Consider the following 72089-nt stretch of genomic DNA (forward strand, 5'->3'; position numbering starts at 1 on the left):
CGACGTCATTGGTACTGCTATCGGTACTCGAGAAATTATGGAGGTTTTTTTTGAGGAATTTAAACGTCGCAAACCTTGTTGGCCGTTGTCTATATCTCTCCTGCCTGGGTGTCTCTGCCTGCGCGGGGAGCGGGCTGTGCTGTGCTCTCTCCTCTCTTCCCCTCCCACACACACACACTCACTCACACACACGGGTGGTGCGCTGCCGAGTACAGACAGCTCTGCTCTCATAATGGCGGACAGAACGAAACATTCAAAAGTATGGGTCCATTTTACTAAAGTCGATGCTGACAGCGCTCGTTGCCACAAGTGCAACAAGACATTTGCCAGTAATGTATAAGCGCTGGTACTTGTCAATGTGGCTGGCGGGGAGATAACGTTAGCTCCGAGTAGAGTAATGGCTGACAATCCGGAGGTAAATAAACGAACGAGAGCTTCTGATTGGTGGTAAGAAGAAGAGGTGGGTGCAAGCGGTGGGACGTAATTGGCAGATCGACTGTCTGCCTCCGAATGTAACGTGACTACGTCACAGCCAAGAAAGGGAGCGCTGGATTTGTGAAAAACTCCCTGTTCCTAAACACGCTATCAGTTTTACCACAGTACTGGCAAAACGGGAGGCTATAATAAAAACAAGCGCCCTTCATCCAAATCCACCCACACCGGATTTCTTTTAACCAAAAAATGTATTATAAATTATCGGAGCTATCAATAACGTTATCGGGTTTATCGGGATGACGTCATAATTGCTGATATCGGCCCGATAATTATCGTGCATCCCTAGATATAACCTCTACATTCTTTAGAGGGGAAAACAGAATCCACCATTAAGTACGCGCTAGTGAGTAGATAATTCCACCACGAAAAAGGATTAATATGATTCTATAATATGATGATTTGCTTCCATGTTACGGACACACTTTGGACCGAAGATGCTCTTCGGTACAATCCCACTTCTGACACCATTTTGCTCCACATGGAAACCTCATCCTTCTGTATCAATCATCCCTTCTTTCTGCCCCAACACTACCGTCTTCCAGTTCAGGAATAATGATGCCAATTGAAATGGGTCCCTGGTTTCATTTTATGAAAACAAATTCATATAGAAAGCTCAGAATCACCACATTCAACCCACACATATTCTGTGTTCCCATTTGTAAAGTACAACCGCGTTGTCATGTTTTATATAATGACAGACATTGGTAATTGCTACTTATTACCAATCATCTATACATATTCTGTATACAAGCTAGTACTGTACAATTTCTTTTCTCCAAAGCAACCAAACCCCAATTCAAGTCTCTCTCCCCCCACAGTCTCAATCTCAATCTCAAACACACACACACAAGCACACAAGCACACTGTTGATGGAGGGGTCGATTAAACTTAGGTGAGGGTACTTAACCTTTCAGCATCCCAAAACCCCCCAACATGTCCTTAATTCTGTGACATAAGACTATGCATCTCTCAGTCCTCCTATGATTTTCTCTTGCAGTCTTTCCAAAAAAGTGTCCAGATCTGGCACAACTTAAGGAGGGTCTTGTAGTTCAATAATATATATTCATAATATCTCTCTAGACGAGGGTTCAAAATTAACTGGGGCTTCGGGCAAAAAGGCCCTCGAAAATACACCATACACCCTTGAAAAAAAATCAGTTAGTGGGGGGGGGGGGGGGGGGGGGGCATTAACATAAAATGATCAAACATAGTTTGATCAAATAAAAATGTAATACTATACAATTAATTTAAGTGATAAGTGAAAGATGTGGTTTATTGACACCGTATGACGCGTGCCTCCCACCATCTGAGCATTAGCTACATCTGCTGCGAGCGACACGGAGGAAGACCAATAAGCAGACGTGCAGGAAGGAGCGGTTTCTTATTATAATGGAGAAAATAGAGCAGACGATTCCCCCCAAAAAATGTAATTAAAAGGTTGTCCAACCAAACAAAAAAAAGTGTGTTGGGGTTGGGGTGGAGGATGTTATATTGTCAAAATAAAAGACCCCCCCACCAACAAACACGGCCGGTGTGAGAGGAGCCGTCACTGTGGATGTTATTCGTCGGTGGAACGAAGACTTGTTAAAAAAAAAAGTCTTACTCCATAAAGTCGTAGCCACAAACTGGCATGTGGTTACCGGTCGACAATGTTTCATAACATTTTTCACCGTGCCACAGAGGAAGAAAAAAAAAATAAAAAATTAAATTAAAAGCCCAGTGGAAAAAAAATGTTAATTTGGAACCCTGTTCTGTACACATATATATATATATATCTATATATAGATCTGTGTTTGTTAGTTCATGCTCTGCTCTCTCATCGCCCGTCGTCATGGGTACAGTAGTTCATTGTTCCATCGTTCTTTCTCGGGGGCTATTTTGGCAACCTGGGGGGAATGTTCTGTTCCTTCCCACTGCGTCTGGATCCCGCTCCCTGTGGGGAGAACCGTCGGCCTGTCGGGCCCCCGGCCCCTGCCCTCGGATGCTCCCTGATCTTCATCCCGACACCTCCCGCTCTGGCCGGGCCGTTGCCCCCGCGGTAGGAGCCCAGGGGGTCACGAGGGGGGCGGCCGTCTCCGGGCTTCTCCGCTCGGTCGGCCTTGTGGCCGGACGCAGACGCAGGCTCCTCCACCTTGTTGACCCTCAGCTCCCTCAGGGGTTGGCTGGAGGAGGCCGACGGGGTTGGGGAGGGCGTTGGTGCTGCCGGTGGATCCTTGGCTGGACGCTGGCACACCTCTGCATAGCTCAGCTTCCTTGGCTCCTGTTGAGAAATTGGAATAAAGTGAGGTTTAAGTATTTTTTTTATTTAATTGATCTTTATTTAAACCCGGGTAAATCACATTGAGATTTACATCTCTTTTTCAAGTGGGCCCTGGTCAAGAAGGCAGCATACAGATCAAGGTAGTACGAGCACACAAATACTATAAAAGTAGACATTTTCTTTTCAATGAAAAAGACTAATTCAAAATATAAGCCCTCCATAGCAAGCAGGTGTCCAATAGTCCAAGGAATCTAGCCTCAAAGTATCGAGCGGAACAATTCAATCAGACAATGATTTGATTAAAGTACAATTATTTTAGGCAATGATTCAATGAATCATAAAATCTAAACTTTTGACCAGTTCGTTTTGATCATCATCATCATGGGTTCTGGCTAATTGACCCATCTCAGACCGCCCTCTTGTCTTGATCCTCCAATCACAACTGTTGCTTCCCTCGGACAAACAAGATTGTCGGAGGGAAGCAACGGATGTGATTGGAGGATCAAGAGAAGAGGGCGGGGTCTGAGATAGATCAATTAACCAGAACCCCAAAAGTTGGTATCATCAAATTGTTTTCAGCCTGAATTCAACAGACGTGAGGATTCTTGCTCTTGAACTGTCCCTGGATCAGTTTCATTGGGGTGGTGCATCTAGTCACCCCTTCATCCAACAACCGTGATTGGTTGCCTGACAGAAAACAACATTGACGTGAAGTGTTTCACAATGTTTTCCACCTGAAGCGCGGGGAGCGGCCACATAAAAAAAGTTGGCAGCTGTCTGGAAAAATAAGATGCCAGGTGCAGCACTTTTTCTATAACTGGCCACTAGGGGTGGGGGAAAAATCAATACATCGCAATATTTTACGTGCCGGTATATTTTGATTGACAATCCCCATTTTACTGCAATACAAATTACTGTGATGAGGTGAACAGACTGAAAACTTGATCTTGTTAGGTAAAATAGATGTATATATTTCTTATTGCAGGTGTTAAACGTTTTCCATTGGGGGCGGCTACGTGGCGTAGTGGGCAAGGCGCTCGCCACGAATGCGGAGACGCTGGGCTCGACTGTTCGAGCCCAGCGCTCCACATTGCTTTCAGTTTAGCTGGTCGTTCATACTAATACACATTGGCCGTATTAGGGGGTGGGAAACTGATGGGTGGGGATCGGGCGTTGTGGACAGCGACTCCTACAGGTCGGTTGGTGCGCCTGCGCAGTAGAATCAGGAAGTGTCGGGGGCAGCATGAGCCTCCCACGCGTTACTCCTCGCCACTGAGAGATCGAGCTGCGCAGGTGAAAAGATGCGACTGCTGTTACCTCAAGTACCGGAGGGGACTTGTGCTATGTATGACTTAGTCCACATTGCAGCCGGCTTGTGGGAGGCAAGAAACAGCGTTCGTGACAGGGGAGGGTTGAATTGGATGATACGAAAATTGGGATGGGAGAAAAATATAGAAAATGGGAGAAAAAGTGGAAAAAAAAAAAAGAAAAAAAAAATCCATTGGGGACATCATTTGCAGTTGAAAAAAATGCAATAAATCCCAATATGGTGATATTACAATACCGTGACTCAAGAATGGTGATATGGGGCCTCTGGTGACTCACACGCCTACTATATGTTCACTTCCCTCTTTTAGAACTTGAGAAAAAAAGAAAAAAGCACCTAGCAGACACAAGACAATTGCCTTTTCAAGATCATTCTAGAAAACAACCCCATCCAGGTATTGTATGTTTAGCTGTCAAAGCAAAAAAATATAATTACTCAAATGTTCGTGAGCTTTCAGTGTTCCAACGTATATTTCCAGACATGTGGGAAGCATATAGGAGTGATGACTCAACATTAAGATCCATGGGAATCTATCTACACACAGTATAGGCAAACACAACTGGTGTATACTGGGGACAGAAGGTCTTACCGGTGCGGACGAGGTTGATGGGGCGGGTGATGGGGCGGGTGTTGGTGCGGGTGTTGCCGTGGAAACAGGCTGGCTACGTGTGGTTTTGGTGGTGGTGGCGGTAGTGGTAGGCTCCAATGCCAGCAGACACACAGGATGGTCGGGGGAGGGGGAGGACACGGTCTCCTTTGGAACACAAGACTCTGGCTTATCCACTTTCTTTACCTGGTGAGGAACACTGAATCCAAGAACACAACATTATTATTATTTATTGTCAGAATGTTACCTTTCAAAAATAGACCAGACTCATGCATGTGCTATAAGTATAAAGTTAAGCTTTGCAAAAAAGGTATGCAGTCGTCAAAAACAAAAACTGCCCCGTTTTTTGCCCTAATGTTTAAGAGGTTATTTCTGGACCCGGCAGTACCTGCCCATGGTTAAAGAGGGTAGAGGTTAGAAGCAGCTGGTACCTTGGGACAGGAGGCACCACTATGAGTGGCGTCACGGGAGAGGGTTTGGGCATTGTCATGACAACAGGACTGGGCGTGCTCGAGGTGTTCTCCGGGACAGCAGCGGCAGGAGGGGCTTCGTGGTTCACCTCCTTGTTCTCCACCTTGTTCTCCGACTGAGAAGTATTTTGGAAGTATTTTGTTGTCATCAGCTAGAAAGCGAATGTTATGCTAGCAGGCATTATGGTCGCTAGCGTTGCATAAGGTTTGCAAACAGTGAATATGATCTAACAATATCTTTAACACAAAGCTTACGTAGCTATCTAGCCGTCTAATCCCAGAATCGAGTATTCACCTAAAGTCAAGGTCACCTTTATTTATATAGCACATTTAAAATTAACCAAAGCTGCACCAAAAGTGCTTTACAGTACAAAATAAAACGCACATGTCAATGCAATACAATAAATACATCAAATAGTCACAACAGGACCAGGGATGTATGGCTCAACAAGGCTCAACAAGCCTCAAAAAGCCAATGAAAAGAAGTGAGTTTTCAGCCGCGACTTAAAAACCACTAGGGTCTGGGCAGACCCATGGTATTAGCACATTTAACAGAGGCAGGTGTCAAGATGTAACTATATGAACTGTTGCTGACAGCCGCTTTCCAATAAGAGAGAGCAACAAACGACCAAGCATCATTTACCTTGTCCGTCAACTTGAGGCCACGCACCACGTCGGACATGCGTGTTTCCAGGATGGGCTCTCCCGGCACGCTGACCACACAGCCGGGCAGCGGGGGGAAGTTGGAGGACGCCAGGTCAAACTTCGGAGGAGACACCTTGACCTCAGTCAGCAGGATGGGCCTCTGAAAATTAACATTTGTATTATTAAAGTGTAACCAAGTGGACCATAGGATCCACAGGCGGGCCGCACTAACCAGCTGAGCTAAAAACCGACTTGTTAGTAGTTTACACAAGAAAAGACAGTGTGAAGTAATGCTGACCGTTATCCGCTCGTCCTCTCGCCTCCTCCTCATGCCTCTGTAGCTTCCTCTCCTGCAAGACAAAATATGTGCAACTATTCATTATTTTGAAATAAAGTATTATATTGAATGTTATGATAATTTATTATAAGAGTTCAGTTTAACTAAGCGACAAGTACATGTTTCCTTCTTGTTATACAGTGTGGTACAGTTAAAACAAATAATAATAATAATAATAATAATAATAATAATAATAATAATCACACACTTTGCCACTAAATAATCTCCCTTGCATATACTACTAGTACCTACTATGCTAATGTCTATACTACTACTATGCACTCAAAACTGCAGCACCCAAGTTTCAACACTGTTTGACGAACATCGTTACTCAGCTGAAAGAGTTGTACCCTTCCTTCTGACCAAAACGCTTTGGATAAGAGTCAGCTAAATGACTAAATGTAAATGTGTCCATTGGCGAACATTACAATGGGGCCCATTCATGAAAGGAGTTTTTTTGTTTAGCTCTCAATTTAGTCAAGATTTTATGAATGAGGCTCAATGAATCTGACAAGGAGCGTACTATATATAGATGGTTTCAACTTGGCACCATAAACATTCAAGTTTATTTCCTATAGAGGTGTTTTCTAATAGCAATTAGGAAATAAACTTGGCTCTAAGATGTTTCTGAGCAAGGCAATTTCACTGAATTTGTCTATACAAAACAAGCTAAAAGTGTGCCACCTCAAATTGAACCACTGCTGAGAATATAAGAATCCAAATTAGATTTACAACTTTCATTTTGGAAATGTTTTAGTTTAGCGGCTTTTGAAGCTTCGGCATTTACTGTACAAATTCACAAGAGATGGAACGCATTTAAACATTACATCACGCGACGGAGTGCGTTATAGAAATTATACAATGGTGTGCACATTTCTCGATTCTGATTGGCTGAAACAGTCAAGTTAGACGTGGTTATTTCTCATAACCCACGCTCGTGATCCCAGAACACGCCCACAACTGAATTACAATCACTCCGCCAGTTCGACTTTTTCATAGGAAAAGCCAAGATGGCGGACAATAATCTTTACGAATGGATGTGTTGAAAGCTTCATAACGACTAATTCAAAAACGATTTCTGTCACGGCGAATGCGTGGTGGGTCATCATGAGTAATTGTGGAACAAAATATAAATCGCGGGAAGTCTGTTGTTAGATGCCATTCGTCAAAAGGACATGCATTTCACTGTTAATAACATTTTCAAGCAATCAATCAAACCAATAACACACGCTCACGCGGAGGTGCGCTGTTGTAAGTGAGCGTGTCTTATTGAATTGATTGAAAATTGTATTAATGTCCGCCTTGTTTCGAACTGGTTAAGACAGGCGAAATTATAGCCATGTTCTCGCAGGCTCATCTGCGCAAAAGCGCATCGCAGAAGGTGCAGAAGGTTCTGAGAATTCTGTTCCAGCTAAGAGGCAAAATAACGACCCGGATACTCTTTTCACAAACTGCACTATAACCGGGAATGTTACCATCAATGTAAATAAACCATAATCACCCTACAAAAACAGTACTGTATTTGTAAATCTGGTATGTCATAAATGTCTAGATGTAGCAGTACTGTCTATCTGTATGTCATGTATGTCATGAAAATGGGGGACCCTGATGTAAACAAGACAAACTTCTTTCTCAGGTCTGCATCCCCTTAACAATTGTGTGTATTGAGCTGTACTGTATTGTACCCATTCTGCAATCTGGTAATAACATTTTCAATCAATCATTCCAATAACAACGGCTAACTTCATAAATCATCTGTATCACAACCGAATCACGGATTTCATCGAGGCAGGTGGCATTATGTCGGGAAAAATTAAATGAAATAAACAAATGTGAATTAAAGAAGTTAAAATGAAGTTTAGCCTATTAAATTGTTTAAAAAGCCTATAGCCAATGACGTATTTTAAACGCGACTGGCGAGGACTGCGAGGAGGGGGAATTGAATTGCAACCGTATACAAGCAAAACTTTGACTGTAAACGGCATCTAACCTGACTGCATAAACGCAACGTCCATTATGCTTCAATTAATGTGTGTTTATTGTATAGCAATAAGGTTGGATGAATTCGGCAATTGTATAAAGATGTAAGCACTGTCTATCTGTAATAACATTTTCAATCAATAAATCCCATAACACACGCTCACTTTAGATGGAATGCCTTGAAACAGCGATGCTCACGGAGCTACGTCTTTTTTTTAACTACTTTTTCTGCGGATGGTTGTCAATAAATCTTCAATTAATGTGTGTTTATTGTATAGCAATAAGGTTGGATGAATGCGCCAGTTGTAGAAAAGCCATTACACCACGCGCAGTCGTGGGTTATGAGAATTAGACCATGCCTAGGGGTGGTCGATGTAATGCTTAACCTGTTCCACCCCACAGGGACGGTACCGACCCCTTTTGACATTATTATCATATATTAATATTTTTATGAGTGATGCAATAAATTAGCGTTTTTAAAATCAAACGTTTTCAAGTATTATTATCACTACTATGTCACAAATACATGTAGAATGTAAAACGTTAGGTTGGCAATAGTTTAGCAATAGGTTAAAAGTGTACTTATATCGTTTTTTGACCCGGAAACGGAAATGGAAATGTTGAACCATGGGAATTGGAATCTTTTTGCGGCCATCTTGAAGAGGACATCGCTAGCTATCGTTCAGTGTTGGAATTTCTCCGTTCTACACTTCCTGTGGTCCACTATGGTGGTTCAAAGTTCAGCGTTCTGAATGAATCATATCAATAATTGTTATGATTCGCGATAATAAGCTACAAAAGGTAACGTTTTTGACAAATATTGAAACGCAGTCAGTTTCTCCACACTATTGTTATCATGTAGGAAGAATTAAGATCTGAAATTAGTTACAAAATGGTTATACTGTGGGGGAAATAAAATAGTACAGTCGTTTACAGTAAATATCAGTATCCGTTATTATGCAAGCCTGGTGATACTATATCCAAATTGAACTCGGCCATTTGAAAGATACTATATGTATATTATATATATAAATGTGCGAATTGGCTATAATAAGGTAATGTATAAGCATATATTCTATATTCTATAATAATATTTCAAATTGCATTGGTCCGGATGGGAGAATTCAGTACTGTATATACAAAACCTTCAGTTTGATCATCTTCCCTGTATTAATTTCCTTAGATCTTTTGTACACATGATCTCAAGAGGGTACTGAATGAGCTCAGTGGCAGTTTTTTAAGTTTGGTCATTATTATCATGGTTTTATTCACTGTCAAAGATGAAAAGAAAAATCATAATTCATACCGTATTTTCCTTTGTTTCATCACAATTTAAGCAAGCCTAGTAATAGACACAATATTTCTGACACTGAGAATACATTCATTGAGGTCCATAGATGTTTGCTAGATACCAAGAATATGCAAATAGCCCTTGTAGAAGTGGAGCAATATTCCATTTACCTAGGTATACATTTTATGCAGATTTTCACCTGAGGTGGAACAGGTTAATTAGATCACGCCTATGGGTGGTTGTTAGGCCCGAGGCGCAGCCAAGGGTCGTTAGACCCCCATAGGCGTGATCTAATTTCTATAACACACGACTTCAAGTGGTGTAATACTTTTATACAATGGCCGAATTCATCCAACCTTATTGCTATACAATAAAAACACAGTAATTGAAGCATAATGGGGATTTATTCACAAAACCATCTGCAGAAAAAGTAGGTCAAAAAAATTAAATAAAAGAAGTTGCCTCCGTGTCTAGAAGCAGCTGGGAGGTGCGGTGCTTCAAAGCATGCCATCTAACAAAACCAATTACATAATCCAACATTGTGTAAACAACTAACATATTCCAGTTAACGGTATCTTTTTTAAATGATTCATTACGAATATATCCATACTTCCATTGTGTCCGGGACATCCAGTGAAATCGCTTCGTGCGACAGACTGTGTCCTTTTGCAGAGGCAGGTTGCTACAAAGCATGCCATCTAACAGTGAAGTTAGCGGTTGTTATTTGATTGATTGAACATTTTATTAACAGGAGAGGGAGGTTCTACAACGAATGCCATCTAACACACTTCCCGCGGTTTATATTTTGTTTCACAATGAGTCATGACCAACCAATTACATAATCCAACATTGTGTAAGCAACTAACACATTCCACGTGACTTTATCGTTTTTGAATGAGTTGTTATGATGATATCAATACATCCATTCATAAAGATTATTGTCCGCCATCTTGGTTTCATTCATAAAAACACGAACGGCGGAGTGATTCGGAAAAAAAGTTATTTGGTTGTTGGCGGGTTCTGGGATCACGTGGAGTGTGTTATGAGAAATAACGTCTGAAAGAAGTGTTTCATCCAATCAGAATCAAGAAATTTGCATGCCATTGTATAAAAGAGTTTACAATGTCGCTGTTGACAATGTAGCCATGGCAACGTTGTCAACAAGGTAGGCGTCAACTCGACTGCCGCCAGACTGATTTATACTCGCAGAGACAAGTCTGCGGTTGTTCTTGTGCGGTATGCAGCTGCCAACGTGACGTGATGGTGAGTACAATGTTTTGACAACCATTCATTGGATACACCTCCTCAAAACACTTCAATAATTTCCAAAGCCAGTCTCAAAGTAAATCAATTTTTGTTAAACATGAAACAAACATGTGAATGTGATGCTTTTGAGGCACCAAAAAACGTGTTCCATTGGCAAAGCATGTGTGGACAAGGCCTTAGGACTTTCTATGGATTCCTTTATATTTCAAAAAATCATACCTGTTCACAATTCTAGGTCAGTTTTGATTATGTGCACAGACTAGTACATTCCTTCAATTCCAGCTTCAAATGCTCTCAAGGCTTTGTCATGTTGGAGCGTCTTGGTCACGTAAAGATTCTTATAATCCACTAGGAGGATTCATCATTACGCGATCATGAAAACAAGATAATTGAGATACAATTATTATTTACTAGGTTGCAGGTGAGTATAGAGCGCAAGTGGTGCTAATTATTTTTTATTTATTATTATATTTCTTGTTTTTCATTTCAATTATGCTTAAAGTTCAAAGTCGTCGTGTTAAAAAGAAACACCAGTGTTAAAGTTCAATAAACACACATGGTGTTCTCAAATCAATTAATAAGTGTTTAATAATCGATTAATTTCAATATCAATCAAATTAACCGTGATTATGACTTTTGCCATAATCAAGCTGCCCTATAATCCACTAGTTGGAGTTTTAGTTCATAGTTTATTTATAGCTTATCTAGTTTATAGTTATAGTTAGTATAGATAGAATATACATTGTGTACTATGTTTACAAATCTACTACGGTTGAGGAGCTGGGGAAAAACAAGCATCTCACGTTTTGCATGTACATGTGAACATTTCTTTTTTTTTAAACTATGACAATAAAATAATCTGAATCTGAGTATGTATGTATGTATGTATGTATGTATGTATGTATGTATGTATGTATGTATGTATGTATGTATGCATGCGTGTGTGTGTGTGTGTGTGTGTGTGTCCGTCCGTCCTTAGGATGCAGAGAAAAGAGACGACCCACCTGGCACGACCGGCTGAATCCCGATCCCCGTTGGGTACGGTAGCCATGGGGAGGGTGTCCTTGAGGGTGAGGGAAGAGGGGACGAGGGGCTCTGGAGTGGTGCCCTGCACGGTGCCTGCTGCATGGGGAGGCTGAGGACTGGAGGGACTAGACACGCTGGGCTCCATCAAGGGCCCAGGGACCACAGAGGGGGACGGGGCCACATCACCAGGCCTAGGGTGGCTCTTCACGTGGTTCCTGGACACGACAAAAACAGTCACAGATGCCAAGCATGAGGACACATTCGGAACACAAGTCAAAGTGCTATGCCTGTGAGCCCCCACTAGGGGAGGGGGGAAGAGAGAGATTCCCGATGAGGTGCTTTGCATTTAAAAATCTGTAACAATAACACTAATAACACCATGAATATACATAGATATTTTACCATGATTATTACTGAAAACTATGATAAAATAAGAACATTTAGATGATGGTTGTAGAAGTTCCAACTATGCTGAAGAAGGAATTTTAATAGTTTGGACAGTTTTTTAAACAGCAAAGCACATCTCAGATTCTCAGCCTCACCAGTATGTTGTGACTTGACTGGTCAGAGTACACAAGGTCCTAATTAACTATATCACTTTCCATTTGTGACATTTGCCAATGCATGCTCATTCTCAAAGAATGGGCAGAAGCAGGGGAGGAAATTAGGCGATTTTACTCACCAAATGAGTATTCTTTACAGGGTTTCCCATTAATTACCTAGACTGTGGCGGCCCGCCACAGTTGTATAATGAACCAAAAAAAAGTTAACTTTTTTTTTAACTATTTTTTTATATAAAGTTTGCCAATAGGGATGTATCAGTAGTATTGGCAGTGGTAGTAGTCGTAATAGTAATCCACTATATTTTTTTATTTTCTAAAAAAAGAAACCAGTTCAACACAGGTAACCACTTTTGCTTACGGTAATTTCTTTGATGGCTCAAATGTATGCTCTAGTCCAGTGGTTCCCAAACATCTCCTCGAGGCACCCCAGCCGTTCCATGTATTTGTTAAATTCCACCACCAGCACACCTGATTCAACTAATAAAGGGCTAGTTAAGTTGAATCAGGTGTGCTGGTGGTGGAATTTAACAAATACATTGAACGGCTGGGGTGCTTCGAGGAGAGGATTGGGAAGCACTAGTCTAGTCGATTTTGTGTTTTGAGCACAAAGTTCATCATAGATCTAGCCTCTTATTTTGCTCTCAAAGTGCACCAGATTGATGCATTTAACTTTAAAATGTACCAAAAAAAAGGTTTACCCCCCATAGTCTCTGAAAATCCTGTGGGAAACACTTTATGCTTGGCGAGTGATTCATGAAGAGCACTCGCCACACTGGCGAGTAGTAAACTAAACAAAAAAAATCATTCTGCAATCTGCTGATTCGCTAACTGGCACAAGCCGAACTCTGACTCCCCCCTTATGATTCCTCCCATTTGCGCCTCATAATAATCCATAACCAATGAACATCATCGTTGCGCTCTAAGCTCCTCCAATGAACACTCGTTTTCTAGAAGATGTCGCCCATCTAGGGGAAGTTGACAGATCACTGCGTCCCTACAGACTCCTGTCACCGGCTTGACAACGTAGACAAACTTAGACAAAAACACATCAGTGGATGAAAATAATTGCATGTAGAGTCGTCGCTTTCGGATATCAGTGCGGTCTGACATGGGGGCGAACAACAGCACGCGACTAGTCTCCTTCGAGTCGGATGAGAATGACAAGTGGGCGTGAGGCTAACGATTCCACTCACTCAAGTCAACCAGCATTAGCTGGCTAGCTACCTAGCATGTAACAAGCTAAGCTACCATAACGTTGACCTAGCGTTGACATGAGATTCGATTCCAATGTATTGTCATCATACAGCACAAGTACAGTACAACCAGAATACGTTTGGCATCCAACCAGAGTGCAAATGCCAACCCAGTCCAACCTAGACCAGCCCAACTTTCCCTGCCCAACCCAGTCCAGAATAGTTCCCTCTTTCATATGTGATATTCTAATATTTTGAAGAGTAGAGACGGTGTGATTAATATATGTTTTATGCTAATATTGTGAAGAGTAGAGACACTTAATGTTTTATGGTAATAAATATTTTAAAAGAGTAGAGACACGGTGTGATTATTACTATGATTGAAAATCAATTTAGACGAAGACATACAAAGAAGTAATTATCACAATTAGCGATTTATTTATGGCTGGTAAAAAATCTGTTTTGCTGGTAAAAGAAATCATATACTCGCCAGTTGGCTGGTAAGCCAAAAAGTTTGTTTCCTCCCCTGGGCAGAAGGCTTCCATTTCTGCAGTAACCAAATATTCCACTCAAGCTTTACTAGCAGTTTAAAGCCACTGAAAATGCACCACTCTTTAAAAAACTGTTTTCCGTTTTGGCTCAAGTTTCTCTGCATTTCTGGATGGCATTGATCCGTTTCATGTTATTTTTTTCATTGATAAAAATACCTTTTCTTACTAAATGTGATTCTAGTGGGAGGAAATCAAGCATGAAAGCTGAAAGCTGCATGTATCCAAGCAAAATTTATCTGACACAGCTCTGCTTAATCTGAAGTCAGAACACGCTTATAATCATCATATCCAATATGCTCATCCAAAATGGATTGATGAGGGAATTTCAGCTTCAATGTGGCACCATCCACGCTCCTTGTGTCCCTTCAGATCTCATAATCTCATGGTCACTAGGCCATAGAACACTGCACTGACTGGAGAGAAGGGGGTCGGGGTAGAGAGGAGGGTGAACAGGAGGAGGTGGTAAAGGGAGACTAGAAGAGGAGGAGCAGAATGAAGTAAACTGAGACTGGTTCTCTCATTGCAGACTTGTGTAGCTGAAGGTGCCTACACTTCCAGATACCTACCGAATCCTGCTGAAGGGTCTCCCAAGGCCTGCAGGGGCAGAGCTCGTCTTATAGCTCCCAGGCGTGCCGCTGAAACCATTCACAAACCCACTGTTGGGAAACGGCGCCTGGATAAGAAAACGGGAGGATGAGTTTAGGTGTAGAATGACTGGTGTAGAAGTGCTCGTTTATCAGCCTAAAGCCTCTCTTTGCATATAAGTGTTTTTTTTTTTTGGTCGTTTGGCTGGTGATTCTTTGGGATGGACTAGGGCAGGGGTCAGCAACCTTTACTATCAGGTTACCCCCCCCCCACAAAATAAAATTACTCTAGAGCCGCAAAACCAATTTACCCTTAAAATGAAGATAACAGTGTATAACATTTTATATATAGTTATCCCCAAGCCTACCCCACATTTAGCATAAAACACCTGACAATTGCATACCCAAAGTAATTTGCGATTTATTATACTTTATACTTATAGCACACAGCATTAATGGAATTATAAAGCAACAAAAACTAAATGTTTGACTTTTTATTGCTGTTTTTACCTGTTATAACAAAGGAAAACCTCAAACTCTTATGAAGGAGAAAAGATACTGGCTGTGTAGACCTATTTTTAAATAAAACACAGAAGAGGAGACAAAACACTGGTGTCTGTAGACCAACTTTGAAATAAAACCCTGAACTATTCAGGTATATTTGAGTCCTTCCCTTATTTGTGGAACATTTATGAAATAAAAAGTAGTCCACTTTGAAAAAAAACTACCATGTGTAGACCTACTTTGAAATAAAACCCTGAACTATGCAGCTCTATTTGAGTCCTTCCCTTATTTGTGGAAAATCTATAAATGATATGGGGCTAGAACACAGCATAGGAGCGTTTCCACAATATTAGACAAACCAATACCAAGAAACGCGTGGAACATCAAAAGCAAAGCAACGTGATTTGTCTGCATGTTAGATTTAATGGAGAACAATGGTTTGTATCTTAATCGTTTTTGTCCAATGAACCCAAACTAATGGGTCTTAATCTATACTGTTCAGTAAAAAAAACATAATGGATTGGACGGGTAATCTCCATCGGCTTTAGGACTACAGACTCTTTATGGGTGGTGACAAAAAGTGGCATCCCCATGTCCCTACTCCCCTAGGACAGACAAGAGACAAGACACGTCCTTCGACGACGGCCTTACCAGTGGCGTCTCAAAGTAGGGTGTGATGGCGGCACTCCAGGAGGGTGGCGCCAGTGGGTAAACGGGGTACTGCTGCTGCTGCTGCTGGGGGCTGTACACCTGCTGCATGTAGAGGGGGCTGCCGTACTGAGGCTGCTGCTGCTGCTGCTGCTGCTGCTGCTGCTGCTGCTGCTGCTGCTGCTGGGAGTGCTGCTGGCTGTACACGCTAGAGTCCACTCCACGGTAGCCGTTCTTAGCGAAGAACGTGTTGATGGCCTTGATACGAGCCTGAGGGGGGTGATGCACAAGACCAAGTTAATGAGCATTGATAAACATCACAAGAGACTAGGGCGATGCAACACTATCTGTGGTCCTTGGGTCCCCTCAGATCTCATAATCTCACGGTCACTAGGCCATAGAACGCTGCACTGACTGGAGAGAAGGGGGTCGGGGTAGAGAGGAGGAGAGAAGGGGGTCGGGGTAGAAAGGATGAACAGGAGGAGGAGGTAGATAAACTCCTCCCAGTCAGCCACAGTGCACCTGGGACTTTCCAAGTGTGATACTGATCACTTGGCTCTGGGGGCACCAAACGCAGACCAACTAACTGTTAAAATGTGCCTTTAATTAGAGAAAACAAAAAGCTGTGAAGGTTGTATAATACTATATACGTCCAAATCATGTTTATCGAGTTATTGGCAACGGATCGCTATCCAGTGTATCAAGCTGGAGTCCGGACGAAATATGGGTGAGCACCACTTCCGGTTTTGGCACCTCACCGATCGGCCACCAGATGGCGGTCTTGCAACGTTGGAGAGTTGAGAGGAGATCTACAGAACCCGTCAAGTCTCCGTGGGTGAAATATGATTGCCATGACAGATTTTTGAAATATTGATCTCAAAGACGCTGTACGACGTCATTGTCAGATTACGCATGGCGAGGAATGACGTCTAAACACGTCATTGGCGATTAAAGGGTTAACATATATATATATATATATATTTTTTTTTTATTATCTTTCTTCCCCTCCTTTTTCCCGATTTTTCTCCCATCCCACCCTTCCTGGTTTTTGCGTACTTTCCCCTACTGTTGGTCCGGGAGACCGGAGACTGTCACATGCTTTCCTCCGACGCATGTGCAGCCTGGGGCAGGCCAACCTGGCCGTGCAGGTTCTCACCGGGGAGAGTGTAGCGTGTGGGAGGCCACACTATCTCTCCTCAGATCCAACCCTCGCTGAGCAGGCGCCCCGACCGAACTGTAGGGGTCGCTGTCCACAACGCCCAGGACCCACCCTTCAGCTTCCCACCCCCTGATACAGCCAATTGTATCAGCGTGAGAGGACAGCCAAGCTGATAGCAACGCCGGGAGGCGTGTAGCTTTATGCCAAGCAAGCAGTGCAAAAATTTACCGTAGTGGCGTGCAGTAATGCGCCTTTCATTTTCCGCCGCCCAGCGCCCAGGTCGCGCGGAAATAGGCTGTCTATTGCCATTCTCTTTGACAAACTCTAACCTTAACCAGCTCCTTAACAGCGCCTAAACTTAACCGTTCTAACCTTAACCAACTCCGAAACAATGCCTAACCTTAACCTTAACCTTAACCATGCCTAACCTTAACCATAGAAATTATATTGCCATTCTCTTTGACAAACTCTAACCTTAACCAGCTCCTTAACAGCGCCTAAACTTAACCGTTCTAACCTTAACCAACTCCGAAACAATGCCTAACCTTAACCTTAACCTTAACCATGCCTAACCTTAACCGGCGAAAGAATACACGTTAAAAAAAAATCACGTTAAAAAATATTTTCGATGGGATTCGAACTCGCCAGCAAACGAGCCATAGGATCCACAGCCATGTGGCCTTGCCAATTGAGCTATTTCTAGATACTGAATAAGGGGCGGTGACTTATATATATTGAGCTCCGCTCGTGTCGAACCAAGGCGGGATCTCATGCGCATGCGCGGGCACCTCGCGCGAGCACGCCGGCGCACGCACGCACCTGAGCGAGCACGCCGCCGCCGGTGCACGCACGGTAGCATTTGTCTGAAAAGAAGGGCGCTTTACCGCACTGGCGTGCGGTGACGAATGCGGAAGCATTTTTGCACTGCTTGCTTGGCATTAAGGAAAACGCCGCCGGGAGCTGGATTCGAACAGGCGAATCCTAGTGTCTCCCGGTGTTGGTGACGAACGTAATCTCCGTGCGCCACCTGCCCCCCTATATATTTTTTTTTAATTAAAAGCGAAGGTTCGAACGTTCGTTCGAAAAACCCTGACGAAGTTCGAATCCCAAAAACAGGGTTCGGGGACAGCCTTAGTGTGTGTTCTGTATTATAGCTGTGGAGACAATGGTGTGGCTCATTTGACAGACACTACTTGTAGTCCAACATGGAAAAAATAGTTTGTTTCTACACTGTAGTTTGTAGTTTATTACATGCTAAACATTGCACATTTCCAAGATACTCCAGTCTTTTTCCATAGATATAAAACGTGTTATGTGCAATAAGCCCAAATCAAATAATCCCAATTCCCTGAAACCCCAAATCAAAAAGGTATATAACATGTACATATGTACCTTCACAAAATCATCAAGGGGGAAGGGGGGGTAGTCTTAGCCCGAAAATCCGATCGTTAGAAAATGCCTCGTTTATGACCGGTAAAGTAAGCCACTGTGATTGTTACATAAACATGTTTCACGTTCGGTAAAATAGACATAGGGGGTCCTTACCTTAGCCAGAAGGTAATCCAAAAAGAATAATTCCAATGATCCCATCGGCGATCGCGATTACTCGTTTATATGTAATTACACGTGTTTACGGGACACTATAGGTTTTGAGGCGAGCAGATCTGCTAACGATTGCTTTGGAAGAGCTCTCCTCCCCCACAGAGCGAGCCTCAATAGTCCGGTGCATTCATTGACTCTCCTGTTGCCTTTCTATCAGAGTTCAAAAGGTAGGCGATACTGCCACCGGGTGATATTCGATCGGCATTGCCATTCCAACGTAAATACAAACGAGCCAGGGATGGTTAGAATGATCCGGATGATTTAGAACGGGGATCAGAGGAAAAATATCAAAGGATCAAAACCCGACTTTTCTCGGGTTTGGCACTCAACCGCTGGCGAGGTAACCCGACTTTTTTGTGTTAACATGTGTTACTGTTAACATGTCATCTGTTGAAATGAATGTGTCATTGTACCGTGTTGTTTTTAATAAGTGAAGAATGTCCTCATTGTGAAGAACAGGGAATGAGGATGTGTACGGTTTGCATGTTAGGCAGCTTAATGTGAAGAACAGGGATTGATTGATTGAAAACTTTATTAACAGATTGCAGAATGGGTACAATACAATACAGCTCAATACACACAATTGTTAAGGGGATGCAGACCAGAGAAAGACTTTCGTCTTGTTTATATCAGGGTCCCCCATTTTCAATGAGGATAGAGGGAATGAGGATGTGTACGGTTTGCATGTTAGGCAGCTTAATGTGAAAAACAGGGAATGAGGATGTGTACGGTTTGCATGTTAGGCAGCTTGATGTGAAGAACAGGGAATGAGGATGTGTACGGTTTGCATGTTAGGCCGTATGTATATTTCTCTCCCACCCACCCACCCCTCCTAATGTACAGTCCCCTCCCCATCATATGTATATACTCTGTCAGGATCTATGGGTAACAGTACTGTATATTTGAATACCGTTTATGTCACAAATGTATCAGTACTAAATACCTGTATGTCCCTATGCCATAAATGTTGTGTATGTCATAAATGTCAATGGGGGACCCTGATGTAAACAAGACAAACGTCTTTCTCTGGTCTGCATCCCCTTAACAATTGTGTGTATGGAGCCGTACTGTATTGTACCCATTCTGCAATCTGTTAAATAAAGTTCTCATTCATTCATTCAGGCAGCTTGATGTGTGAACTCACCATGATTGGGTTTCCCTGAAACGTTTTCACTTCTTCTCTTAGATATCTGTAAGCCTGAGGGAAGAGGAACAACGAATGAGAACACACTGAAAAAACGAGCTACTTAAAATAAGTATATATATATATAAATTAGGGATGGGCGTGAGTAGAAATGACAAAATGCTGTTGGCACATGAAGTATCAAGTGGTGACAAACGAGTTAGTCAGTCTGTGTTGAAATAATGACTAAATTAACTGAGTAGCCATCAGGCTCCACAACCGTGGGCATGGACTGCTGCCAACGGCTGGAGAGCCAACGGCTGGTGACCCTGGGAACTGTTAGGACTGTCTGACTCTTAATAATGACTCTGGTGCAGCCTGTTATTACGTTATGGACCATGTATACCATCATCACTATTATTACTGACTGATTGAATCCTGCCATTCACTACTATTATCACTATCACCATCATTACCATGTTCTATTATTATAGAACTGCTATGACATCTTAATTTCCCCCGAGGGGATTAATAAAGAAACACTTGACTTGACAAAGCCACTGAATAAACTCCATACAGCTATTTCCATAATAACATGCCGTGCGGAGATGGAGGAAGCAGTAATACCTGTTGTGCATCCGTATCCGACTGGAAGGTTATGTACCAGTTGCTATTGTGAGCAAATTCAACACAGATGACTTTTGGACAGTTGTCGTTCTTAAAGAGAGCCTCCACTTCCTGTGGAAAAAGATTATACAATAACTTACATTTATCCACACTTTTGCTTCAAACATATTTCAGGGGGAAAGAAGCTATCTCTATAAAGACCCCCACATGAACAGCGGAGGTACAGCGGTATAGAGAGTGAACCAAAAAGGCTGGAATATATGGAGAAAGAAGACAGAAGAAGGGAGGTCATGTCATTCACGTCCTTAGAGAAACTTGTTCAATAGCAATCAACTGCTAAAATATCAGGAATATTATAAATATTTTCTCAATTTAGTCAAATTTAGTTGATCAAACCCTTTTTTGTTTGTAAATAGTCAAAAAAGGTGAAATACGTCAGTATGCCCTCAAAATATAACAAAAGATTCCTTTTAAAAAGGCTCCACTGAATGATATTAAAGTTTAAAATGTCAAGACCCTAAACATGGCAAATCTGTTGCTCAATCAAATAACCTTCCTCTGCTTTTACTGGTATAAGCAGTTTTACATCTCATTCCATTAATTTCATAGAGCCCCTTGTCTGCTTATTTTCCCAGAGAAAGTAAGTACCGGTAGCTAAAAGGGAGTTCCATGTCTCAGTTCCTTCCCGTCTCTCGGAAAAACATTCTGGATTATGCAATAGTGGCTTTTTATATATACAATTATTCTGCAGTAGAAATACTGAGCCACGGCGGCTGGGTGGCGCAGCGGACAAGGCGCTCGTCACCAGCGCAAGAGACACTGGTATCGAATCCAGCTGTCAGCGTTGCTTCTGGCTTGGCCGGCCGTCATACTGGCTCGATTGGCAGAGTCAGCGAGAGGGAAGCCGGTGGGTGGGTCTGTGTCGTTGTGGACAGCGACTCCTACAGTTCGGTCGGGGCGCCTGCACAGCGAGGGAAGGATCTAAGAGAGGTAGTGTGACCTTCCACACGTTACACTCGCTCAGTGAGAGTCCGCGCTGCCAGGTGAAAAGAAGTGGTGGGCTGGGTACACATGTGTCGGAGGAAGCATGCGATAGTCTCCGCCCTCCCAGACCGACGGTAGGGGGTAGAGTGCGCAACGACCAGGAAGGGGATTGGCATAACGACTAACATTGGGAGGGGAGAAAAACAGAAAAAGGGGGAAAAAGATTTTAAAAAAAATTAAAAATACTGAGCCACTTCGCATGTTGGGGCTGCTAGCCGCCGTTCAGTGTGTCAACTGTGGACATGTGATGTGGTAGTGTGGCAGGGGTTGGTTTGAGAGCTAACTTTGCAGTGTGACAGCTAGCAGCTGTGTGGGGCTGCTCTTACCTCCACGGGTGTCGTCTCTGGCACCTCTCTCAGAATAATGATGCAGCGCTTGTGATTGGGCCGGACCTTCTCACCGGCCTCGTCAACTTGCACCATGGGGGAGGCTGTAACCATGAATAACACAAAAGGCATCAGTACCCATCTGTGCCAATCTTTGTTTTGCGAATTCTTCTCCAAATCTGGACGACAAACTGAGCTTTCATTTGGGTTGAATGAAACTTTATTATCCGTAAGGTTTTGATTGCTTGGTCTAATTTTTTCATTGATCCAAGTTATTACATTCTCCATGGTGTCTTCACGAACAATGGCGGCATTACAATTTCTGTTGTACAAAACAATATGCATAAACCTTAAACGTTAATTTTAGATTTGAATTTTAGATATGCCATCAATACATTTAATTACAAGCACCGAATGTAGATATTAGTGCTTACAATCATTTAACCCGCCGTCAATTAAAGGGGAACTATCTTATAAATGGCGTTTTCCAGTGGTTAGCATTGTTTTCTAGCAATGTGGGGTTGTACCAACACTGACTAGATATGAAATTCTCATTCAGTCCCACTCCTCCACTTCAGTTGATACAAGATCCCCCCCCAGTGAACTAAGGCCATGTCCAGACAAAAACTATTTGATCTTTTTAGTTTTCATTTTGTTTATTTAAAAAAAGTTTTCCGTAAAAACAAAATCGTCTCAAGAAATAAATGCGTGCCACAAATGTACAAAATAAATGTCTTTCCCGTTTTAGACGTCGCTCTTTTATTTTGAAACCCCCCCGACCGGAAGTGTTATCATTGTTTGTTGCTAGCAGAATAACTTGTGTTGTCCGGTTCTGTGCTTTTGAGCTAACGTAACACTAGTTTCCAAAGGAGAGGAGAGAGAGAGACTGCGGCTCACATGCGCAAAATGCAGCTAGAGCCTACAGGCAATCGATGATGAGGATTTTAAATCGGCAGGAGAGAACGTGTCAAAGCCGTATATAATATGGTGCGCGCAGCTCAAACTACCTGTTGTATTAAATTAATTGATTGATTTTTAACTTGTCCCTGTGTCCAGTCCTTTCGACTAGCAAACGTTGTCTGTATTTAACGTTACCTCAGGATACCACTGTCTTATTGTAGCAAAGGTTGTCTGTATTTAACGTTATCTCAGGATACCACTGTCTATATTGTATTTAGTTAGTTAGCTATTTAGACATAAGACATATGTATCATTCATGTTTATTTTTTGTTGCCTGGGTTTGCTCATGCGGATTAAGGGAGATGTCAATCTGTTGTTGATGGTGGTAGTACAGGAGCAGTACATTTAGCTGTAAAAGCCAGATCAAGCTCAATAGCTTCTGTAACACGAACGCAACTACTCTGTACGATGCCATTGTTGTTGTGATGTTGGCTGAGTTTGCGCATGATGTGACGTTAAGGGAGAGGTGGGCTATCACGTCATCGGTTCAGGAAAAGCCGTATAGACTTGTAAAGACGGCGACGCAAGGGGGGCGTCTTCAGATTTGCCCACTCTGGGAGCCAGTCTCAGAAAATAGTGTATTCAGGCTCCCAGAACAGAGTTCCGTGTGGATGAAGGTGCATACGATAAAATACTTTCACTGATACGACCAAAATCGGTTTAGTCTGGACATGGCCTAAGCCATTTAGAATTGCCTCGCTTATAATAATAATAATAATTTAGGACCTGCTCTGAGGTCATCAATTGGCACACATGCGATGCATGCATGCAATTCGTATCTGCGATTAACCCATCCCGTCGTCCTTCCCCCCCAAGGGCAGCCGGGAGCAGACCGGCGTCAACGTGAGCCGCGCCAGGGGACCAATCCAAGTGCTCCTGTCCGTCTTCGTCAAGGACGCCACAGCGTTAGCGATCTTGTTGTGCATGTTTTTCCATTGGGTTTATCTTATCGGGGGGGAAACCCTTGCGAGCACGGGGAGAACATGCAAACTCCACACAGAAAGGCCTGGGAGATACCCCACCTGGGTAACTGGCATCATGGAAACCTGGTCCCCAAGCGGGAATCGAACCCTGGACCTTCTTGCTGTGAGGCGACAGTGTTAACCACTACACCACCGTGCCGCATCTTGTCTACGTAGAGATGCTGATTTGCATATCTAAGCTCCTTAATCAACAATCAACAATTCGCTCAACCACGGAGCAGTGGGAATAATGCGGAAGCGGTTTCCCCGTCACTGACACTTCCTCTAAACTCTAAAGAGAGAGAGAGAGGGAGAGACAGACAGATAGAGAGAGGCTCTCATACGGAGAGGCTCTGTCTCTCCCCCTGCATTTACACAATCGCGAGTCGCTCACACACGCGCACACTCACGGAGCGATCTCTCTCCATCTCTGCCCCTGCATTTAAACACAATCGCGAGTCGAGCCACTCACACCCGCGCACATCTCTCCTCTCTCTCGTTCTCTCTCTCTTGCATGTATCACGCTGTGTGGGTGACTGTCACTTTACACAATTGTGTAAAATTGCCCAAATAGTGAAAGAAATAGTAACATAGTTCCCCTTTAATTCTTCCCTGTTTTCTATTAAATGGAAGACACAGGGGACTTGTACCTCTGAGTACATCCAGGATGAGCTCCATGTCGGTGGTGAGGACCTTGATTCCCTCCATACTGGCGATGGTCCAGATAGGGACAAACTGATCACTGTCCATCTGGGACATCAGGTACAGGTCCTTAGACAGATTCTCTCTGCAGACACACAGACAGACAATTGGAGGCGTGTCAAAATGTGATGTGTGCCCTTTTGTCACTTTTTTAATACTCAATAAGGCTGTCAATATTAACGCATTAAAGTCAATTAAAATAATCACACAACCCTTTTTGACCCGTAAATTAAAAAAGGAAGCTACCTGTGGGCGGTGTGTTTACCGTCCTGCGCCCTCTGGCATGCAAACCGGGAGAATGACAACCAAACATACCCCGAATGAGAGATTTCAATACTGGTACACAAGGACAAGATAAGCTATTCCTTTATAGGTGTGTGTGGGGGGGGGGGGTAATAGAAGAAAGACAAATATAGGCAATCAAATTAAATGTAGATATAAAATACGTGAAAATTAAACTGTATAAAAAAAAAGTGCAGATGAGGGTCACATAATATACGTTACGTTACAATGAATATAGACAATAAATGTAATCATACTATGAATAAAAGGTAAACAGTACACCGGTAACAGTATACACAAGGTGCAAATGAGGGTATGTATGCCCCATCGGTCATAATAACCCGCATCTGCATGCACTGAAAATATAATGTGATTTGTTGTAATTCCTTGTACTTCTTATGTCTCCTATCATACAGACAACGTTGCACAATCAATATTCCCAGCATGACTTTCTTTCTGTGTAATATTAATGAAGTGGATCAAAACTATCAGAACAAAAATAATCTCTGAAGCATGACCCGTTTGTTTAATGTCTTCATCCGTGCACGCAACACCATTGTGGTGGATCAGAGTGCATTGCTTGGCGAGATGTTTGAAAGGTTGGCTTTAAATTCAGAACACTGCATATGTGACCCAGACCAGCTATTTGTGCCACATGTGTCCATTTTCCAGATTGTGAAAGTACAGCATGTAAGCTTTCAAATGATGAATCATATATTGAAATCTGAGAATGTTTGAAGATGTGCTCATTTGAATCTTGTAAAACTGTTTTTTTCTGTTTGCTTTAAGCTATGAAAATGCCTCTTGAAGAAAAGGCTAAAATTAACACCAGTGCCTGTTTCTGCTGGGCGTTAACAATAGGCCCCTACAACCGCCCAGCCACTCCCCTCACTGAATAGCGTTAACATACTGTAAGCTGTCAGTACGTGCCGGCAGCCATGGCTGTGAAAATAGCTTAACCCTGTGGATTTAGCACTGGCCAGCAGCATAACTAATAAGAGTAGGTAAGGGATATGTACAGATATATAACTGACAGGTATGTAAAAAGGATTACAATAGGTAGTAGTAATAATGTCAAATAAAATAGTCAATTTCAACAGTTATATGCATCTTAACACATTCCTTGCCAAGAACGAGTTAACTCGTTATTGGCCGCCAATCGTTAAGCGCCAACAACAAGTTAACTAGTTTATGATCGTTATTAACTTTATTTCGCTATTGGCATTCATAATTCATCCAGCAAGGCTGTGGGAGCCTCTGGACTCTGATATTGCAACGCCTCAATACCGCCACCTGGTGGGGGAGTTGCACTCCACTCTAAACCGGATGTGGCGCTCTGTGCATCTGGGAAAATGTTCCGGCAAAGCTATCTTGTTATGTGGATCCAGACAAACACTCGAGTGCATTGGATCGCTTTCGAGACGCAATAATCAATATGCTTTTGGCGTTTATTGTGTCGTACAAACGGAAAATGGATCCAGCAGATCGAAATCAAATAATTGGAATATTTTCTCTCCAGACTCATCGGCCACAGGTAAGAGGAATCTAACGTTAATTCCAGCTCGATTGTCCATTTATTTCATTGCAATCCATCTGATCAACGTATGATGTCGTACTAAAGAAATCCGTTACTGACAATCAAGGAATCATAAACAACCCCCCCCCCCCCTTTCCTTCACGCATGATGGAGCATAATGTATAGCGATCATATGCATTTGATTTTTTTTTTTTTGTATTGATCTTTTCCCCCCTCCTTTTTCCTCCGATTTTCTCCCATCCCAATGTTAGTCGTTATGCCAATTCCCAATCCCCTTCTTGGTCGCTGCGCACTTACCCCCCACAGTCGGTCTGGGAGAGTGGAGGCTACCACGTGCTTCCTCCGACACACGTCCAGCCAATCAACCGCTTCTTTTCACCTGGCAGCGCAGATTCTCACTGAGAGGGCGTAGCGTGTGGAAGGATCACACTATCCCACTTAGATCCTATCCGCGCTTAGCAGGCGCCCTGACCGAACTGTAGGAGTCGCTGTTTACAACGACCCGGACCCACCCCGCCAGCTTCTCCCACCCTCTAATACTGCCAATTGTATTAGTGTGAACGGCCAGCCAAGCTGGTGACAACCCCGGAGCTGTGAGCTGGATTCGAACAGGCGACACTCCGGGGTTGGTGACGAACGCAATCTCCGTTACGCCACCTGACCGCCCGCATTTGAATTTTTTAATATAGCGTGTATAGGAACGAAACGCCAATCGATTATGTATAATATGCGTCGGGCCTATAACTCGCGTTCTAGAAATTATTGCTCTACACTCTAAAAACATACTTATATTCACGACGGTACCAACACAACAATGTATGAATGAAAAAGTATAACGTTCCCACATCCTGAACGATAGATAATCGATGTTGAATGGGCCATAGTAATGTCAATATAGCAATAAAATGTAAAAAGTTATAGCCCTGCAAAGAAGGTAAACATCTCCATAGGCTTTTAACGGTGGCAGAGAGGGGTATGAGATGGGCACAATGCCCGGCGGTCAATGTGTTAATAAAAAATCAAGTCGAATTCTGCCTTTGTCTCTATTAACTACATAGGTAAATGGCTGCTTTTTTATATAGCGCTTTTATCCAAAGAGCTTTACAATTTGTTACTCACATTTTACCCATTCACTCACACACCGACGGCGGAGGCAACCATGCAAGGTGCCAACCTGCTCATCTGGAGCAATTAGGGGTTTAAGTGTCTTGCTCACGGACACATCGACACGCTGCCCAGGAGGAGCGGGAATCGAACCGGGAACCGCCCCAATTGCCAGCTTCTCCCACCCTCTAATAGCTGTTTACAACGACCCGGACCCACCCCGCCAGCTTCTCCCACCCTCTAATACTGCCAATTGTATTAGTGTGAACGGCCAGCCAAGCTGGTGACAACCCCGGAGCTGTGAGCTGGATTCGAACAGGCGACACTCCGGGGTTGGTGACGAACGCAATCTCCGTTACGCCACCTGACCGCCCGCATTTGAATTTTTTAATATAGCGTGTATAGGAACGAAACGCCAATCGATTATGTATAATATGCGTCGGGCCTATAACTCGCGTTCTAGAAATTATTGCTCTACACTCTAAAAACATACTTATATTCACGACGGTACCAACACAACAATGTATGAATGAAAAAGTATAACGTTCCCACATCCTGAACGATAGATAATCGATGTTGAATGGGCCATAGTAATGTCAATATAGCAATAAAATGTAAAAAGTTATAGCCCTGCAAAGAAGGTAAACATCTCCATAGGCTTTTAACGGTGGCAGAGAGGGGTATGAGATGGGCACAATGCCCGGCGGTCAATGTGTTAATAAAAAATCAAGTCGAATTCTGCCTTTGTCTCTATTAACTACATAGGTAAATGGCTGCTTTTTTATATAGCGCTTTTATCCAAAGAGCTTTACAATTTGTTACTCACATTTTACCCATTCACTCACACACCGACGGCGGAGGCAACCATGCAAGGTGCCAACCTGCTCATCTGGAGCAATTAGGGGTTTAAGTGTCTTGCTCACGGACACATCGACACGCTGCCCAGGAGGAGCGGGAATCGAACCGGGAACCGCCCCAATTGCCAGACGACTGCTCTACCTCCCGAGCCACGGAGCCACATATAAATATTTGTATAATTGTTTGCTTTATAGACTAATAATGTTGTTGGCTGTGTAACGGAGAGCAGCCGCCCAGGCAGCGCAGCTCCCGACTCATTATTCATTTAATTAATCCAATCCACTTTATTTATAGCACATTTAAAAACAACAAAGTTGACCAAAGTGTTGTACAAGTCCACAACATAAGATTAAAAAAATATAATAATTTTTGTATCTTTTATTTTATCTCGAAGCTTCGAATTAAAATCTAATCTCGGCCCTGAAGCTTCAACGGCCAAAAAAAGCTTCGAAGGTGAGCCCTATAGTTCATAATTCAATTTTGAATGTATAATTCAAATGGATTATAATTTATTACTGCATCTACAAATCCTTCTGTTTAATCATCTTCCCTTTATTCATTTGCTTAGATTTTTTTTACACTCTCAAGAAGGTGCTGAATGAGTTCAGTCGGATGCGGCACAATTATAACATGGTGTTATTCACCGGCAGAGATGAACAAATAAATCATCCTTTATATTCTCCTTTGTTTCATCACAATTTACTCAAGCCTAGTAACAGACACTATATTTCTGACACTGGGAATACATACCCCCAGGTCTAGATGTTCCTAGATACCAAGAGAACATGCTAATTAATTGACCTTGTAGAAGTGGAGCAATCTTCCATTTACTTGGGAATGTACCTTTACGTGAAATTTCTGAAAATAGGGCTACAGGTTAATAACACATCTAAATCATTGCGGAATTGTAAGAGGTTATGATGCTGTTTAAATGCGGTGACAGTAGGGGTGGGAATCACCAGTTTCATCACGATACGATATTATATCGATTCTTTGGACAACGATACGATATTTGCCGATATCACAAAGTCTGCCACGATACGATTCAGGTGCCTGCGATCGATACGAGATATTATATGCCCATTTAACACAATCAGTAACATTTAAATCAACTAAAAAAAGGCAACGGAAATATCATTTGACATTTTAATTTTTGAGCTCTTCCAGACATTTAAATGAAAAACAATCTATTGTTTTTAATACAAATAGACCTCGTGTTCACTGTAAAGTGCCACGTTTTGATATATTGAGCTTTAAGTTCATTTTTTTGGAACTCACAACACCAACCTAAAACCCCTTCCTCTCCCAAACCGTTCCTACAATTGTTTTATGTTGTAATCATGAATACATTTATTATGTATTGTATTTTTTATGTTTAAATATCAACATTATCTGTCCATCCTCAGTACATTTACCATCAATATAATATACTCGTCTGACTTCATCTGGTCTTTCCAAACGCACACGCACACACAGAAAGGGAGAAATAATATATCGAGTATCGCAATATGAACCGATCTTTTTACGTTGCATCGATTCTATTGGATCAGATAATGGATCGATATATCGATCTGGATCGATGTATCGTCCCACCCCTAGGTGACAGTAACGTTATTTGAACGCTACTTTTCACAGTCCAACAGGGCTGTACCACACACAAACATTCTAAATAAACAACTAGTCAACAACTTACCTATAAAGACGCATAAAGACAGACCCTCTGAGGCAGAGTCATTGACACTTTCATTAAATCCGATGGAACGTTTATCAACATGTGTTGTTTATGGGCGCCAATGCCAACAAAAACGCTTGTCTTGATTCGCATGCAAATTTAATTCTGCCCCCATGCAATGACCAGTCACACAGAAACAGCCTTTTTTAAACAAAGAATTGTTACCATTAGAGATACTATAACTGTTCGCTTTTATAGTAAATATGTTCTTAAACATTCAAACTGTGATAAAAAATTTAAAAAATAAGCTTTGTTTTTCTCACGCAAATCGATAGCGCTGGGCACGTCACATATTTCAACAATAGCATGTTTCATCCATGTGTGTTGCATGAGTTTGGAAACACAACAACAATTTCAAGTTTCAGTTAGCGCATTTAATCTAGACTTGGGTCCTGGGTCACATGGATGTGGAATCAAAACAATGACACCCAGGTTGATTCATTATTTTTTAAATGCAGGAATTTCAAATTAATTTAATGCAATTTCTCCTAATAATTGTTATGTAAAGTGCAAATCCTAGTCAAAAATAGCAAGAATAGACGTAGAATGACATCAGGTACTCGACAGTTTAACCACTCACCTGGAGAAGCAAAACTCCAGCTGCTTCTTCAGAGACTCTCTCAGATTCTCCACAGACAGCGGTTGCTCCTTAGGAACCTCCCCCTCCTCCGCTGACCAAGTCAGTGGGTCAAAGACAGGACACTCCATCTCAGGCTGCTCAATGCCGTTCACAATGCCCTCTGTGGGCACGGGGACACTGCTGTCAGAGTTGTCTGAATACTCTGTGCTGTACCCTTTACCCCCAGCAGAGGGAGTCTCAGAGTAACCTGCGAAAGAGGCATACAAGAACTAAGAGGCAGACGAGAGAGAACCGACTGTCAAGGTTGAACTATGGCATGTAAATGTCATCAACACGCATGCAGCAGTTTCAGTCCGTGGCTTATGATGGTTTCACAATACGATTGCTAAAATGTGATTAATGAAATCACGACTACATTGACAACACATAAGGGTAATTAATTATGTATGAGGCTATATAAGCTTCATTTTCAACTGTGCGCACTATGCTTGGTACATACTTTCAGTCATCTCCGTAGAAGAGGGGGACGTCTGAAGCCCGTGGGAGCCCTCTGTCCCATCTGGGACGTCGCTCTGGGGGGCAGGGATCTCCTGCCACACTTTGGCGTTGGGGTTCAGGCCTGTTCCCTTAGTGGTGACCTGCACGGTAAGACATGTAGCACCAGGGCCTTTTAACAGCACATCATATAACTTACATGTAGCACCAGGGCCTTTTAACAGCACATCATATAATTTACAACAAAACTCTTGTTTTTTTTTAATCCAGAAAGGCAATAAGCTGTATGTCAGAGGGACCTTTCCCTCTTTCGGTTACAAGCATGAGTTTTGTGTGGGTACAGTACACGCAGCTGAAGGGTCTCAAATAACCTGTACCAACAATTGGAACCCATTCAAATGATGTAGTAAGCATCACACAGTCAGCCAATATTCAAATTCAATGAATTGTCCTGCGCTACTTATTACATTTTCAAATAGGTGGAGAAAAGAGAAAAAAATTACTTTAGTCACTTACTGTTGGAATTTATTAGGCTGTGGGGGTCTTGTGCTGAACTGTGGTATTTATGTTTTAATATTAGTAGCTAGATGGCAATAAATTCAATCTCAGTTCAAAGGAAACCAGCGTACATCTGTAAAAATAAGGAAATAAATACTAAATTCATGACTGTGGAACATATGACAGAATAAACAAGCCTGTACTCAATGAAAGGCCAATTCCAAGTCTGCTTTGCACAACCTACTTCTGTCTGGTAACGTGCCGTTTTAAAATAGTCAAGCCTTCCAAAGAGATTATCTGATTACTTAGCATAAGTCAACTCAAAACAAAGTCTCTGGAGCTCCGCTTGTACAGACGGCAGAGTCTGCACGTTTAAAAATAGTTCTTTTTTTTTATCTATGTCACAGAACGGTCCTTTACAACTTCATTAGATGTGGTGAATTCGTGTAGTATGAATGTTTGTGTAATCACTGTAACTAGAGTGAAAGTGATATTTACTACTACAGTAAAAGTGGTGATGATCAGTAAGAATCAATGTAATCGAGAGATACAAGTCACTGAATCGCCTAGATGTGGAATAAATTACCTACCAACTAACTAAGTTACCAACTTGCCAGAGGTCAACGACATTTCCTCAGACGACCAGTCTATGTGCCTTCGAGCATGTTCCACTTCCACCACAGAGGACATACCTCAACAAATAATGAGCATTTTCCCTTCCAGACACTTCCACTATTTTAAAACCACCCAGTCCATGAAATGAGCCGCTTAAATTAGCCGAATTAATCCAGAGAACCTGCGCACAAAAGTTTGATCCAGCTTCCAAGGTTAGCCGCGGAAAGGCGACATGACGACACCAGAAGCCCTCGGTGTTCAGGGGCGTCGTTCTGGCTCCATAGTAAGTGTGGCTCCGCCTCAAACGGAGTCACGTGTAGTGGCCGCACACTCCAGGCCTCCAAGTCAATGGGTGGATTAGCGGTCTGGACAGGCATTTTTACTAGTCGTGCAGTGTAGAGGGAAACAACTCTGGTCCAAAACATTGACTGCTGGCCAATAACAAATTCGATTAGTTGGTACCAGCCTGATGTATAAAACGCAACTTTAGACTCTGTCCCAGACTGAGTCCCAAGTCATGCGATGCGACAAATAACTGCGGCTCTGCATTGCTTTGCTTGCTCTCTGTTTGAGCTCACTAGCTCAGCATCGAGAATGAGCACATGGCAACTGGCATGATGCCACAACTTTCAGACTATCATATAATAAGATCATAAAGAAGTATGTACAATTGAACATGTATCATTTCATATAGGGCTAATACAATCCAAAGCATGATGAAGGTACCCGATTTGAAACAATGGTTGCAATGGTTTAATTGCAAAGAGATAAAGTAAACGGTAATGTTATTGGACAAAGTCAAGGCATTTAAGTGATACGCCAATGTTAAGTCAAATAACAATGTTAACGTTGAATCAAAACGATATCATACATTAAATAACCATCGTGGATATCCAGCATATTCAACGTCTGCAACCATGAGTCAACGACAACGTTAGCTGCCAATCTGGAGCTATTTACGACCTTTTGGGGGAACACATTTTCTAGTACAGTACGTAAAACTAACGGGTCACATGCTGGAATGGCCCCCTCGACGACTTTTGCGTCCACGTTTGCTTATTTTGCCACATGAGGCACTTTGTAAAATCCGAGTTCACAAACTAAAACGTTGTGGAAAAGCACACCAGCTTGCTTGTTTGCTGGCTAGCGGGGCATAGCAACACAGACACCTGCTGGCAGCTAACAGCTAGCTCGTGTTAACCGGTGACCAGCCGCTCTCTCTTACTACTAGCTTAGCGTCGTTAGCGAACACACGTCTTTAAGCTAACAACATTAAGCACAGTTATTGATTCAACCTGGTCTGTGTTAACGTTACCATTATTAACCAGCGTGATATTGGGGGGTGGGGGCTTCTTAACGCATGAAAGCAGCAGCTCTGAACTAAGGTTCGGGGGGCTAGCAGCACGAGGAGAGGGGGAGGAGAGGCAGCAGGGAGGCGAACAGGTTGCTGCTGCTGCAGCGAGTTAGCCAGCGAGCTAGCACCGCCACCACCACCAGGCCCCGAAACTCACCATGCCGGTTTGATCCGAGGAGAATTCCGATATCCCCTCCTTATGTTCACGGGGATACTGACAATTATTTTCCTCCTCCTCTCTCGATGGCTCCGGACTTTGCAAAGAATTCATCGGCCGACAACCTCACCCTCGCGACGCCACCTTTCCGCAGAGAGCGAGAGACTCCTCCACAAACTCAGCTTCCGCGGTCCGGGGTGTGTGTGTGTGTGTGCTGTCGCGCTGTGCGTAATAATTAACTGTGCAGCGAACTAAACACTCGATACTGCGGTTATTAGAGCTAACGTCAGTTGTTTCGCAAAACGGAGCTCGGCTAACGGCGAATGATTGCTTACAGTTAGCAGTAAAAATAAGTATTCAAAGTTCGTCAAGCCGGCCGGCGGGCAGAGCGTTGTTTCAACACCACACACACACACTGACAGCTTCGCCCTCTCGAGTCTCTCTGTCTCACAGACAGCAAGGCAAGTTACCGCCTCTATCTCCCCTTCCTTCCCTGGCAACAGTTTTTGGAAACAATCCTTTATTGTACAACACGTTCACATACAAAGAGGTAAAACACATGGCAAAAAAAAGTCCAGTTTGTGTTACAGCAACATATTAGTACATATCAACGTGATAGCTTTTTTGTATTTATCATCACCAGCCTAAATTACATCATGAAGTGCATGGATGTTGACATAGTTCATGGACCTTTTTTCTTGTGAATAATATGGATTTTCAAAAATAATGAATTAATAAATAACTGCATGGCTATACTAAAATATAGCATTATTTATTTTATTTTAGGAAATTGGATACATCAATCCAGAACATTAAACAGTGTGAGACTGTTGCAGCCACAAGCTAGAGGTGTCAAGAGGAAACAGCTAGGTCCACACTATGGTTGTAGTTTTATGTAAACCTACTTCAACTCTGTACCAGTGGTGGGAAGTATTTTCACTTAAACCCTGTACTATTTAGAGATACTTGTACTTTCCTTGAGTATTTTCATTTTAGGGGACGTTGTACTTTCACTCCACTACATTTCAAAGGAAATATTGTACTTTTATTTATTTTACTCCATTACATTTATCAGTTACTACTAGTTACTTTGAAGAAAATATTTGTCATAGAAAACATGCCACAAGTTGATGAAGATGATAAACGTTCAAACAGCCTGCCAACTTCAAGACGACATAATCAGAGCCAACATAACTGGATGATATACCACTTTAACATAACCTTCAGGGGTCAATGGACCAAGGATGTCATGCACCAAGCAATGATACAAGAAAAAATAACATGAACATCATGTAAAATAAGTACTTTTACTTTTTACATTCAATATCAAATACTTTCTACTTTTACTTAAGCAGAATTCTGAACGGAGGATTTTCAATTTGATCAGAGTACTATTTTATTATAACAGAGTATTTCTACTTTTACTTAAGTAAAGGAACCATGTACTTATTTCACTGCTGGACTGTACACAATAGACTTATTACACACTTCTCGTAGGCCATAATGGTGCGTGGGAGCTAGAAAAAAATCGGACCCCCTACGAGGAAAAATGCAATGGAACGACACTCGAAGTTGGGAATTACAACAAGTACAATTAAAATTATATCGGCAGCCCAACTAATTGCATGTGTGTGTTCCTGTGTGTGTGCAGCCCATCGCATGCATATATATAATAACTGGACTTTGAAGAAGTCTTTATTTGGCATGCAGGCAGACACTGCATGCGATGGGCTGCACACACACACAGGAACACACACATGCAATTAGTTGGGTTGCCGATGCGATAAGTCTGAGCACTTGACCCATCCTGTCGGGAGCAGATAGGGGGGCGTCGGCGTGGGGCTGCGCCCCGGCGACCAATCCAAGTGCTCCTGTCCGTCTTCGTCAGGGACGCGACAGCGTTAGCGATCTGTTGTGCATGTTTTTCTATTGGGTTTCTCGAGCACGGGGAGAACATGCAAACTCCACACAGAAAGGCCTGGGAGATACCCTACCTGGGGTACCTGGCAATGCGGAAACCTGTTCCCCAAGCGGGAATCGAACCCTGGACCTTATTGCTGTGAGGCGACAGTGTTAACCACTACACCACCGTCCTGCCTATACTTCTTGCTGTGAGGCGACAGTGTTAACCACTACACTAGCGTGCTGCCTATGTCTGACCAGGATTTTCACTAGGGGCCACATTTCCATGTCAGGGAAACTTGGGGTTCTGACAGGACAGTTGGAAGAGCCTTGTGTGAAGATGCACCAGGATTTTCTAATGAGAACCATGTAGGATCAACCCAGCACCGTTGCATGAAATAAGCACAACATTTATAGGTTGAATCTACATGGTCCTCATTGCCCGCTAATGGAACCCTCACATATTCCACATAGCCACACACAATGATTTGATTTGATTTGATTTGATTTGATTTGAAAAAATTCAAGATTCAAGAAAACATCAAGGATGAAACACAAAAAAGTCAAGACTTATTTCCATTGTCGTCCTTGGTCTCAGATAGATATGCAATACAAAACATTATGACAAACTACATAGACATGTCCATTTTAAGTGCAGTACAAACGTGGCCACAGACAACATTTTCTTTTTTTTGTATCCACTTTTTCTCCCATTTTCTACATTTTTCTTTCATCCCAATTTCGTATTATCCAATTCAACCCTCCCCTGTCACGAACGCTGTTTCTTGCCTCCCACAAGCCGGCTGCAATGTGGACTAAGTCATACATAGCACAAGTCCCCTCTGGTACTTGAGGTAACAGCAGTCGCATCTTTTCACCTGCGCAGCTCGATCTCTCAGTGGCGAGGAGTAACGTGTGGGAGGCTCACGCTTCCCCCGACACTTCCTGATTCTACTGCGCAGGCGCACCAACCGACCTGTAGGAGTCGCTGTCCACAACGCCCGATCCCCACCCATCAGTTTCCCACCCCCTAATACGGCCAATGTGTATTAGTATGAACGACCAGCTAAACTGAAAGCAATGTGGAGCGCTGGGCTCGAACAGGCGAGCCCAGCGTCTCTGCATTCGTGGCGAGCGCCTTGCCCACTACGCCACTTGGCCGCCAGCCACAGACAACATTTTCATACATTTTAACATAGTCGAGGAGTCATGATTTGACTTTTTTCTTAAAATTGTGTCGGCTACTAATTCATTTTAGCTGTGAAGGTAGCAAATTCCAATTTGTGGCTCCCCAGATTTTAAAAGAACATTTGCCCATATTTGTTTTGAACCTTGGAATAGACAGGTCGGCAATGCTGGCTCTGGTGTTATGGGTATGCATGTCCCTATTCCACTGAAAATAATTTTAAAGATAATTGGGGGCCCTATTGTAAATGTTGTGAACTATATTGAGCTGAAGTTGAACGGACCTGGCTTCCAGAGGGAGCCAGCCCAGCAACTGTATGTGTTGTTTGCCCACATGTGCTCTGGAGGCTAGTCCTAGAGTTAATCGGATGAGTTTGTTCTGGGAAACCTGTAACTTATCTTTTACAACTTTGGTCAGACCTCCGTACCAAGAACAGATAGCATAGTCAAAACAACAAGAAACGAGTGAATTAGCCAGAATGCAAAGACTTTCAGGGTCTAATAATGTGCTTTTCTGGCCAGAAATGTAGTTCTGCCATTCACCTTGCTTATTGTTTTGACTCTTGAGAGCCATGGATTCCCCACTCAGGCTGCTGTCTAGGTGGCAACCTAGATAGCTTATAGACTTTTTTGCCGCAAAAAGCTGGCCCTCGAGATTTATGCTGGGCGAGACCAGCTGATACCAAGGGCTGACAGTTTGTTAAAAATTAGGCCTGTGGTTGACAGTGTCAAAAGCCTTTTGAAGGTAAATTAAGTTAATTTATATAAAATGTTTGAGTCTAATGTACTCATAGAGCTGCTCGTGAACTGAGCACTGTGCACTGAGAATTGAGATGGGCCTATACGTAATTACTAGGGTCAGACCTATTCCCTTTTTAAAAAAGGGCCGGGGGATGACTGGCATATTTCATGTCGCTTGGGACAATGCCCTGTGCCAAGGACAGGTTGACCACATGTGTAATAGGTGGCGCTATCAACTCAGCTACGTCTTTTAAAAACCTGGCTGGGATATTGTCTAGACCAGTTGCCTTGGAGCACTTGAGACCATTTAAAAGAGTGATAATGTAAACTACAGATACTGGCTTAAAAGAGAAGAAGGGATAACACCCAAGTGTGCATACAACTCATGGAGGTGGGCCTGCCCAAAGGTTTGAGGGCCAGAGGGCAGGCGGTCAACTAGCTTATGTGCAATTGAAGTAAAAACGTTTTATTTTTAAAAAATTATTAAAATGATCAGCAATCTATTTCTTGTTGCTGACGTCCTTGCCATCGATCTGCAGTGAAATGCAGGGGCTGGAATCATTGTTGAGTTTGGTCATGCATCCTACATTTTTAAGCGTTTTCCCACAGTGTGTGGGTTATCCTGGAAAATTGTTCTGAGAAATAATTGGATTTAGCTTCTCTGACTTTGAACTGGACCGAGTTTCTGAGGTCTTTAAAAATAGAGAAGTCGGCTTGGTCACCAGATTGCTTAAAAAGTGAAAGGGCTTTGTCCCTAGCACCAATGGCATCAAAAATCACCTTATTGAACCACGGGTGAGATCTCTGCTTAATTCTAGGGGCTACTGCATCTATGGCAGCAGCAAACAAGGATTTAAAATGTACCCAGGCCTGATTAACATTGTCCGTGCCTGTAACGGAAGACCAGTTCAATTTACTAATTTCCTTACTAGCAACTGTGTAGTGTTAGAAGGATCTGGCTTTGATGTATGGGAGTTAAAAGTATCTCTAAAAACTGACACACACACACATCCACACACACATATCCACACTCACATCCACATAGCCCCCCTCCACACACACTCACATCTACATAGCCCCCCCCCCCCACATCGCCCCCCCTCCACACAATCTCACATCCACATAGCCCCTTCTCCACACACACTCACATCCACATAACCTTCACATATTCCACGTAACACACCACGTAGCCTTCTCATAGTAGTACCATATCTATAACTCAGTCTGTACGTCAAGGTAACACTTAGTTTAGTCTACTCCCCTGTATAAATAATTTGTTAGTTCGCTGTTCGACAAAGAGGCTAGGGCCCATTGCTGTAATGTTGCAACATGTCATTCTGTCAGTAAACTCCATATTTAATAAAAGACTCTGTTGTCCACCTGAATAATGTGGTCAAATTATTCCACATCTGGGGTGTCCTTGTGGCTCACCATGCTAGTGGTGTAAGAGCAACGTCTTGGGTTTGAATCCAACCCTTTGTTGCATGTCCCTTCTCTCTGCCCGATTTCCTGTCGCTAACCGTCCTATTAAATAAAGCAGAAATTACCTAAAAATATCTTAAAGATTTATCAAATAATCATCATCACCATTATTATTAGCATCAGAGACAATGGTTGTATTCATTCATCCTCTTCACTCTCAACATCAAAACTAATACTTTCACTGACGGCATCATCCATGTTTATGTAGAAAGAGAGAGGGCAAGTGCTAGTAACCACTACTCGTTGGGACGTAGCATCTCCAAATTTCCCTCCCTCATTCGGCAGGTGGTGCCGCCTTACATTTATTCAAATCCTTTGCCATCAATGACCACATGAACTGTGCGACCCTTAAAGGTGGGGTAGGCAATTTTCTGAGAAATTAGCAAGAGTGAACTTGCATGTCCAGCAGAACTAAGAGCAAGCTCTGCAGCACTTCTCAGGCACAGTGAGCGATGCACACGCTCACTAAGGTACTAAGGTAACGTGATAACACTCCCAGAGGCGCCAGCAGCTTAAATATATATATTTTTTAAGTACGAAATATTTCTCCACCCTCCGATCAGAAGGTAGTTTTGCACACTGTGCACAACCCTCGACAAGGAACACAATGGCGGCGTCCGTCCAACATCAGTCCAGTAACACCCGCTAGTCCTTCGTGCCAGGCTGCACAACCGTGGGCATGCACTGCTGCCAATAGTATGGGGAGAACTAACAGCTGGAGAACTTGAAAACTGTTGGGACCGACTCTTAACTACTAAACGCTGCAGTGCACTCTAGTGCGGTGTGCTAGGCATAAAAAATAATATTGTTTGGTTCCTGTTGGTTGTCAGTTAAAGCCATGAGTAGGTAGGGAATTTATTTTATTTGATCTCTTCCCACGGCGACTATATGGATAGGGAATTTATTTATTTAATTAAAATGTTCACGACAACATGGATGCATGTACTCTGCCAGCATGTTTAATATCCATAATACTAAAGGTTTGACTAAGATTTTTATGAAACTTTATAAAAAATTATATATATTTTTTTAAACTCATAAAATTAATTGGGTCGCACCTAAATCGGCAGGGTCGGTCGGCAACCGGAACCAAACCATTATTTTTGTTAGGCCCTATTTTAGGCTGCTCCTTCTGGAGCGTGTGCGAGTAGTGGAATAGGTTTGAACGCGTGGCTTCAGTGACAATGTTGATGTACCGACAACTACTACCATTGTTTAAATGGTCATTGAGAGTTGAAGTCCACTAAAAACATTTTCTTTTTTCAATTACATTTCCCTGCCTGTACCTCCCCTCCCCCATGCTACTGTTCTGACACCTGAACTTCCCCAAAGGGAGCAATAAAGAAACAGTTGACTTGACTTGTTATCCAACACCACCCAGGGTGCACCGCTTGGCAGGCCAAAATAAATTTGATTTACCATCTAGTGTGGTAGTGAAAGGGTTAACCTTCTATAGTGTGGTAGTGAAAGGTTAACCTTCTATAGTGTGGTAGTGAAATGGTTAACCATATAGATATATTATGTTCCTTTGAGGCCAACACAACACAAACTAGGTAGTCATTACAATCTCCATCTCCAAAATGAAAGCACCTTTTCCTGTTTTGCAGTGTTTTTAGCGAATGAGAGGTTGACCAAACACTGATAAAATGTTAAATAGTAGTTAATAATGTGTGTGTGTATTTGTGTGAAGATAGATAAAATGAGCATGTACAAGATGGCGACTCATGCGTTAAATCTTCTTTTCTACCTAAAATGAATAACATGTTTGACTTTTTTTTTTTTTTTACAAAAATGTATAAACATCACCACAGAGTCTGTGCTGTCTGGTGAAAAGATGCGACAGGCTGCCTCCTCGTGTACCGGAGGGGACACGTGATGCAAGGCTTCTATCCTCACTACAGCCGACCAGTGGGAGGCATAGTCTAGCAACGTTCAAGACAGGGGAGGGGAGAATTGAAGGGAAGAATTGGCGACACAAATTTGGGATGAAAGAAAAATTGAAAAATAAGGAGAAAAAGTAGATAAAAAATTATTTATAAACATCACAATTGGCATTAATTATTATTGATCGGTGTAAACTTGCATTTCTCAATAGTATCAGAGAATGAATCAAATAATTAAGGAATTAAAAGACAAGTAGTTATGTGCACAGAATGATCCCTTTAATAACGGAAAAACATTCATAGTAGATGCTATTATTTCTCCAATGCACTGAATACAGGAGACATAGAAATCGACTTAAATTAAAATGATGACACCAATTTGAAAATGTTGACAACCACAAATGAGTGACAATGTGACTGCTATTAATATTAAATCACAAAAGGCAATAACCCCTACATGGAACTGACCTAATCTCATTCATCCAAGACAAGAAGCCTGGAACCACAGTGACCAAGTTGATTCAGTCCTCAGACTATTAGGAGGAGAAAAAAAACTGCAGGGGTATTTATCACTATTTATCATTATGTTGATGGAATCTTCTGTTCATCCCAGAACGGCTTGTGAAGACAGTTTGCACATGAACGCTACATGCGCCCCCAGCTGAGAGAGGAGATGAAGCAAGGCCTCTCGTTAAGCCTTGACGGCTGGCGACTGCGATCCCTGCTGGCTCTGTTGTAGCTGCTGGATCTTTATGTTCATCACCTCGATCACAGCTGCAAGAGAGAACACAATCTTTTATTAGGTGCATTATCATTGCCCCGAGCTCAAAAACATGACTCGACAATACGATACCATATCTCTGACATCTCATGTCGGCACGTTATTCTTCCACCTATAGACGCATCGCCTACTATTGATGATGTTGTTGTTGTTGGTACAGACCAGTCAATAGCTTTTTGATAGTAGGGCTGTCAGTGAGGGCGGGGCCTAACCTGATCCATTTCCTTCCGTCACCCGCTTCACTCGTGGGAGTGTATTACTTTATTTGTTTATTTAGACGGGACAGAGCATATTAACACTTTGAATGCCCATAACGAGATATCTTGGGTTATCAGCCCGCCCCCTGATCACGAGAATTCTCTGACGTTTTTTTTTTATTAGCGATCTGAATTCATATTTCATCAACCGAGTCTACCGTTGGTAATCCTGCCCCACCAGGCGCTCAGATGTGAAAAAAGCGCCCCCTATCGTCTCCCAGATGGTAATGCACCCTTTTGGATTGGACTCAATGAAAATGGAGAAAAAAAAACTCCGGAATCCACATTTGACTTCTCACGCATGTAACCGGAGCCGATCAGATTCATTCTGGACCCTCAGTACAGCGTGTAATATGTGTTTTACAGTATACGCGTTGGATCAATAAAAGGATCGATTTTTGGAATGGTGATCAGGAATTGGAATAATCCATTTGGATACCATCTGATCTCAGGTAAGGAATCTATTTTACCAGTCTTAGGATAATCAGACCTGGTTTCACGGAGATATAAGCTTTCCCCCTATATGTGATATGGCTGTTTTGACTGTGCGAGTGATCAGGAACTAAGAGAATCGATTTACAGCTTGCGGCACCAGCGTGCATACGTACACATATACTATCGATAATCTAGCGTTTATTTGAAAACGATTAATAAATAGGCCGAAAAATAACAACGTTCTAGAATATTACAGTATCAGGGCGTTTATCAGGGATTCTTTGTTTCTTCCTTGAAAACGAGGGCTTTTCAAAATGCTATAAAACGGAAATGAACCGATAAAAAAACCATCCGCTTCGACAATGTTGACTGGAAATGAGTAATTGATAAGCGACGGGCAGATTAGACACATAGCCATAATTTAAAACATAGATTAGGCGATATTAACGTTAACATTGAAGTGGATGGTGGGCATTCAAGCACTAAATGTGCGCCCCCTGCTGGGCACTGAAAGTGTTAATGGACACTACAAATAAATGCAGTGTAAATACACCGGATTTAGCAAGGATGCTATAGTTTTCATCCGCAGTCGCCACACACAAAACAGGCAGGCAGTGAAGCATATCATTACGAGACAAAGCATAAAAACAAACATACAAGAAACGGGACAAAGTACAAGGTATAAAGTGCATCTATATGGTTTAGCAATACAATACAGAATTGTATTAAAGTGCTTTCAAGTAATATAGGATTCGTTGTCAAGGTGCACTACTAGACTATACATGGTCACAGGTTTGGTTGTCGAGTAACACATATTTTTTTTTAGATTGAATTTAAGGATGGAAATGCTGTACAATCTCTTATGGTCAAAGGTAGATCATTCCAGATTAAACAGCCCTGAACTGAGAGGATGTTTTTGCCGAAGGCGGTTTGCCGGCTGGGCACTACGCAATCCCCTCTAGTGGTTGCCCTAGTGCCGATTCCTCTATCGGGCTTCCTTTCTATGAATTCCCTCAGAGGGGGCGGGCACAGACCATGCAGGGTCTTGTATATAACAATAGCCTGTTTAAAAACTTTAAAATTGGCAAAACTCTAAATAATTTACCTCTGAAGAATGTGACAATGGTGATATGAGTGAGGCTTCTTATCGCACACTTTAAGCGCACTCTTGTATAGCTGTTCTATGGGTTTGAGGATCGTCACACCTGTGCAAGACCAGTTTGTGAAGCAGTACTCAATGTGTGATAGAATCATGCAGTGAAGATAGGATCTGGCAGCACTGACTGTCAGGAAGGGTTGCATATGTTTAAAGTGTCGGAGGAATGTGTCGGAGGAAAAATGTGATCACAAAAAAAATTAAAACGTTTTATGGCATGAGAAAACATGTAAAAACTCATATTTAAGCCTAGTTGTAGTCTAGTGTTAGTCCTTGGATTAAGAGACCGGGCAATCAGCACCTTACTGCACAGGGGTAGGGTGTTCCCTCCCAGCAGGTACAAACCTGCCATCTGAAATTAAAGTCTGACGTTTTCAAAAAAAGAACCACCCAGCTCATCATGTAGCAGTCAAACGATACAGATGGTTTCAACTTGACTAGATAAACATTCTAAACTCGACTGCAGTCCAAGCTGTTCCCCAACAATGCAATTCCACTGAAAAGAGCCTATACCTGTAGTTAATAACGTGCATGTGAAGATATCTTTGACAGAATGAGCGTGTACAAGATGGCAACCTGCACGTTAAATCTTCTCTTTTCTACCTACATAATATTTTATTGCTATGCTGTTGCTGGATCTCGAGTCAAATTTTATCTGCAACGTCAAGTCTGAATTTCGTTCTGACGGTACAGACTTGCACACCACTGCTAGATGCAAAATAATTATCGTATTTGTACGATAAAAGCAACTCACTCATTGCAGGCACAGAAACAGTCCATTGAGAACAGGACTGAAACAGAGGGGTATAAAGAGGTATATGCTAGAATGCATAATATGAAAAGACAAGTTTAGGGGACCTCAAAGACCTATATTAACTTGTTGAAAATGAATAGAATAAGTCTCCTTTAAGTCGCACATGCAGTTTACATATTGTATAATTGTTATGGAACACTGAAACTGAAACTATAGGGAACGTATCAGGACTTTCTGGTTATCTATCACACTTCTTGGATTAGATCTTCTGCTGCAGGCATGCATGCATTTTGGGAGTTGGGTGACATGTATATATATACTGTGCCAAGAGTACATGGGTCTAACCAGCTCCATTCTTTATGAAGACGAACTCACAAACGCCACCAACAGGCAAGAGTGGAACATCGGCAGTGGACTTTAATATGGACTGTTTGTGTGCATTCCTCATTCTACCTGTTTCACAGCTGATCTGTGAACAGTCTTACAGCCTGGGACCTGTTCCACTTAGACGCAGCTGGAGTGCAAAAAAAGACCTTCAGCAACTTGAGTAAGAAGGAAATAAGAGAATCGTGTTAACTGCAGACAGGCCTACCTTGTTTCATGGCGTGCTTCTCCTGTAGGCTGGGCTGAATCTTTTCTATTTGCTTTGTGAGGAAGTCTATCTTGCGCTTGAAGAATGTCTTTGATTCGTCAACATTCTAGTCGGATGAAAACGTCACAAAATGAATGTCACCACAGTATTTCCTGTTATCTGTAAGTTCAGAATGTTGGACCCGTAGCACCGATTGTGCCGAGAAAGGACTCCCCTCATCCGAGTGACAGTGGAGTCCTCTCTCTGAGCGACAGTGGCTCAGGGGGTAGAGCGGTCGTCTGGTGATCGAAAGGTTCTCCTGGGCAGCGAGTAGAAGTGTCCTTGAGCACCCTTTTTATTTTTTAAAGCGCTTTAGATAAAAGCGCTATATAAATAATGCACCATTCAGCACAATCAGCAATAGGGGTCCAAAATTCTGAACTTACCCCTTTAATAATTACATTATGAGGTGAGGTTACTGAGTGCTTCTCAGTAACACGAAGTCGCTGACAGTAGGCAGAAAGAAAAGAAAAACAAAGAACCACAGGGGAAACAGGGAAACAATATGAAATACACAGGAACATAGAGCCACAATAACAACAGGATGGAGGAGGGTGGTTATGAGCAGGGAAGGTTAAATGCTAGGGAGAACAGGTGGGTTTTGAGATGGGATTTGAAGGTAGAGAGTGAGGGAGAGTCTCTGATGGGCTGAGGGAGGGTGTTCCAGAGTCGGGGTGCAGCACGTGAGAAGGCCCGATCACCAAACCGTTTACCTTTTCAACATAGTATCCTGTCCCCACGTCCACTAAAACATGCTCCACATCGTTTAGAGTTCCAGGGACGTACATCTGAGAAGAGGGGTGTTAAGGACAATTCCAAGTATATATACGGTATTCTAATTCTAATTCAAAGCAGAAAACACCAGGGCAGACAGACACTAGCATAGGTCATCGCATCATAACACAAGGATACAGAGCTGGTCAGAGGCACGAGCAATTCTTTTCCTGTATGAAAGACAAGAGAGAAAAGGCTAATGATCAGCTTTACAGCAACGTTGACATTATGTGTAAACGAGATTTCAATAAACCCAAAGCAAATGTACACATTTAACTGCACATTAAATAAATTGAGTCAAACAATCAAAATGTAATTGTGAAAGGTAAGAAAACAACAACAATGGAATAATATAGATAATAGTTAACATGAGGGTAAAGATCTCCTGAGGGTGAGATTGAACATAAGATATGGATCTTCATCCAATGAGAGTATTCCATGGAAACAGAATGGACAGAATGCAAAACGTTGTGAAGGAGAGAATCCTTCACGGGGCTCCTTCATACATGTTTTAGTGGAAATGTTATTGGAAATTGTTTGAGCAGGTTTGTAGGCTATGTCTGGTTTGTCTATATTTCACTATTCGTGTTATAATAATTCAGCGCTACATTAATTTCAAACCTTAAACAGAAACTAGACTTTTTCCTCCTCCTTTTTCCGATTTTTCTCCCATCCCAATGTTAGTCGTTATGCCAATTCCCAATCCCCTTCCTGGTCATTACTCACTCTACCCCTGTTAGAGTCGGTCCGGGAGGGCGGAGAGTCTATCACATGCTTCCTCCGACGCTTCTTTTCACCTGGCAGCGCGGACTCTCACTGGGAGAGTGTAACGTGTGGAAGGTCACACTACCTCTCCTAGATCCTTCCCTTGCTGTGCAGGCGCCCCGACCGAACTGTAGGAGTCGCTGTTTACAACAACCAGGACCCACCCGCTAACACTGCCAATTGTGTTAATATGGACGGTCGGCCAACCCGGAAGCACCACAGCTGGATTCGATCCCACTGTCTCTGTGGTGGTAGACAGACACTTAGTCCGCTGCGCTACCCGGCCGCCCCAGAAACTAGACATTTGAACTCTGACTCCATTACAGTGTACAGTACACCCTCGGCTCTGTATACCCATACTGTACGACTCTGAACTCTTGCCTATACTCAATTTATACCTACCTACTGCTTTCACTGTCTACCCATATACTCTGATTGATAGCATGTACAACAGTGCTAATACTGTATATACCACATATTTATATATATATATATCCATAATTGTCTGAATATATAACCCCTCTATATAATTGCGTACACCTGCACATGTATGTACAATAATGCTGTGTATACCATATTATATATTTATTCTCACAGCATATATGCCTATCCTCATTTGCACATAGTCCTTTACTATATCTGTACAATTATGCTACTGATTGATTGAAAACTTTATTAACAGATTGCAGAATGGGTACAATACAGTACAGCACAATACACACAATTGTTAAGGGGATGCAGACCAGAGAAAGACTTTCGTCTCATTTACATCAGGGTCCCCCATTTTCAATTCATCAGGACATATATGACATACATGACATACAGATATACAGTACTGCTACATCTATACATTTATGACAACAACATTGTGATACAAAAAGAGTCCAGAAAAGAGTATATACATTTGACGTAAAAACTGTACATTGGGGGAGGTTGGGTGGGGGCTGTACATTGGAGGTGGTTCGGTGGGTGGGGTGGGGCAGGGGGTGGGGGGGAACACTGTACAACTGTACAAGCAAAACTGTACATTGGAATATTGACAACCATACTTGGTCATTTACTGTACATTGGAGGGGGTTGGGTTAGGACATACTCTTACTAGTTACACTGCTGGCCAGTAGTAAATAATGGGACATCCCCCAGCCAATCAAAGTTGGGTAATGTAGCCCACGCCCATTATATAAATTAAATATATATAACTATATAAATATATGAATAACATAGCAATAATTCTGGGCTATTCATTCGATTAAAGGCTTTGGGAAGAAGTCGCCGGGTGTTTCTTACTTACCTTCATTGCTTTTGCTTAGAACAGTCAAACTTTCTTTGGCTTCAACATATTTGGTCTGGACTACTTTGAGTTGACCTATAGAAGAAGTCAAAAATTCTATTTCCTGCAGAAAATGGAAAATCACAACATAACGTTAGCGTTTTGTCAAACGTTGGAGCCATTGCATAAGCAAGCATCACATCCCACCACACCCAATTTACCCAACTGAGGCAAGAGCAAAACTGCCATTATTTACATGCAACGAGAAACACTGCATTATATTAAGAACGACCGTGAGTAACGCTTTTAAATGATTGGGAAACATTAGTCTAGACTCCAGGGGTCCAAATATGGAAATGTTGACGACACAACTCTAATGTGGATGGTTGTAGTGTTAGCCGGTAACGTTAGCGCTAATGGGACTAGCTTGCAATACCACAAAGCGGCCCACTCCGCTCTTCAGATCAAACACCCCTAAAGACAACAGATTAAAATACTCAACAAAGATGTTCTACACAAATGTGCAATTACTTGATCAAGCTGGGTTTTCAATCCCTCTAACTGGGGGAGAGACAGCTCTGTCAGATTCACAGCCATGTTGAAAGCAAGCGTGAGAGGCGAGATGACTGTTTCGTCAAATTGTTTCCGGGTTACGCAGACTCACTGTATGACAGGCGAAAGGAGACATCGCCCCCTGCTGGAATTATGGTGAAAGATGCATGACCTGCTCCAGTGTACACTGGCTCCTTGATAGACTTGAAAGTGGCGTTTTATTCATCACTAAACCATGACGATTGGGCGTAAAATGCGCACATTTCTGATACCAGTCTTCGGGTGACTTAACATATATTTTCTTTTAAAAACTTTATTTTCGTTTTTATAACAGTGCAACTACTTCTATGATGCTTGTCCAGGTTGAACTTGTCATTAGTGTAAAAACCAACTGTACACCTTGTTTTTTTAGCCTTGAAACCTATTTAATTGGACTTTACCCCAAAAATAACAGGTCTGGTGTATTGTTGGCGCAGTCGGTGGCCATTTCAGATACAGTGTGATCTCACTTGTATCTTTTGTAGTTTCCTCCCTCCCTACTATACACTTCAATGGGCATTATCCCACTTATACCACCTGAAGGAATCCTTGTTTTTCAATGTGTATATAATGTATATATCGGTGGATGACAGCATCTACTCAGACAGCCAGTGTGTGTTTCCACGGTAGAGAGCAGCAAGCAGGTTGTGTGAGTGCCAAGGTCGTTGTCGGCCGAGTTGTTCAACAGAGGAGATAACAGGCCGCTGGTGGGGGAAGGTTTGGTCAGAGAGCTACAGGAAGAGTTCGACATTGATAGGAGAGGATGTTTAGTGTGTCAAAGACTAGACTGCTGTTGCCATGGTAGCGTGTCCCTTAGTAACGAGAAGAGGAGGCGGGGCCCCGTGCTAGGGAAAACACGTTATGAGCCATGAGTTTTCCGGGGTAAGTTAGATTGAGACACGACGTGGAGCCGAGCAGACACCACAGACTTTTAGAAGATCCCTCCTCACCCTCGCTGGGTGGGGGAGGGGAGGTGCCACATCATCGCTAGCTTCGGCTAACAGGGAATGGTTGTTGGCTACGACGAGGCCCAGAACCATTGGACTAATAGCATAAGAGACGATGGAGAAGAATGAATTAAGAATGTTCAAGGACATTGCAGAATTGGTTACATCTGGTACGAAGCTATGTTTATGAAAATAAACATGAGGATCTAAGGAAAGAGATCACGTTGCAGTGTTGTTTCTTCTGACTATGGATGTACTAACAGGAGTTGATACAGTGTGAGACAGCTAATGAGATATCCAAGTAAAATGACACAACGCGGAGGCCAGTCACGGAACAGCAGGTGACGAGTGGATTAAATGATTAAAGGCTAGAAACACTGTTATCTTACACACCTGATGGCTGATGGCCAAAGATGAAAAATACATTTTCATTTGTTTTGCATTCAAGATTAACCATTTTTGAAAAACCATTTGAATAGCTTTGTTTAAATTGTTTCCCTTGTAACACTCTGACAAGCACTTAAACCAGCATTTCCTTGTTTGCTATACTCCGTCTACCCCAGCATGCTTGCTCACCAACAAAACCTGCATTGCGCAGCTTGAACCAGCAATATACCAACATTGTCCAGCAAAAACCAGTGATGCATCTGATGAAGGCGATAGATTTCACCACCAAAACATCAGGGTAAAAAATACTTACTACTAGTCTATACGTTTATAGAATTTTAAGTTAAGACTAGATTAACCTTTTCCAATTAGCCTTGGGTATGCCTACTGTTGTGGCTGATAATTGCTATGTATTAATGGTACACACATCCATTTCGGATTACTCTATTATTCATGACACGTTGATATTTGGAAAGGGGCAACTTTCATTCAGCCTCTCTAAGGCAAGCCAACTTGATGAGAATCAAGAATCAAGAGGTTTATTTGTCACATACATGCCAGGGTGTAACGTTTGGGCCTTTTGCTCTCTCTTAGGAGTAACGCCACCCTGGAGTATTTCACCCGGTCTCCCTTCTAGGTTGTCCTGATTACTAATGGGCACCTGCTGTGTGTGTTTAACCTGCCTTCTTAGGCCATGTCCACATGAATCCAGATCTTTCGCAAAACGCACATTTTCTTCCACGTTTGGGCCTTTCATCCACACGTTAACGGTGTTTTCAGAAACATAAACGGAGACTTTCGAAAACGCATTTAAAGTGAAGATTTTCCAAAATATCGGTTCAGTGGATCCGTGTAGCCACAGTAAATGCATAGTCTAGAGATAAACGATGACGTCACAGCTCACTACGCATGCTCAGACTGTTGTTCTAATCTATGGCAATAGGCGGCAGTAGCCTTGAAGCGCATGAAGGTAATAATAATGATTGGACAGCGCCTGGTGCTGAAATGGCAGAATGAAATACCACCATGTACAGCTTCTTCCCCCTCAAATGTATATATTTTCTTTTATTGATCTCTGCCTCTTAAGCAGTACTGTATATTTGTATATCTTGTATCATAAATGTCTGGATGTAACAGTACTGTATATCTACAGCGGTGGTCAGTGGTGCGTTATTGAAATCATCTGGGGTGACACGCACCACGTGCACGCGCGCTCCCGGCGCGTGCGCGCGCTCCCGCGAATGCGCATTTAATGTCCCCTCGCTTGGGCACAGACTAAAGACAGTGCCTAATTGCCTCTACGAATGGAATGTAACACGTCTTCACAACAAGGTTAGGTGTGAATGTGTCTGAGAACGTATTTAACACACCTGACGACCGGATCTATTGATATGCAAATAGCGAGTGAGGTTACACACCGTGCTACCCCGTCCCATGAACAACGCATGCCTGGCGGTGGTCCAGTGACAGATTCGGCCATCAGAGCTGCTTGCATAACGGAGATGTATCTGTTATTTAGTTAGGCCTACTGGACATTTTCGTTGACATAAGTAGACTTTTCGCTTTTGTTTATTTATTAAGTTAATATAAACCGTGTTTCGAACGTTTTTGAGGTTGTTAAATACACGCTTTTGAGTTATTTAAGTGGCGAGTGACGTTCTTTTCGTTGTTGTGAGGATGGGATTTGGCTGAGCACAATAGCAGAACACAGGAGGAGAGAGAATGGAGCGTTTTAGGGTGTTTTAATATAGTTTCCCCAAGCAGACAGTTTGACAAATGGAATGTGCGACAGACAGGTAACTTGTGAAGACGTGTTACATTCCATTCGTAGAGGCAATTAGGCACTGTCTTTAGTCTGTGCCCTAGCGAGGGGACATTAAATGCGCATTCGCGGGAGCGCGCGCACGCGCCGGGAGCGCGCGTGCACGTGGTGCGTGTCACCCCAGATGATTTCAATAACGCACCACTGTGTAGATCCCATTATACCATTCTGAATTATGTTTTTGTGCTTCGTTTTCCTAGAGGGGGCTTTTGAAATGTAAAATAATAGACCTAAAATGCTGATACTAAATGTACTTTGTCCTAAATAAATAATGCACGTAGTTATACGGATACGGCGCTCGCGATCGCGACACAGTTATTTTAACGGACTAAACGGATCATTGCAAATGTGAATCCCGTGGGGCTATTTTTAATGAATGAAACCTATCGGCGTTTGGCTCTGATTAGTTTAATATTCTTCGCTGTGTATTTGCTTAACGGAGCGCCCGGATTGTTTGAGCATAGCGTCAATGCGTGGATTGTGGATATGAATGAGGAATCTGAATCTGTGGATTGTTTAATTGTATCACTGTCACTGTGACAGTGTCACACGTTATTGTGATATTGTAACTGGGTATAAAATATATGAGGAGATGCGCTGTTTGATGGATTTGATGACGTGACGTGACTTGATAAATTGAATGAGCCTTTGACGTTTTTGATGAATGAATTTGAGAAAATGCAATTATCTTTTCAAGCACTGTTATCTGATGATGAACATGAGGTGTCACTGGTATAAACCAAAGGGTAATCAATTCAATGCATGTATGGATTATGTCTGAAACAGATTAAAACCTTATTAATAGTGTAACTGCAAGCCTCCCTCCAAGCATCTCTTTGGGAACCATGTATTTATATAGTACATAATACCTAAGCACATACAGTACAGATATCCTCATAATATAATTCGTATCAATTAGATATACTATTTGGGCTTGTTTTTATCCTTATTCTGAAAGAGTTGAACTAATTATTTTCGCTAGCAAGATCTCATTTGATTATTCATTCCATTAAGCCTACTGCCAGCAGCACATTTAAAGAAATATAATCTGATTGATTGGGGTAATGAGGGACTTAAAATTAGCCTATAGATTATGCATTTAACTTGTCGGCGAGGCTATTGAGCCGTACTGTATTGTACCCATTCTGCAATCTGTTAATAAAGTTTTAAATCAATCAATCAATCAATGTCATTAGAAAATCAGGATTTCTGCGATCGACACCTGCTGTCTTTTCAGCTGAGGCGGCCACGCGCAATTATCCTGAGTATCAAGTCTGGTTCGAATTAACAAGACTGAATCAGGGTTCGAGGAACAGGGAAAGCGCGGATTCAAACATCGGGTTAATTTAATCTGGATAATGGGACTTTTGATCGACTTATTGAACCAGGTACGGGGAATAGGGCCCTGATAGCCGACAGGTTTGAAGCTCTAATACATGGCCAACTGTATTGATGAGGTGTTCAGAGTCTGTGTTATCCCATGGAGCAGTCCTGTGTAGCCTGATGCTAGTCTGATGCCAGAAGATGTTGCATTTTATGTTATTTAACATAAGTGGCAGAGCTCTTGTCCATAGTGTGAATGAATTTGTATGTGGAGGGCTCCATCTAGTGGACATTTAGATGCACAGATAGCTATAATACTAAATAATATACAGGTAGCTATAGCCTCTACTCTGGACATGAAGGAAGATTATGCATTCCAAGCGGTGCCAGTGGGATGACTCCTAAAGAAGGAGTCATGTAGTGTGGTAGTGAAAGGGTTAACCTTCTGTAGTAGTGAAAGATTAACCTTCTGTAGTGTGATAGTGAAAGGTTAACCTTCTGTAGTGTGGTAGTGAAAGGGTTAACCTTCTGTAGTGTGGTAGTGAAAGGGTTAAGTTTTGGTCTGTATTTCTTATTTCTTATTGTCTTGTCATTATTATTATTGTTGTTATTGTTGATATTGATGTTGTGTTGTCAAATGAAAAAAAAAAAAAAAATGTGACCACAAAAAAAAGCACCATTTATATATACAACACTCCTACCCTCTCCTGCGAGCTCTGTTTATCTTTGACATGAGCTGAATGTGTTTGTTACAGACTGAACACAATGACCTGGATGAAAGAGAATGATGGAATACCACTGTGTTTGACCAAACCATTTCCTGCATTTGTTGGCAATGGTAATTAACCTGCTGTGACTAACATTTGTTTTTCTGGAAAATGGAAATAACATTGTCTAAACGGTTATGTGAGATTGGTCTGCTTCCAGAGATATTCTCTCAGTAGTGTAGGTAGCAGAGGAGAGAGAAATATCACCTGCACACTTGAGCCAACAAACTATTTCACTCTGTCACTCAGAAGCACTGGGCCGTTTGGTATCAATTCTTAAAATACATTTCTTTTGGCCTTTTAATCAAGATTTCACTTATTTTTCTCCCCTTGTGTGTGGTGACCTTTCTCATGTTTGCATTATACATCTGGTATGTTGAAAAAAGAATATCAGATTATTTCCTGCTTGTATGCTTCATGTATTATAATTATGTAGTGCGGTGCCATACATAGTATATAATATTTCACTTTATAGTACTACCATACATATATATTTCACCTTATAGTACTACCATACATATATATTTCACCTTATAGTAGTACCATACATACTATATTTCACCATATATTTGTACCATACATATATAATATTTCACCTTATATTAGTACTATACAATATGTCATCACATAGTAAATAGGGCTTTGAGAGGGAACAGGCTTAATACTTTAGTGCTAGAGTAAATGCTTTCTACACACGAGGGAGGTGGGTTCTTTATTTAGTTATAATGTGTAATCTAGACTACTTGGCTACCCTTCCTTCCCTATTCCCTTGTATATTCTTTTAAATTTACATTTACATTTAGTCATTTAGCTGACGCTTTTATCCAAGTCATCAGGAAGGGTACAACTCTATCAGCTGAGTAACAATGTTAATCAGTGTTGCGTGCTACAGTGTAGGTTAGTTTATTAGGACACGTGCATGGCAGTAAGGTTAGTTAGGGTTAGATTTTTATTGTTTCTATTTTTTTATTTCAGATAATGGTTGAAGAAGTGCGTCTTTAGTCGACGGCGAAAGATTGGACGGGTTTCGGCTGTCCTAACTGGGGTGGGTAGTTCATTCCACCATTGTGGGGCAAGGACTGAGAATAGGTGACTTCTCTTTGATGACCCTCCCGGAGCTTGGATAGGAGTAGGTCTGAGGCGGCCAGAAGATGCAGAGCGTAGGGGTATTGAGGGTGTGTAGTTAGAGACCATTGACCGGAGGTAGGCGGGAGCGGTTCCCTTTGCGGCACGGTATGCCAGGTCGAGGGCCTTGAAGCGGATTCGTGCAGCAATGGGGAGCCAGTGCAGGTCCCTAAGAAGTGGGGTTTAGACTAAGGCATGGGTCTATTCTTTTAGATTAGGACATGGGTCTTTTCTATTATTTTAGACTAGGACATGGGTATATTATATTATTTTAGACTAGGACATGGGTCTTTTATATTCTTTAAGACTAGGACATGGGTCTTTTATATTCTTTTAGACTAGGACATGGGTCTTTTATATTCTTTTAGACTAGGACACACATGGGTATATTATATTCTTTAAGGCTAGGAATGGGTCTTTTATATTCTGTTAGACTAGGACATGGGTCTATTATATTCTTTTAGACTAGGACATGGGTCTATTACATTCTTTTAGACTAGGACATGGGTATATTATATTATTTTAGACTATAGACATGGGTATATTATATTATTTTAGACTAGGACATGGGTATTTTATATTCTGTTAGACTAGGACATGGGTATTGTAACTGAGGGGTACAATTCCCTGACTGTATTGATAAGTATGGTATCATTAAACCACTACCGCTTTATGTACTTTAATTACTGGCCATACAGTACACGATATATGAATATGATGAACACTTCCCACAATGAAATCGGTTCCAGTCAAAGGTATTAATCAAGTATTTAATGGAGCAAAAGGTACATAGGATACTTTACATTATTCTTTGATGTAAGGCAAAGGAGTATGCGTAGGCAAATCAATAACGAATGTCCATTCTCTGGTTACGCAGGAGGTAATTATACAACCTGAATCTTAGGGAATTATATCTATGGTACACTAGTAATAGCGGGAGATACTGGAAAGGGGTTCCCACTGGTTGTAAGCCAGCAAGGGGGGTAGAAGATCTGTCGGTAGTAGGACGTCTGGTCAACGATGACTAGGGAGACTTCAGGTACAGAAGCCGGTGCAGTAGTCTCTTGATCCACAGACGAATACAGCTTGGTTCTCTTGTAGACTGTAGCTCTACAGTGAAGAAAGCTAGGCGGCCTCAGGCTCTCTGAGCGCCGACTCGACTTGACTCCTCTCGGGGTAAATCCAACACGTGCAGGCGTCGGCGATTATCCGCTCCATAAATCATAGGACCAAAGCAAATATATTCCAGCCGCAAAGGGCTATGTAGTCGTCGGGTAGATTAATCCAGTGTACATGTCCATATGGTTCTCGCCTAGGTCTCCTCGGGTGAAAGCGCCATGCGGTCGGCCCAGCCTGGATAAGAACTCTAGCTAATACGAGAAAGCGTTGGAGATGCTGGTCACTATAGAATTCTAACCGCACGATACACTATACACAAATAGACTATTAAAGACTCAATAGAAATATGTCGCACTCGACGGTATAGCGCCAAACTCTGACAATTCAGTTACTAATTCGCACGCGGTCTCGATGCTCTATTCTGAGGCCAAACAGGCCATACTTCACCGCACGTTGTATCGTGGGTGAGGCTTCACTTAGTGGGTAACATGCTAAGGAAGGTAAGGGTACGGAGGCAAAGGGCTAAGGGGCTTCTACATTCACCTGCGCCGTATTTATACGCACGGTGAACAAATAGTGCTACTCTCATTTCTGTCGCCGTATCCCTGGGCAAGGCCGGGGCAAGTACAGACATGTCGTGTCGGTGACTTTGAACTTGGCTCCGGGGGCCGGTCCCTGGCGCCGGTGGACCGCTGTCCAATAGGAGAACTACTATTATGGGCTGGACTAAAGGGATATTCCGTGTATATGTACAAGGAATATACAAGGGATATCAAACGATATACAAATACTATGCAATATATATCAACAAATAAATATATATATTCGGTTTAATCTGATCCTTTGTAACAGCCGCCCCCTAATTAGTCCCACCTAATTAGCTAAACAGAGACAGATTAACCGCACTGTCCACTACTCAATGTCTGCTGTGAGGGTCAGTCAGTTCACAAAGTCATGGGGTCATGGTCGTCATCGATAGTATCGGGGAGCCTTGGCAGTTCTATTAGCCTCGCCACGGGTCGGGTGTAGGTCCGCCCTTGGACGAGCACTTCAGCTGCTCGGACCTTTCCGTCGGCACCGGTGATCACTTTGCTTACGCGGCCAGCCGGCCACATAGCTCGGGGTAGTGACTGGTCGATAATCATGACGACTGTTCCTTCTGTCAAATTGTCTCTCTCTTTTACCCATTTCTGGCGGGTCTGTAGAGACGGTAGGTAGTGGAGTAGGAAGCTGTTCCAAAACTTGTCAGCCAATACTTGACTGTACCTCCACATTCTTCGGCCGTTCGCTTCTTCAGGCCTGTACATTGTCTGGGGTAGCGCGGGGTCCAGCCGCCCCATCAAGAGTGTGTTGGGGGTGACTGGGTCGACATCTGCTACATCACTTGAGACGTAACCGAGGGGCTTTGAGTTCAATACTCCCTCGATCTCCGTGAGGACTGTCATTAGGACTTCTTCCGCCACGGTCTGGGCCCCAAGCACGGCGTACAGGGCTGTCTTTATTGAACGTACTTCTCGTTCCCAAGTTCCACCGAAGTGAGGTGCGTTCGGGGGATTAAACTGGAAGTCAATCTGGGATGGAGCGAGGTGGGTCTTAAGTTCTGGGCCCATAGCTTGGAAGCTCTCTCTCAGCTCTCTTTCTCCGCCTTTGAAGTTTGTCCCGTGATCAGACAACAATATAGACGGTTTGCCTTTCCGCGATGTGAATCTTCGGAAGGCCATAAGGAATGAGTCTGTGCTCATGGTTGGAAGGAGTTCTATATGTATCGCTCGGGTGGTCATGCATTTGAATACAATACCCCACCGCTTCTCGGTTCCTCTTCCTTTCTTTATATACAGCGGGCCGAAACAGTCCATACCGGTGGAGTGAAAAGGCTTGTCGCCGAGTCGGAGGCGACAGGGAGGTAGGTCAGCCATCCGGGGTATACTGGGCTGCGCTCGCCACTTACGACAGTCTAGACAGGTTCGCTGGAAGCGCCGCACTGCTTCTCTCCCTTGCAGTATCCAATAACGGCGTCTGATCTCCGCGAAGACTCTCTCTGCCCCTGCGTGGTGCACATCCTCGTCGTATTTCTTTATGATCAGCTCTGTGACCTTGTGTCGGCTGTTCAAGACTATCGGGTACTTGACGTCATCCGGTAAGTCTGGAGCTCTCCGCAGACGACCACCCACTCTGATGAGACTATGGGCGTCGCTCTCGGGTGCTAGGTGGAGCAGTCTGCTGTCTGATGGGACGGGCTTTGCTCCCTGTAGACAGTCTAGCTCATCGGGGAACGAGTCTCTCTGGGCTCGTTGTAGTAGAAGAAGTTCTGCTTCTTCGTAGTCAGCTGCTGAAATGTCAGTAGTGGGCTGAACCTCTGGGTGGTGCCACAGAAATGTCTTTAGCTGCGCACTCTCTAGGGTGAGGCAATCGTCTATGTCGGGGTCTGTGGAGACGAGTATGTTCAATCCACAGAACATAGATTTCTTGTTTTCTGCCTCCTCTTTACTCGCCTCCCGTGGGGTGGGTGTAGGCCACTCTTCTTCCGGGAGCTTGAGGAACTCTGGTCCGTCACTGTATGGGTTGTGACGGGTGAGGTCATCCAGGGACATTCCCCGGGTGATGACGTCAGCTGGGTTGTGTTTTGTGTCCACATACCTCCAGCTTGCTACTTCTGTTAACTCTTGAATCTCTGTGACTCTGACTCCCACGAAGACCTTGTATCTGCACGAATCAGACCGGATCCATGTGAGTACTCTCGTGGAGTCTGACCACAAGATTGTTCTTTGCACCGGAATGGTGAGTTCACGTTGGATTAACGTGGCGAGGTGCGCTCCTGCTAGGGCTGCGCAGAGCTCTAGACGCGGGATAGATTGTTGCTTTCGTGGGGCTATTCTTGAGCGAGCCAGGATGAAAGCAGTATGTATTTCTCCTCCCTCCTCTTGGGCACGCAAGTAGGCCACCGAACCGTAGGCTACTTCGGAGGCGTCGCTGAAGACGTGCAGGTCCATCTGGCACGTCTCCGGCCTCACTGTGGGTGGGAAGTAGCTGCGGCGTATGTTAACACCTGGGAGTGAGCTGAGTTCCGTCTCCCACTCTCTCCATGTGGATGCAAGGCGTTCGGGTATGGGGTCGTCCCAGCCCTGGTCCTTGTCCCATAACTCTCTTACAATCATCTTTGCCCTGGTGGTGTAAGGTAGAATACATCCCAACGGGTCATATTGTCTGGCGAGTGTTCTGTATACACTCCGTCTGGTGGTCGGTAGTGCAGTCGACCTTCCCTGCTCCTTGGTCAGGGGTGTGTGTTTATAATGGAGCGAGTCTGTTTTGAAGCGCCAGACTAGTCCTAATGTCATTTCTTGGGCTTCTCCTGGGATGGTCGCCATCCAGGTCTCGCTGCTTGCTGCCTTGTCCTCGGGGGAGAGGCTGCGCAATACTTGCGGGTCGCTGCTGGCCCACTGCCTGAGATCAAAGCCGCCTTTGATCAGGGAGGCGCGGAGCTTGAGTAGAAGGGCCTCTGCTTCTTCTGGCGTCGAGACGCTTTGCAGACAGTTGTCCACGTAGAAACTATTTTCTACACTTTTTTGGACCTCTTCATCAGCTGCTGGGTCCTCTGCGACGTGTTTTTGCAGTGCAAACGTAGCACAGCATGGGCTGCATGTGGTTCCGAAAGGGAGGACTTCCCATTGATAGATGGCTGGTTGCTCATCCCTGGTCCTCTCTCTCCATAGGAACCGCAGCAGGGGCTTGTCCTCTGGGTTGAGGCTGCGCAATACTGGGGGGTCGCTGCTGGCCCGCTGCCGGAGATCAAAGCCGTCTTTGATCAGGGAGGCGCGGAGCAGCGCACGACGTCGCCAGTCAATTTTCTTTATGTGTCCCGCTGTGATTCGCTTGTTAGTCTCAGCGCGGTACACAGTCTCTTGAGCGGGGTCTCTGGCTAGGCGCCGCTCTGTGTTCAATAGATACCGCTCCGTCGCTTCTTTTGGGGCGTGGAAGGTAGGCATACCCTCTCGCCTCAGGAGTGGAGTTGCGTATCTCATCACTCCGTTGACTTTGACTCTCTTTGTCCCTTGCTCGAGGAGTGCTATGGCGTAAATGTCTTCCTTGGAACGAATGTCTTTCTTTTCGTTCTTAAAGGGCATTGTCTCTAGTGTCCATAGCCTCTCGACATGCTGTAGGAGGGTGGTGTCTTCTTCTGTCACTCTGGAGTGGAGGCAGCTAGTGGCTGCTGTTCGGTTAAGAGACTTAGCGAGGGGGCCTTGTAATGTCCATCCTAGGCGGGTCTCGACTGCTGCAGGACAGCCTCTGGGCCCTGTGTGGACCCGGTCTATCGGGACTATGAGGTCTGCATGGTCGGAGCCTATCAGCAGGGTCGGGGTGGCACCGTCTATGAGCGAGATAGGTAGTTGACGCAGGTGCACATATTTATCCATCAGCTTGGCGATGGGGTAGGTGTACTGCGACAGGCCTATTTCTTGGCTGGTGAAAGCATTAGTAATCCTATACCGTCTCTCTGGCTGCCCGCTTGCTGCGATAGTGAAGGAGACATTCTCGCCCTTTATCGTCTTTAGATCTCTTCTTATTGTCCGAATCGTCATCTGGTTTTCGCTCCCCCGCAGCCCCAGCTGGGCCGCAGCGGATGCGAGGAGAAGGGTCTTCTCTGACCCGTCGTCAAGGACGGCGTAAGTGTCCATGACCTTGTCTTGGTAACTCAGTGTTACGCGGACCACCTTTAAGAGCACTCGGGCGCCCCCGCTGCTGGCGGGGTCAATGTACATAACACTTGCCTTTGTGCTGCTTGAGGGTGCGGGCTTTCTTCTGTTACTGTCGTGTAGGACATCTAGGTGGGCTCCGTCACACCGACTACACCTCTTCTTTAAGCGGCACTCGGCTGCCATGTGACTGCGTGCACATCGGTAACAGCGTCGGTTGGACTTTATCCATTGACCCACTTCGTCGGCGGTCATCTTCTTGAATGTGTCACATTGTGACAACCAGTGTTCTTTCTCGCAGTACGGGCACACCATCTTCCACTTCTCTTTCATCGAGGGGGTACTGTGGTTCTTGCTGCTCGGTACTGGTTCTGATTGGTGCATGACAGTCACCAATCTTCGGCCATCGTTTGCTCTCCTAGGTCCCTCTCTGGAGCTTGGTGTGCTCCGCACGAACGTATCCAATCGCAGGCTGCTGACTTCTCTCGCCAGGAAGTCGGCTAGGTCTAGGAGGGATGGCTCGGGACCATTAGGATCACGGTGGTCTCCTGAAGCGCTCTTGTCGGGCGGGCGGAAGCTTCTCTAAAATCCTCTCGACATTAGAGTTTGCGTATAGTTCGTGCATACCCTTTTCTCGTTGCGCCCCCAGCATCCCTACCAGGGATTGTACCTTGATAGACAGGTCGTCTAGTGCAGGGGTTCCCAAACTTTTCAGGCCGGGGCCCAGAAAATAAGGCGTCAGAGAGCCGCGGCCCAATGCACATCGTCTGGCTTTTTTTTTTTTTTTTTTTTGCCAGGCGACCGATTTTTTAAGCCAAATATCACTTCAATCCTATTAAGTTAGTTCAAGTTAGTTATTCATTTATATGTGCTATTTATGAGAGGGCTAACTTGTTGCAAAATAATAATGATAATAATAATAGCCTCATTAAAATACTATTGTTGCTTCGGTTGTTTTCAGCGTTTTATGTGCATAATCTGTTATTTAGTTTGAAATGTTCGTTGAAATAAGTAGATTTTTCGTTTTTGTTTATTTATTAAGTTAATATAAAACCATATAGTCACATTTTAGAATACAATAGAATAGAATTTTAGAATACAACTAGAAACACTGTCCTGGCATGCTTCTAAGTTCAGTGGCCTGACCAAAAAAATTTAAATTAAAACATTAAAAATTAAAAAATTAAAAATTAATTTTTTTTTTTTTTTTTTTTTTTTTTTTTTAATCATCTCGCGGCCCACCCGTGGCTGCTCGCGGCCCACCTTTGGGTCGCGACCCCGACTTTGGGAACCACTGGTCTAGTGAGCGATTGTCTGTTGCTGGGGGTAGGCGGTCAATATGCCTTATCTCTTGTATTACGTAGTCCCATATGCGTCCATATCTTTGGTTGAGTGCTGCTAGAGCCGCTGTGTATGGGGTAGTAGAGGTGGCATAGGCCAGCGCTATATTGTGCACTCGGGGCACCTTGAGGTGCTTCAATAGGATAGCATACTTGTGGCGTTCATCAGCTACATCAGCCATCATTGTCTCTAAGCACATCCGTAGCTCCGTGTACTGTGCTCTGTTCTCATGGGTGAAGTCTGGAAACGTCGGTGTGCCAATGTATGATGCCGTAGATGGCTGGCACATCGGTGAGCGTTGGAAGAGAGGCCTCCTAGGCGAGTCTTCTCTTACGCCTCTCGGTGGGCTGGTACCGGCAGGGTACCATGGCCCGCGTATCCAGGTGCTATTCCTCGGGACTGGTCGTGCGTCAATCTCACCCGTGAATTGAGTCGGGGGTCTGTAGCGCAGAGCCGCGGGGGTAGAGCCTGGGCTGTACTGGACCTCCTGGTCCTGTGGAGTACTGTGCTGCTGTCGGGCTTGACTCTCCTCCTCTCCCTCTTCTTCTTCCTCTGTCAGGTCCTCTAGATCCTGTAGTCGTCTATTTAGCCTCTCCGCGGTGTATACCGTTCCTTCCTTGTAGCTGGGTCTCACTGGGACCGGTCGGGGAAGGAGTTCGGAGGGGGGTATAGGCTCTCTCTGGTGGTCGGGCTCAGGGTCGCTTGATCGGTTAGGAGAGGGTGCCCTTGACCCGTGTCTTGACGAAGCCCTGGAACCCCGTGCGGAGGGAGGGGGTGTTGCCCTGGCGATCAGCTGCTCCATTAGCTGCGCTTGTAATCGGTCGCGCTCGGCTTCGCGCTTGGTGAGAGCGATGTCGCGCTCTGCTTCGCGCTTGGTGAGAGCGATGTCGCGCTCTGCTTCTCTTTGGGCACCGGCAGCGGCGCGCTGGGCTTCGGCGGCGGCGCGCTGGGCTTCGGCGTGGTCTCTTACCATATTCTCTTCCGTCTGAAGGCGTCTAATCTCTAGACGTATACGATCTTCGTCGCTCCGTTGCTGCGCTTGGAGGCGTTCTCTTTCCATGGAAGAATGTTCGCGCTCACTAAGCGTCTGTGCTTGGAGTCGATCGCGCTCTGTTGAGGCTGCTAGGCTGGCGAGGAACGCCTGTGCCAGCATCTTGTCCGCCTCGCTGGGGGAAGACGCTGGTTGAGGTGATCCGCTCCTGGCAGTACTCGTTGGAGATGCGTTCTCCTGCGGGGAGTCCTGGAGCTCTATCTCCTGGGCGCTCTCCTCTTCTTGTACCGGGCAGAGTTCCATCTCTGGAGGGTTGTCTTTCTCCTGGAGCTCTCCGGGGACTACTTCTTCGGTCTTGGCGGGGGGTAAAGTCGTGTCAGTTCCCTCCTGGTCCCTACCGTGAGCTTGGTCAGTTACATTAGAACCCACTAGGGCCTCTGTTGGCGGGGTAGCCTGGTTGATAGGGTCGGACATAATTTTACTTTCTACTTTTTCCGCGTTTACCGTCTGTAGAAGGCTAGGTAGTATACTGGCAACGTAATCCTCTAAGTACTGAGGTGGCTGCCGTCTACGCTGCGGGCGATCTACTTTAGGAGGACCGTTTTGTGGAGTGTTCATCATAGGCCATTTCAATATTAATACCACTATATTAATTATTGCACTAGTTAATCTCCGGCTCGAAGGACCAATTGTAACTGAGGGGTACAATTCCCTGACTGTATTGATAAGTATGGTATCATTAAACCACTACCGCTTTATGTACTTTAATTACTGGCCATACAGTACACGATATATGAATATGATGAACACTTCCCACAATGAAATCGGTTCCAGTCAAAGGTATTAATCAAGTATTTAATGGAGCAAAAGGTACATAGGATACTTTACATTATTCTTTGAATGCACTTGTAAGGCAAAGGAGTATGCGTAGGCAAATCAATAACGAATGTCCATTCTCTGGTTACGCAGGAGGTAATTATACAACCTGAATCTTAGGGAATTATATCTATGGTACACTAGTAATAGCGGGAGATACTGGAAAGGGGTTCCCACTGGTTGTAAGCCAGCAAGGGGGGTAGAAGATCTGTCGGTAGTAGGACGTCTGGTCAACGATGACTAGGGAGACTTCAGGTACAGAAGCCGGTGCAGTAGTCTCTTGATCCACAGACGAATACAGCTTGGTTCTCTTGTAGACTGTAGTTCTACAGTGAAGAAAGCTAGGCGGCCTCAGGCTCTCTGAGCGCCGACTCGACTTGACTCCTCTCGGGGTAAATCCAACACGTGCAGGCGTCGGCGATTATCCGCTCCATAAATCATAGGACCAAAGCAAATATATTCCAGCCGCAAAGGGCTATGTAGTCGTCGGGTAGATTAATCCAGTGTACATGTCCATACGGTTCTCGCCTAGGTCTCCTCGGGTGAAAGCGCCATGCGGTCGGCCCAGCCTGGATAAGAACTCTAGCTAATACGAGAAAGCGTTGGAGATGCTGGTCACTATAGAATTCTAACCGCACGATACACTATACACAAATAGACTATTAAAGACTCAATAGAAATATGTCGCACTCGACGGTATAGCGCCAAACTCTGACAATTCAGTTACTAATTCGCACGCGGTCTCGATGCTCTATTCTGAGGCCAAACAGGCCATACTTCACCGCACGTTGTATCGTGGGTGAGGCTTCACTTAGTGGGTAACATGCTAAGGAAGGTAAGGGTACGGAGGTAAAGGGCTAAGGGGCTTCTACATTCACCTGCGCCGTATTTATACGCACAGTGAACAAATAGTGCTACTCTCATTTCTGTCGCCGTATCCCTGGGCTTTATAGTACTACCATACATATATATTTCACCTTATAGTACTACCATACATATATATTTCACCTTATAGTAGTACCATACATACTATATTTCACCATATATTTGTACCATACATATATAATATTTCACCTTATATTAGTACTATACAATATGTCATCACATAGTAAATAGGGCTTTGAGAGGGAACAGGCTTAATACTTTAGTGCTAGAGTAAATGCTTTCTACACACGAGGGAGGTGGGTTCTTTATTTAGTTATAATGTGTAATCTAGACTACTTGGCTACCCTTCCTTCCCTATTCCCTTGTATATTCTTTTAAATTTACATTTACATTTAGTCATTTAGCTGACGCTTTTATCCAAGTCATCAGGAAGGGTACAACTCTATCAGCTGAGTAACAATGTTAATCAGTGTTGCGTGCTACAGTGTAGGTTAGTTTATTAGGACACGTGCATGGCAGTAAGGTTAGTTAGGGTTAGATTTTTATTGTTTCTATTTTTTTATTTCAGATAATGGTTGAAGAAGTGCGTCTTTAGTCGACGGCGAAAGATTGGACGGGTTTCGGCTGTCCTAACTGGGGTGGGTAGTTCATTCCACCATTGTGGGGCAAGGACTGAGAATAGGTGACTTCTCTTTGATGACCCTCCCGGAGCTTGGATAGGAGTAGGTCTGAGGCGGCCAGAAGATGCAGAGCGTAGGGGTATTGAGGGTGTGTAGTTAGAGACCATTGACCGGAGGTAGGCGGGAGCGGTTCCCTTTGCGGCACGGTATGCCAGGTCGAGGGCCTTGAAGCGGATTCGTGCAGCAATGGGGAGCCAGTGCAGGTCCCTAAGAAGTGGGGTTTAGACTAAGGCATGGGTCTATTCTTTTAGATTAGGACATGGGTCTTTTCTATTATTTTAGACTAGGACATGGGTATATTATATTATTTTAGACTAGGACATGGGTCTTTTATATTCTTTAAGACTAGGACATGGGTCTTTTATATTCTTTTAGACTAGGACATGGGTCTTTTATATTCTTTTAGACTAGGACACACATGGGTATATTATATTCTTTAAGGCTAGGAATGGGTCTTTTATATTCTGTTAGACTAGGACATGGGTCTATTATATTCTTTTAGACTAGGACATGGGTCTATTACATTCTTTTAGACTAGGACATGGGTATATTATATTATTTTAGACTATAGACATGGGTATATTATATTATTTTAGACTAGGACATGGGTATTTTATATTCTGTTAGACTAGGACATGGGTATTGTAACTGAGGGGTACAATTCCCTGACTGTATTGATAAGTATGGTATCATTAAACCACTACCGCTTTATGTACTTTAATTACTGGCCATACAGTACACGATATATGAATATGATGAACACTTCCCACAATGAAATCGGTTCCAGTCAAAGGTATTAATCAAGTATTTAATGGAGCAAAAGGTACATAGGATACTTTACATTATTCTTTGAATGCACTTGTAAGGCAAAGGAGTATGCGTAGGCAAATCAATAACGAATGTCCATTCTCTGGTTACGCAGGAGGTAATTATACAACCTGAATCTTAGGGAATTATATCTATGGTACACTAGTAATAGCGGGAGATACTGGAAAGGGGTTCCCACTGGTTGTAAGCCAGCAAGGGGGGTAGAAGATCTGTCGGTAGTAGGACGTCTGGTCAACGATGACTAGGGAGACTTCAGGTACAGAAGCCGGTGCAGTAGTCTCTTGATCCACAGACGAATACAGCTTGGTTCTCTTGTAGACTGTAGCTCTACAGTGAAGAAAGCTAGGCGGCCTCAGGCTCTCTGAGCGCCGACTCGACTTGACTCCTCTCGGGGTAAATCCAACACGTGCAGGCGTCGGCGATTATCCGCTCCATAAATCATAGGACCAAAGCAAATATATTCCAGCCGCAAAGGGCTATGTAGTCGTCGGGTAGATTAATCCAGTGTACATGTCCATACGGTTCTCGCCTAGGTCTCCTCGGGTGAAAGCGCCATGCGGTCGGCCCAGCCTGGATAAGAACTCTAGCTAATACGAGAAAGCGTTGGAGATGCTGGTCACTATAGAATTCTAACCGCACGATACACTATACACAAATAGACTATTAAAGACTCAATAGAAATATGTCGCACTCGACGGTATAGCGCCAAACTCTGACAATTCAGTTACTAATTCGCACGCGGTCTCGATGCTCTATTCTGAGGCCAAACAGGCCATACTTCACCGCACGTTGTATCGTGGGTGAGGCTTCACTTAGTGGGTAACATGCTAAGGAAGGTAAGGGTACGGAGGTAAAGGGCTAAGGGGCTTCTACATTCACCTGCGCCGTATTTATACGCACGGTGAACAAATAGTGCTACTCTCATTTCTGTCGCCGTATCCCTGGGCAAGGCCGGGGCAAGTACAGACATGTCGTGTCGGTGACTTTGAACTTGGCTCCGGGGGCCGGTCCCTGGCGCCGGTGGACCGCTGTCCAATAGGAGAATGAACTATTATGGGCTGGACTAAAGGGATATTCCGTGTATATGTACAAGGAATATACAAGGGATATCAAACGATATACAAATACTATGCAATATATATCAACAAATAAATATATATATTCGGTTTAATCTGATCCTTTGTAACAGGTATATTATATTATTTTAGACTAGGACATGGGTATATTATATTATTTTAGACTAGGACATGGGTCTTTTATATTCTTTAAGACTAGGACATGGGTGTGGGCGGTCAGGTGGGCGTAGCGGAGATTGCGTTCGTCACCAACGCCGGAGACGCTGAATTCGCCTGTTCAAATCTAGCTCCCGGCGTTGTCACCAGCTTGGCTGGCCGTTCACACTAATACAATTGGCAGTATTAGATGGTGGGAAAGCTGGCGGGGTGGGTCCGGGTCGTTGTAAACAGCGACTCCTACAGTTCGGTCGGGCAGCCTGCTCAGCGCGGATAGGATCTAAGGGGGGGTAGTGTGATCCTTCCACACGTTACACCCTCTCAGTGAGAGTCCGCGCTGCCAGGTGAAAAGAAGCGGTTGATTGGCTAGACGTGTGTCGGAGGAAGCATGTGATAGCCTCCACTCTCCCAGACCGACTGTGGGGGGTAAGTGCGCAGCGACCAGGAAGGGGATTGGGAATTGGCATAACGACTAACATTGGGATGGGAGAAAATCGGAGGAAAAAGGAGGGGGAAAAAGATAAAAAAAAGAAAAAAAAAAGACTAGGACATGGGTAGGCGGCTGGGTGGTGCAGCGGACATTGCGCTCGTCACCAACGCAAGAGACACCGGTATCGAATCCGGCTGTCAGCGTTGCCTCCGGCTTGGGCCGGCCGTCATACTGACTCAATTGGCAGAGCCAGCGGGAGGGGAGTCGATGGGTGGTAGTCTGATCATTGTAAACAGCGACTCCTACAGGTCGGTCAGGACGCCTGCACAGCAAAGACACCTCGCCAATGAGAGTCCGCGCTGGCAGGTGAAAAGATGTGACTGGCTGCCTCCACATGTATCGGAGGCAGGGGTGCAGTCGTGCACACACGCGGTTACACGGCGTGTTATTAGTAGTCACTCAGGGCAGAAGTGCGCGCAATGATAAGTACCCGGCCGTTGTAGAAAGCTACCCGGCCGGCACTTCTCACCTAGACTTTGCATAATAATAGGAACCTACGAGAAGGTGGGGGGCTGCTTGATCTCCATTGTTATGCATAATAATCATCTGTTCTGTGCGCAACTTTGGGAACATGTATGCGCGGCGTGGCGTGTAACCAGTTCCCATATTACGACTGCACCACTGATCGGAGGGGACATGTGATGGGCTTCTATCCTCCCTATGACCGGCCAGTGGGGGGCACATGCGAGCAACACGCAGGACGCGTCTATCCGCAACGGAGCTCGGTTTCCGGGTTCCTCTGATTGGCCGCGACTCCCACGTGACCCGCGCTAGCACGCCCCCTTATCCACCGCTGCCGCTGCCGCTGCCCTACAGCTCGCCGCTGTGTTGCAGCGCAGAGATGCTTGATTGATTGATTGAAAAGTTTATTAACAGATTGCAGAATGGGTACAGTACAGTACAGCTCAATACAATTGTTAAGAGGATGCAGACCTGAGAAAGACTTTCGTCTTGTTTCCATCAGGGTCCTCCATTTTCAATTCATCATATGACACACACGACATACAGATAGACAGTACTGCTACATCTATACATTTATGACATACCAGATTTTCAAATACAGTACTGTTTGTGATACTAAAAAAAAATCCAAAAAAAGAGTGTATATACATTTGACATAGAAACTGTGCATTGGGGGAGGTTGGTAGGTGGGGTGGGGCTGTACATTGGAGGTGGGGGGGGGGGGGGGGGGGGGGGGGGTTGGGTAGGGGGGGGGGGCACTGTACATTGGAATACTGACCTACATTTGACATAGAAACTGTACATTGGAGGAGGTTGGGTAGGTGGGGTGGGGTTGGGTGGGGCTGTACATTGGAGGTGGGGGGGGGGGGGGGTTGGGTACATTGGAATACTGACAAAGCCATGCTTGGTCTTTATTGTACAACTGGGTTAGGACATTTGTAGGGGCCAGTTTTGAATTGCAGTCTCCCGTAGGTGTTCTTTGAGAGTGTTTTTGAAGGTGGGTAGTGATTCACATTCCTTTACAGCTTTGGGTAGGGCGTTCCACATTGTTGTGGCATAATTGCGAAACGTGTTTAGTCCCTTGTTTGAGCCGAATCTGGGTTTTACATGATTTGTGGAGCTCCCTCTGGTATTGTGATCGTGGTATTCACTGACCTTTGGGAAGTATTTTGACATGTACATGGGTACCTTGGTCGTGTAGTGTATCTTGTAGACCAGGCCCATTGCAAGTTGCTGTACTCTGTCGTCTACTCTAAGCCATCCTAGGTTGGCAAAGTGTGCAGGGGTGAGGTGGGTTCTAGGAGTCAGGTCAAGCAGTAGTCTGACTAGTTTGTTTTGATATGTTTGTAATTTGGTTTTTAGTGCCTTTGAGGTGCTTTGGTACCATGAGGTGCAAGCATAGTCGTAGTACCCTTGAATGAGTGCTCCTGCCAGAGTCTTCAGGGTATTCTTGTTTACTAGGGAGGAGATCCGGTACAAGAATCGAGTTCGTTGATTGACTTTTTTTATTACATTGGATGCCATTTTGTCACAGGAAAGATTAGCCTCTAGGATGGAACCCAGGTAGGTAATTTCATCTTTCCTTGTGACAATATTGTCACCCACTGTAACTGAGAAGCCGTCGGTCTTGCTGAGTTTGTTATTTGAACCGAAGAGAATGGACTCTGTTTTGCCCATGTGTAATGATAGTTTGTTGTCGGCGAGCCATATGCAGATTTTGCCTAGTTCCGAGCTGAGGGTTTTTTCAACCTGTAACTTGTTCTTGTCAGAGACCAGCAGGGCTGAGTCGTCCGCAAACAGGAACAAGTTGCAGTCACAAGCTGACGACATGTCATTTGCATAAATTAGGAACAGTAGTGGTCCTAGTATGCTTCCTTGTGGAACACCACAGTTCACTGTGAGGGGGGGGGATAGGGTACCGTTTACTTCCACCATCTGTTCTCTCCCCTCCAGGTAGGATTGTATCCAGCTCACTGATAAACTATCAAAACCAATTGCTTTTAGCTTGTCAATCAGAATGGTGTGATTGACAGTGTCAAAGGCCTTTTGTAGGTCTAGCATGACCATGCCGCAGTATTTGCCCGCGTCCACCTCTTGCTTGATGTGGTCGTTCAAATAGAGAAGGCATGTGTCAGTGGAGTGGGATGTTCTGAAGCCAGATTGGAATTCGTAGATTAGATTTTTATCCGTAAGGTACTTTTCGACCTGTTCGAACCTGTTCGACCTGTTTTCAATCAATCAATCAATGTAAATCTTATGCAACGCCAGTCAAGAAACGACCGCCTCAGCAGCATCACGCATCAACTGTAATGTGGAGTGGACTTAAACATATTTACAATTAGCATTTTATAAAGTAGAACTGTAATGTTTACTTTCTCAGTCAGCGCTAAGTGCAGCATCTGCCGCGCGCGCGTCAACACACAGGTGAGCGGCAACACAGCGGCGAGCTGTAGCGGCAGCGGTGGATAAGGGGGCGTGCTAGCGCGGGTCACGTGGGGGTCGCGGCCAATCAGAGGAACCCGGAAACCGAGCTCCGTTGCGGAAAGTATAGACGCGATCAGCACAGGGGAGGGAGAATTGGCATGAGAGGTAAATTGGGATGGGAGAAGAAATCACAGAAAAAGGAGGAGAAAAAGTAGATAAAAAAAAAGACTAGGACATGGGTCTTTTCTATTATTTTAGACTATAGACATGGGTCTTTTATATTCTTTAAGACTAGGACATGGGTATATTATATTCTTTTAGACTAGGACATGGGTCTTGTCTATTCTTTTAGACTAGGTAGGACATGGGGGGTAAGTTTAAGGCTGAACATGCTCCTCATAGGGTTTTCCAGTATAGCGTCCAGCTTTTTCCTCATCCTCTTCTCTGCCACCAACTCTAGTTTGACCAGTTTGACTCCCACTACAGAGCTAGCCTTCCTCACCAGTATGCGATATAATGAAGGTTATGAATTATAACCCTAGTTATATTAATGCAGGCATACTCCCTGTTATCTTGTTGTGAAATAAGCTTTAGGAGGACGATTAGCGACAACCACACAAGCTTATATGCAAAGAGGGGCGTGGTCCTGGTCAGTGATAGGTTGTGTCCTGGTCAGTGATAGGTGGTGTCCTGGTCAGTGATAGCTGGTCCTGGTCAGTGATAGGTGGTGTCCTGGTCAGTGATAGGTGGTCCTGGTCAGTGATAGCTGGTCCTGGTCAGTGATAGGTGGTGTCCTGGTCAGTGATAGGTGGTGTCCTGGTCAGTGATAGCTGGTCCTGGTCAGTGATAGGTGGTCCTGGTCAGTGATACGTGGTCCTGGTCAGTGATAGGTGGTCCTGGTCAGTGATAGGTGGTCCTGGTCAGTGATAGGTGGTCCTGATCAGTGATAGGTGGTCCTGGTCAGTGATAGGTGGTCCTGATCAGTGATAGGTGGTCCTGGTCAGTGATAGCTGGTCCTGGTCAGTGATAGGTGGTCCTGGTCAGTGATACGTGGTCCTGGTCAGTGATAGGTGGTCCTGGTCAGTGATAGGTGGTCCTGGTCAGTGATAGGTGGTCCTGATCAGTGATAGGTGGTCCTGGTCAGTGATAGGTGGTCCTGATCAGTGATAGGTGGTCCTGGTCAGTGATAGCTGGTCCTGGTCAGTGATAGGTGGTGTCCTGGTCAGTGATAGCTGGTCCTGGTCAGTGATAGGTGGTCCTGGTCAGTGATAGGTGGTGTCCTGGTCAGTGATAGGTGGTCCTGGTCAGTGATAGGTGGTCCTGGTCAGTGATAGGTGGTCCTGGTCAGTGATAGCTGGTCCTGGTCAGTGATAGGTGGTCCTGGTCAGTGATAGCTGGTCCTGGTCAGTGATAGGTGGTGTCCTGGTCAGTGATAGCTGGTCCTGGTCAGTGATAGGTGGTCCTGGTCAGTGATAGGTGGTCCTCATCAGTGATAGGTGGTCCTGGTCAGTGATAGGTGGTCCTGGTCAGTGATAGGTGGTCCTGGTCAGTGATAGGTGGTCCTGGTCAGTGATAGGTGGTCCTCATCAGTGATAGGTGGTCCTGGTCAGTGATACGTGGTCCTGGTC

The 72089-nt window shown here is 43.9% G+C and overlaps 2 protein-coding genes across 6 annotated transcripts; both read right to left on the minus strand.

Moving 5' to 3' along the window:
- Positions 1–1664: 1664 nt before the first annotated feature.
- On the minus strand, positions 1665–33859 carry LOC311231117 (la-related protein 4-like). Of its 5 annotated transcripts, none has more exons than XM_084317611.1 (16): positions 33465–33568; positions 31357–31471; positions 30845–30983; positions 30346–30592; positions 24201–24337; positions 21629–21732; positions 20259–20369; positions 19653–19706; positions 15751–16017; positions 14578–14684; positions 11683–11919; positions 6103–6154; positions 5803–5964; positions 5121–5275; positions 4672–4888; positions 1665–2755 (listed from the first exon to the last, which is right to left on the minus strand). In XM_084317611.1, the coding sequence occupies exons 3-16, from the start codon at positions 30852–30854 to the stop codon at positions 2369–2371; spliced, it is 2247 nt and encodes a 748-aa protein (XP_084173737.1). In that variant the 5' UTR covers positions 30855–30983; positions 31357–31471; positions 33465–33568; the 3' UTR covers positions 1665–2368. The 5 variants fall into 5 exon arrangements, with proteins under 5 accessions (XP_084173737.1, XP_084173738.1, XP_084173736.1 ...); XM_084317612.1 differs by lacking the exon at positions 33465–33568 and adding an exon at positions 32031–32150; XM_084317610.1 differs by lacking the exon at positions 33465–33568 and adding an exon at positions 31929–32123.
- A 7055-nt stretch (positions 33860–40914) lies between these two features.
- Positions 40915–48118, minus strand: pfdn5 (prefoldin 5). The gene is made up of 6 exons (XM_084317214.1): positions 48012–48118; positions 47502–47604; positions 45584–45615; positions 45385–45459; positions 44633–44738; positions 40915–41431 (listed from the first exon to the last, which is right to left on the minus strand). Exons 1-6 carry the CDS (start codon positions 48075–48077, stop codon positions 41349–41351), a joined length of 465 nt encoding a protein of 154 aa, XP_084173340.1. The 5' UTR covers positions 48078–48118; the 3' UTR covers positions 40915–41348.
- Between the last annotated feature and the right edge of the window lie 23971 nt (positions 48119–72089).

This window comes from Notolepis coatsorum, assembly GCF_963971535.1.
Source record: "Notolepis coatsorum genome assembly, chromosome: 6".
In the NCBI taxonomy this organism is placed as follows: domain Eukaryota; kingdom Metazoa; phylum Chordata; class Actinopteri; order Aulopiformes; family Paralepididae; genus Notolepis; species Notolepis coatsorum.

Bases quoted from the DNA above. Each gene is read 5' to 3' on its own strand.
- LOC311231117 (XM_084317609.1), bottom strand. From the start codon at position 33,578: ATGAATTCTTTGCAAAGTCCGGAGCCATCGAGAGAGGAGGAGGAAAAT. The intron at 30,593-30,844 runs GTATGTACCAAG...CCTCTTTCGCAG, and splicing joins TTCTACGGAGATGACTGAAA to GTTACTCTGAGACTCCCTCT. The intron at 16,018-19,652 runs GTGAGTTCACAC...CACCCCCCTCAG, and splicing joins TTCAGGGAAACCCAATCATG to GCTCGTATCAAGGCCATCAA.
- pfdn5 (XM_084317214.1), bottom strand. From the start codon at position 48,077: ATGGCTGTGAATCTGACAGAGCTGTCTCTCCCCCAGTTAGAGGGATTG. The intron at 47,605-48,011 runs GTAATTGCACAT...CATTTTCTGCAG, and splicing joins TGAAAACCCAGCTTGATCAA to GAAATAGAATTTTTGACTTC. The intron at 41,432-44,632 runs GTAGGCCTGTCT...TCTCTCTTGCAG, and splicing joins GAAGCACGCCATGAAACAAG to CTGTGATCGAGGTGATGAAC.